General features: G+C 35.4%; 2 protein-coding genes across 2 annotated transcripts; both read left to right on the top strand.

The window, feature by feature from the left end:
- The first annotated feature begins 38,152 nt into the window (after nt 1–38,152).
- Nucleotides 38,153–38,620, top strand: LOC131156115 (cell wall / vacuolar inhibitor of fructosidase 2-like). The gene has a single exon (XM_058109562.1). It carries the CDS (start codon nt 38,153–38,155, stop codon nt 38,618–38,620), a length of 468 nt encoding a protein of 155 aa, XP_057965545.1.
- A 4,743-nt stretch (nt 38,621–43,363) lies between these two features.
- Nucleotides 43,364–44,174, top strand: LOC131155444 (pectinesterase inhibitor 28-like). Its single transcript, XM_058108577.1, has one exon. The coding sequence runs from the start codon at nt 43,578–43,580 to the stop codon at nt 44,109–44,111; it is 534 nt and encodes a 177-aa protein (XP_057964560.1). The 5' UTR covers nt 43,364–43,577; the 3' UTR covers nt 44,112–44,174.
- Nucleotides 44,175–72,089: the final 27,915 nt, after the last annotated feature.

Below are 72,089 nucleotides of genomic sequence, written 5' to 3'. Positions count from 1 at the left end.
CAAGTTTGAATGTCCATTTAAGAGAAAGGGTGTGAGGACTAAACATGTATGGAAAATAAAAGAAACGCCCTTTGACAAATCAAAAGGAACTAAGAAGATATGGGTACCAAAAATAAAATAGAGAGAAAGAAGGATCCATAAAGGTTGGATAAATGAAAAAAAAAAAAGGAAACTCTAAAAGCTTATAAAATAAGTGCTAATAAAAGATAGGTATACATCAATAAAAATAGAAACTTGAACCATTATACAATAAGTAAAATAAGTTAGAAAGGTTCAAAACAAAGAAATAAGGAAAATTCAGAAGTTGAAGCACTTCGATTGACTGAGCAGACAACCTCAGGCTCCTACATGTACCTCAGGCGCCTGAACTCTAGACCTCAGACTACCGAACAACTACTGCCTGTTGAAATTTTGCCTAGAAAATTCTTCAGGCACTTGTACTTATTCTTTAGGCGCCCGAAGTCGCAGAGTCCTTATATTTTAAGCTCGCGAAACCCTATTTCTTCTAAACTCTAGGCTCCTGAACCAAGACCTATCACTCACCCGAAGTTCCAAACACCAAACCCCCTTTAATTTCCAGCGCTAAAACCTTAGATTTCAAGCTCCTAAGTTTGATCATACATACTCTAGGGTTTGAAAGAAACCATCCGCTGCTTAAAGAAACCTCACAATGCCTCGAGCTAAGCAAACAGAAAATCGTGGCTCGTCTTCTAGTAGAGATGATCTTAATATCAATCGATGACTGGTTTCCTCTCATGCAAAGCATGTTTATCGAACCCATCTTCAATCCATAGATCCCATATTCGGTAAGGTCCTTGATGTTCAATTCTTCAACTCAGAATTTCCAGATATTTTGCCATTTTTTCAAAACATAGGATGGAAGAACTTCATAGTTTACCAAGCTAAAGGATTTTTTTTTTCCAAATCTTGTCAAAATATTTTATGCTATTTTAGTTCAAGGAGAGGATAGCTTATCAACTAAAGTCAAGGGTAGGAAAATAATTCTCACTCCTCAATCGTTGGCTCCCATTCTTCTAATTACTCTAGGAGAGTTTGAATGTCCTCCATTTGTTTGGATTCTTCAACAAGAGTTTACACCAGAAGATTTTTTGCCACTAATTATGGAAAATGAACTTATCTACTTTGGACATCCGCCACTTTATAAGCAGCTAAATTTGAAAGCCCAAATCCTTCAAAAGATCATCACAAATAATATTTTGCCACAAGCTGAATCTTATGATCATCTCTTATATATCGATTGTTTTGTGTTATGGTGTCTATTAAAACAGAAGAAGCTTGATTTGGCTAGTCTCATTATGAAGTGGATGTGGGCAAAGATGGATGCAAAATGAGTAACTCCTCCATACGGAGGAGCGTGCAATATGATCTTTGCAAATCAGAATATCACATCTTCATCATACTTTTTCATAAAAAGGACCAGATATGAACTCTTCACCTCAACTACTCTCAAACAAATTGGATATGAGAAACGAAATAATGAGTGGTTCTTAAAAGGAGGTAGACAAAGAAGAGCAGTTGTTGCACCTCCTCTTTCACCTCAGGATCAGCCAGATGGTTCTGCCTCTGAAGCCCCCTCATGGTTCACACCGTTCTATAATGAATTCAACTCTTTTAGCCGAGATATGCACGAGGGTCTTAAAACTTTACAAGATAATTACTCCTCATTAGATCAGCGTCTTATGAGCATTGAGCAGACTCGGGGTAGTTCCTCACACGATGATCCTATGGACACTAGCTCCATACCTCGTAGTGATGATTCATCATCTGAAGAGACTGAAGAAGAGGAAGCTGAGGAAGAGGAAGCTGAGGAAGAGGAAGATGATGAAGAAGAAGAAGAAAAAGAAGGCTCACAGCAATCCAAAGGACGATAGGCTTATTGCGTATGTGTCTAGACATCTTAAAGAGTATGAGAGGAATTATCCTGTCCATGATTTAGAGCTTGCTGCAATGGTGTATGCTCTCAAGATCTGGAGGAATTACCTATATAGTGGAAAGTGCAAGATTTTCACAGATCACAAGAGCCTGAAGTATTTATTTATACAGAAGGAACTAAATATGAGACAAAGAAGGTGGCTAGAGCTTATTAAAGACTATGACTGCACCATTAGTTACCACCCAGGGAAAGCAAATGCGTTAACTAATGCTTTGAGTAGGAAATCAATGGGACCAGTACTAGCAGCTATGGAGATTTTGCATTTAATTTTGATAGATTTGGAGAGGCTCAGCATAGAATTAATAGAGTAAAGTCCTCAGGCAGCCATTGCCATTCTAGTGGTTCTGCCTACGTTATATGAGAGGATTAAAGTAGCCTAGAGTGATGATGTAAAGTTAATAGAGGTAATGCCTAGGGTGCGAGCTCGTTAGGGTGAGGAATTTAGCATATCAGATGACAGAGCCCTGCGGTTCTGTACTAGGCTTTGTGTTCCTGCAAATACCGAGATCAGAAGAACTGTATTGGAGGAGGCTCACAGATTCCTATACACCGTAAATCTAGGTAGCACTATCGGGATCTACGAGAGTGCTTCTGGTGGAGTGAAATGAAGAGAGATAGCTGAATTTGTACAATAGTGCTTGACGTGCCAGCAGTTTAAAGATGAGCACCAAAGACCAACAGGGCAATTGCAGCCATTGTTTATTCCCGAGTGGAAATAGGATCACATTTCGATGGATTTTGTTACGGGGTTATGACTAACGCGACAGGGGTTGAATGCGATTTGGGTGGTTGTTGATCGTTTGACAAAGACCGCTCATTTCATTTCGATTAAAGTCGGTTATTCCATGGATAAACTGGCAGAGATATATGTTTAGGAGATAGTTTGTGTTCATGGAGTGCTATGGGTAGTTCGGTTTACTTTACGATTCTGGAAAAGTTTTCAGGAGGCTATAGGTACACAACTAGCATTTAGCACTGCTTTCCACCCCCAGACAGATGGTCAAACTAAGAGGAGATCCAAACATTGGAAGGTATGCTTTGTGCTTGCGTCCTGGATTTTGGGGGTAGCTAGACCTAGTTTTTACCATTAGTTGACTTTGCCTATAATAACAACTACTAGGCTAGTATCGGCATGGCTCCATACGAGGCATTGTATGGTAAAAGATGTCGTTCTCCTCTCTTCTGGGATGGAGTAGCTGAAAAGCGAGTGTTAGGTCCAGAGATTGTATAGCAGATGTATGATAAGGTCCGACTAATTAAAGAAAGAATCAGCACCGCGCAGAGTCGGCAGAAAAGCAATGCAGACACTCACCGCCGAGAGTTACAGTTTGATGTGGGAGATCGAGTATTTTTAAAGATAGCTCCTCTAAGGAGTTATGAGGTTTGGAAAGAAGGGCAAGTTGAGCCCAAGGTATATTGGCCCTTTTGAGATACTAGAGAGAATAGGGTCAGTTGTGTAACGACTTGCTATTTAATTGGGTTTATTTATTTATTTTTATACTATAACATTTAAAATGCTCTGATACCATACTGGATTAAACCCAATCATCAACCCTAGCAGCAAGAAGTAGAAATCAAATAAACATAACCATACGTAGTTATATACGATACTAGAGTGCTAAAATGTTTCCCAATATATACGTATATGACTGTTCCCCAAAATACCCATGACTGGCTAGGGCTATACAGAAATACTCCAAAACAAATACTCACTCTTTAGTGACACGGCAGTACTGAAGCCCCTCTACCTGCGAGCCTGATCTGCTCGCCTATCTGGATCACCTGAAAAATGTTAAATTAATTGAGATGATCCAACGCTCAGTAAGACGAAATATGCTATTACTAGTGTGTGGCAAATGAGTTACAATACTGTGAAAATTTATTACTATATAGTCCTGTATCACTGAATCTATAAAGTACAATACCAGTAATATAATCTTCATCTTTTACCTGTTGCTTAACATTTATGTACTATAGGTTTCTATTCAAAATATTGCTTATATATATATATATATATATATATTTTCTATTTCTGTAAACTTGTATAAATATAATAATAACTGTAAACTTCCTTGTGGATAACTGTGTGTCATGATTTAACCCCTTATGACAGGGTTGTGCGGCCTTTAGTCGGGATTTACCCTAACTGGCCAACCAAGAATAAATCACTATACTCCATAGTCTGATCAGCCCTCCTCAACCCATATTTGATGGGGAGCCTGTCCACTCGTAGGCTCTATGCGATCGACTTTTATACCACGTATTATCTGAATAGGTGGTTGCACTCTATATACTATATGTAGCTATGATACCGTGCTTTGCAAACTGTATGGCCCAACAGGGTCTGATACTATATAATACATCTCTATATATAACTATATGTTTTACCATGATTTTGTAATAACTGTATAAACCATGACGCTGTAGCAAATTGTAACTATATCAACTGTGTATCTATAATTAACTATAAATTCGTATGTCATGGTACTGTAAAGCTGTATAATCATGGTATTTCTGTAACTGCGATAAAATATATTTACTATCTGTATATTCAGTAAAATGCATCTCTAAAAATACCGTAAAACATGTTTCTGTACTATATCTATATTCTCAAGTCACACAGTAATTTTAAAACATATTAATCATATTTGATAAACTGTATAAATCTTTGCTGTAAATAATACTCTGGTGGAATATTTATAATTTTATACTGAAAACTTATTCAAATAACCTAGCATAGCATATTTCCCTTACCTGTTTCTTGTTAAAAATTCCCTACTATAATAGGTCCAACACCCGCAGGGTTCTCCACTCAACACCTTGAAAACCATAAATTTCAGAATAAAACATTACTATTTCTACGTATATTACATTTCTTACAACTGCTAGAAACCCAAATTCCAAATAAAAGACCTTACCCTGGATTTGGGATGAATTCCAACTTCGTTCCACCAACAATCCGCTCCGGCAGACTTGAAGAGAACTCTGCCAGGAACGTTGTGGTCGCCTCAAATCGTTGATCCGGTGACCAACAGGGCCAAAATCAAAGAGAGAAGAGGGAGAGGTCGTAGGAGAGAGAGAGAGAGAGAGAGAGAGAGAGAGAGAGAGAGAGAGAGAGAGAGAGAAGAGAACGACGTTGAAATTCTACGTAAAACTGAGTTTAAGCACTATTTATACTATGGGATTCATCGACGAGCCACGTCACCTCGTCGACGAGGTCCTGAAGAACCCTCGTCGACGAAACCCCCATGTTCGTCGATGAGGCATTGGGAAAATTTCTTAGAATTATCACATTCAAAATGCAATGTCGTCGACGAATGCTAGTCGGCTGCCTCTTTCTGTTACTGATTCCATTTCCCTCTCTCTTTATTATTTAAATACCATTATTTTTCAGGTCGCTACAAGTTGCCTATAGGCTAGCTTTGCTTCCAGCTTTGGCTCGAATTCATGATGTGTTTCATGTTGCTATGTTAAGGAAATACATCCCAAACCCATCCTACATAATCAGCTAAGCAGAGATAGAACTCAAGGATTCACTAGCTTATGAAGAGACACCAGTACAAATTAGATAGAAAGACACAAGAACTGCGTACTAAAGAAATTCAGCTAGTGAAGATTTTGTGGATGAATTGTGCTATGGAAGAAGCATTATGGGAACTCGAGGATGAAATCAAAAAGAAATACCAACATTTGTTCCAAGAGTAATCATGTAATGTAAATAGTTAGGTAATGTTTCTTTTGCAGGTACATGTACTATTTAGTCAGTAAGTAGTTTTTAATTTTATTTGTGTAATCTACCAAAACATAGAATGTAATCACGGTAAATTGAAAAATTTGTTTGTAAGTTGAAAGCTATCTTGCTGCTCTCTCTTGCTCAACACTTTGCATAACTAAATTGCAGAATTTCTGAAGTACTGATCCATCCTACTTCTGAATTTAATTCTCATCTAGAAGGAACTCAGTGATAAATTCTCTTGAGTTCCATTGTATTTCATAGTGATATTTAATATTGAAGTACATAGTGATTTAATTTGTACTAATATGCTCTTTGTGAGAGTATCATTGTACGCAACTATTTCTTCTTATTTTTTGACGATACGAGGTTATTGGATAGTTGATTGAGTGTGGGGTATCACTTAGAGAGGCATTTCTATGACCTATTGAAGGAGTGACCAAGTGTGGGGTATCACTTGGAGAGGTGCAGTTCTAGCCTATTGAAGGAGTGACCGAGTGTGGGGTATCACTTCGAGAGGCGTTGCTCTAGCCCACTTAAGGAGTGTTTGAGTGTGAGATATCACTTTTGAAAGGTTTGTTCCACCCAGAAAGGAATGGTATAGTTGAATCCTTTGGTGGTAATGGCCAATGGCGAGGATATAGGCCGGAGATAAGCCGAACCTTGTAAAAAACATGGTGTCACTCTCTTTCCTTATTCTCTTTACTTTTTAACATATATTAACTGCGTGGTTGTGTTTTATTTTTAATCAAAAACACTATGTAGATTAGTTATTAAATAAACTAAAGCTTAATTTGTTTTTGGGAATTTGCAAAAATCTAGAGGAAGTACGTTAGTTGATCAGTACAAATTACGGAAACCGTAGGAGAGTACGTTGATTGGTTCAACACCCAAGACTTATTTACTGAAAGTTTATTTAAGGTCTAAGTTTTGGAAAGAGTGTTGGATTACATATAGAGCATCATATTGAGAAATTAAATCCATCAATACAGGGCTTAAATCAATCATATACACAAGGTTACAAACTAAGATGAAAATTGTCAAAGTGATGTATATTGTATTTTGTGATTGATTACTTTGAGTTATTAAAGTGATGAATCTTGAAAGCATTGCTGGAATCAATCTTACTTGTGTATCTTATTTTGATAATTTTGGTTGAGTTGAATTGTTGGAAGAATATCTAAAAATCAAAGTATTCAAGTTGCGATACTTACACTTATTCATAAAAGTTTATGACTTAATTAATTTTTCGCTAAACTTGTGATTATAAACCAATTTTGTTTATGTTGTGTTGAAGTATTGGTTTGTGGATTGATTGTCCAAATAAGGTTTGGTTGTGTGATTGTTAGATTAACAAGAGGTTAAGAATTTGCAAAAGGAATTGAAAGTAATTTTAATAATCCAATTCACCCCCACTCTTGGGACAACTCCTTAACATTCAATTTTGTTTGAGATAAAATATATATCAGCTGTACAAGCAAAACATTGATTTGACCATATAGAAAATGTTGGCCTTACAAGGCTTAACATCATCTTGTTTTGATGCTAACAAACAAGTAGAACTTAACATGCTTTGGCTAAGTGATATCTTTTCAGGACTCAATGATGAATACAAGGTTAAAGAATTCATGAAAGCTTGTACTTCAAAGAAAGATGATTATGTCAAGCTTGAGGCATGGATTAAAACTTGAAGATCATGAGAGCATTAATATTAAAAAGCTTCAAGAATGAAAGCCCAAATGATCAATATGGAAAGCTCTCAAATCAAATGAAGCTTAAAGATCTCAAAAGCCATATCTTGAAAGCTCACAAGGATCAAGGAACATGGAAAGCCTTACATAAAAGCAAGTGATCCATATTGAAAGCTCAAAGAAGTCTGAAAGATCAAAGATCAGCGACAAAAAGAACTCAAAGCAAAGAAGTTTCATTTTAGTTTTTAGAACAACTTTGTAAGTACTTCAAATATGATTCAAGTATGATTTTTCATTTTGAAGCTCATTAGGCAAAGAGATACTTAGAAACCTAAAGTTTTAAAGTCTTGGAACATATTTTTCAAAGTTAAACAAGTTAATATTCCAAGATTAATTAAGCAAAGATAAGAGAGATAAAAAATTTTTTAAGAAGGAAAATCTGGTTGATAGACGAATGGCTATCTATGACAGTCAACTAGCATATTAATGAGCCTTAACTAAGTAGACGGAAGCATGACAGACGACTGTCAAGTACTTGATAGACGACAGTCAGTGACAAATGAAATGACTACGTAGGTTCTGTCAGACGACTGTCACCCTTCTGAATGTTTTAAAAAACTGAGTTGTTCAGTGATAGACGACTGCCACCCGATGAAAGATGACTGCCACCTTACTGTTTGTGAAATTTGTATTTGATATGCATGGATAGCCGACTGCCAGAGACCATACAGCCATATGGCTCGCGACAAATTTCAAAATACTCAACGAATATGTTTTTGAATTTCAATTACTTGAGGCCCAAATTAATATAAAACTTGGACCCTACTCCAAGTAAACTTGGGGAGCAAGCTAGATACTTTTCTACATCTATAAATACCTTCAAGTTACATTGATTTGAATACCAAGAAAGCAATTCAGCAATCAAACTCTTTCTTAAGCATTATAAAAATATCAAAGCTTTCTCACTGATATTGAGCCACAATTGTTAATTATTTCATCTATTAAAGGAATCATACGGTGAAAAACTTCTAGAGCTTCAATCTGAATTTCATATTGTGAATTTTATTGAAGTATATTATAGTGCTAAACTGTTGTACTAATCAGCTCTGTGTGTGAGCATATTCTTTGTACACAAATATTTGATTTGTATCTTGTAGATTGACTATTCTAAGGATTGTTTGGATCGTTGGTTAAGCAAGAGGATATTGCTTAGAGAGGCAGACTATAGCCTAATTGAAGGAATGACAGAATGAGGGTACATCGTTTGGAAAGGCTGGCTCTAGCCTACTGAAGGAGTGTGTGTAAACGGTATTGTTCCACCTGGAAAAGGAACTGAATTTAGTAATCCTTTGGTGGTTTGCCAAAGGCGAGGATGTAGGTTGGGTATAAGCCGAACCTCATAAAAATCCTGATCTCATTCTCTCTTTCCCTTACTCTTTATTTTCAGCACATAAAAATTGTGTGGATGATTTAAATTCTTAATCATTTATACTACGAAGTTTGGAAAATAAGTAAATTGAAGTATAAATTGTTTTTGGGCTTGTGGAAACTGAAAGGGAGTACGTTGGTTGATCAATACTTTGCGGAAACCACAATGGAGTACGTTGTTTGGTCAACACGCCAAAGACTGTTTAAGTAAAAGTTTATTTAAAGTCTAGGCTTTTGGAAAGAGTGTTGGATTTAATATTGCACATCATATTGAAGAAGCAAATTCATTAAATCAAGGCTTTATATCAGCAAGCATAAATTATCATTCACTACAGGGCTTGGTTCAAATTTATATCCATAGGGCTTATAAAAACAAACAACCATCTTAAGTTCTTACATTACCCAAAGTGCTGTATATTTCAATCTTGGTTTGGTTGTTTACTTTCAAAATTGTGGTTGATTGGTTTGGTTGATTGATTACTTGAATGATTGAATGTTTGTGTGGTTGCGGATTAAATAGAGAAATAAGTTTTTGCTGAAAGTTTGAAGAATGAACAATAAGTTAAGATTTCCTAAAAAAGGTATGGGTACCAAAAGTGAAATAATAAATTCATACAAACATAAAGAAAATAGCATTGTTGGTCCAAAATCATAAGATGATTTTTTACAAGGCTTAAACTTAAGAAAATATAAAGAAAATATCAAATTAAACTTATTACATAAGTATCTTGATTAAGAAGAAGATATTTGAGAATGAAAGCCTGTATTCTACATGCTTACATGCCTATATGATATGCTCCCTATTTATGTGATGTGCTGATATGCTATATGCTACATGACTTGACTTATATTTATAATTTATGGCTCACTATGTTGAAAATTTGAGCATGAGATTATTGTGTATAAGCATGGATTTTGATATGAGATTAATTCTTGACCATGCATGCTTTTGATGAATCATATGGATAAACTTACTACTTTTACTATTGATATCTATGAGCTATAAAAAATATAATAGTAATATTGGTATCCATAAGCTATGCATGTTGTGATAATGACTTTGGTATCTATAAAGTATTTTTGGCATCACAATTTAAAATTTTAATTAGTATCAAAATTTAAAAGCTCACTTAGAATCACAATCTAAAAGCTCAATTTGTCTTTGAGCATGACAAGTATGATTATGTCTATGAGCATGGTATGCGATGATATTAGCATGATGTTGATATTTGATACATGACATGATTAAATGTTTTGAAACATGGGATAATAAATGCAAAGTTGGTAACAGAACTGAATGTATTGAATTCAGGGGGAGTTATAACTTACTGTTTATATTATGATAATTTCCCTATTAATCAATTGATATCATGAATTAAATTTAAAATTTAAAATTTGTATCATAAAATCATCAATTGGTATTAAAAACTGGTATCTTGAATAATATCAAAGGGAGAAAAAGATGTTAGTAAAGATATTACACTCTATACATGTTATATTGAAAAATAATAATTTGAGTGTGTACATATGGTTGATATGCATGATATGCTCAAAATGTGTTGTTATTTTGTTTCTCTTTTTGATTGATGTCAAAAGGGGGAGATATTTTAAGCAAAAATTGAGCATGATATTGCAAAAATTGAGCATGAATATCAAAAGGAGGAGAAATATTTGATATTGATGAAGTGATGAGCATGATTGAAAAAGAGTTTTTGAAATTAATATTGATCTTGCGAATAATGTTAAGATGATGCTTATTAAAAGGGGCAGTTTTTTTAAGACTCACTCCTATTTTTGCTCATTGTTTGTTATCATAAAAAAGGGGAAGATTGTTGGTCTTACAATCTTATTTTGATGCTAACAAACAATTGGAACTTAACATATTTGATTGAGGATATTTCAGATCTTACATATGTAAAAGTAAGGTCTACTCACAAGGATCAATTGAAGCTTATATTTCAAAGGAACATGATCATATGAAACTTAAAGAATACTTAAAGCAATGGATGATATATTAAAGCTTGACGATTATGAGAGGAAGAATTCAATGAAAAGCTTGAAGTATCTTAAAGCTTGAAGATGAAAAGACCAAAGCATGGAGACTCAAAGTTTTCAAGAATAACAAAAAGTTTAGAAGTCTTTACGTAAGTGCTTTAATATTTAAGTATCTTTTTAAATATTGTTGGTGCTCTTTAGGGACAAGTATGGACTTAATAGACCTATTTCAAAACCTTGAGAATATTTTATAAAAGATTAAACCATGAGAGCAAAACTAGAATTAAAAAACCAAAAAGAAAAACCAGTCAATGATTTGTCCAGCCGACTAACTTAACAAAGGCAAAATCACCTAGCCGACTGACCCAAAATGAACTATGTTTATGTTGAAGATTAAACTTGAAGACCGGCAGCCCACCGTTGTGGACATTGGAGATTTGCAGGCTGCCTACTCCACCTACCAGCCCACCTCCTCTGAATTAAACACCCACCATTGTTGATTTTATTGCTTCTGTAATAGCTATAAATAGGTGTGTGTATTGTGTTATATTATGTGGTGTGTGAGAGAGATTAGCCAGTGAGCCGTGAGAGAGATTTTAATTCCTCTGTATTATTTTCAGATTGAAATATACTTGTTTGGTATTTATCCTCACTGAGTTTCAATCACAGCCAGTGACTGAGTGCTCCTCTCCACCCATCAGTGGTATCAGAGCGTCCAGGTACGCCGGAATTCACCAAACAGAGGTGAACAGAGAAGAAATTCAAGTTTCTTCTCAGTTTTGAAGTTGCTCCAAATATCAAATTGAGCCTACCATTGTACAATTCAGCTCGAGACGATTCCAACAGTGAAAATCACGTCTCAAACGGACACCGGGAGAGCCCCCACGCGCCCCCACGCGCCTCCCACGTAAGCACCGTTCTTCCCACGCGCCGGCAAGACTCCGGCGACGGCGACACGCGCCTGCACGCGTCTTCCTCGCCCGATTGGCGAGATCCTACCCGCAAAGCGAACCGCGACCCGGATCTACGACCCGCGACCCGGTCAGCGACCCGCGTGCCAAACCCGCAACCCGGATCCGTGAACGAGACCCGACCCGCCTCCGACCCGCTCCCAAGCGCCGACACGCGGCGCACCCAGAAAGCGCCACGTGGCCTAACGGAGGGGTTAACGCCGTTTAAAGGCCGTTAAGTTAAACCGGTTAGTTCAAAAATTCACCCGAATTTTCCTATAGCCGGTTCGGTGATTTTTAGACCGGTTCTTTGCAAACCAAAACCGGTTCCTAAGGTTTTTCAATCTTCTGAATTTATTGGTGACATTAGATTTACCAAAATCAGCCCCCATTTCTCTGTTGTTTATATATTAAATTCGATGGCTAACGGTACTATCCAATCGGTCATTCCAAAATTGACCCGAGAGAATTATGACAATTGGTCGATTCAAATGAGAGTCCTTTTAGGTTCTCAGGATGTCATGGACATCGTTGAAGATGGGTACAGAGAAAGCCCATCAAAAGAAGTCGAAGCAGCTATGCCCGAAGCTCAAAGAACAACCTTGCGAGCCGATCGAAAGAAAGATTGCAAGGCAAAATCTATAATCTACCAAGGCCTTGATGAGACCACGTTCGAGATCATCGCCTCCGCAAAGACATCTAAAGAAGTTTGGGACTCTCTCCATCGAACACACAAAGGTGCAGATAAAGTAAAAAAGATTCGTCTTCAGACATTGCGAGGTGAGTTCGAATCTCTTAAAATGAAGTCTACTGAATCCATTTCAGACTACTATACACGAGTAATGGTAGTATCAAATCAATTAAGAAGAAATGGAGAAATTCTCAATGACGAGAGAATTTGTGAAAAAATTTTGCGATCTTTAGATCCAAAATATGATTATATAGCTGTGACCCTAGAGGAGACAAAAGACTTGGAAACAATGTCTGTAGAAGAACTTGTGGGCTCACTCCAAGCCCATGAGCAAAAAGTCAATAGAAGAAGTGATGATAAAGCACTGGAGCAAGCTCTCCAAACGAAGTTGTCCCTCACTACAGATAGATACGACAAAGGGGGGACGTCACAACAAGGAAGAGGACGAGACCGAGGATCTCGTGGAAGAAATTCTGGAAATTTTAACTCCAGAGAAGGTGGCAGAGGCAGAAGAGGTCCCACTAGAGGAGGACGAAATCAACAGAGCTATGTCCCACAAGGTAGAGGACAAGGAAGAAGAGGAGGATATAATAATCGCTCAAATGTAGACAAAAGAAACATTCAATGCTACAATTGTCACAAGTATGGACACTATAGCAATGAATGTTGGGGGCGACAACAAGAAAAGGTTAGCGAGGAGGTCAACCTTGCCGAAACTGATCATGCAGATGGAGAGTCATTGATGCTGATGGCACACAATGCAACTCCTCAGGACCAAAGCGTTTGGTACCTTGATTCTGGAGCCAGCAACCATATGACTGGCAGAAAGAACCTATTCTTTGAACTTGATGAGAAAGTTCAGGGGGAGATATCTTTCGGAGATGATTCAAAAATCTCAGTCTAAGGGAGAGGAGATGTTTTGATCAAACAAAAGTCCGGAGATCATGCTTACATCTCCAACGTCTACTATGTGCCAGCCATGAAGACTAATATACTTAGTCTCGGACAGCTCGTGGAGAGAGGCTATCGAATTAGCCTCAGTGATAAGCAGATGGTGATAATAGATGCTCGAGGAAAGCTTGTTACTCGAGTTCAAATGGCAAAGAATCGAATGTTTCCGCTCGCCATCCAACATGATACGCCAAGGTGTTTGAGCGCTATCATCAAAGACAAAGACTGGCTATGGCATCTAAGGTATGGGCATCTAAACTTTGAAAGTTTGAAACAATTGGGAAGCAAGAAGATGGTGAAGGGCTTACCCAATATTCATCATCCAAATGTAATATGTGAAAGCTGTATTTTAAGCAAGCAACATAGAAACAGCTTTGGAAAGCAAGCCGACTGGAGATCAACCATGCCGCTCCAGCTAATACACACAGATGTGTGTGGTCCATTAAGACCATTTTCGAATGGACAGAATCGATACTTCCTCACCTTCATCGACGACTACAGTAGGAAGACCTGGGTCTACTTCTTGAAAAGGAAGTCAGAGGTATTCGATAAGTTCAAAGAGTTCAAAACTCTTGTGGAGAAACAAAGTGGCTTCCGCATCAAGTCACTCCGGTCAGACCAAGGAGGAGAGTACAAAGACGAAGCTTTCCTGGAATTCCTTAGACAACAAGGAATTCAGAAACAGTTCACACCATCATACACTCCCCAGTTGAATGGTGTAGCCGAAAGGAAGAACCGCACAATCCTCAACATGGCTAGAAGCATGTTAAAGGATAAAAATGTGCCCAAGAGTTTTTGGGCAGAAGCAGTGTTATGTGCAGTCTATCTGCTCAATAGGTGTCCGACGAAGAGTTTTGATACAAAGACACCATATGAAGCCTGGAGTACTCACAAGCCCAGTGTGAGTCATCTGAGGGTGTTTGGCTCCATAGCCTACGCCAAGATCCCAGAAGCAAGAAGGACAAAGCTGGATGATAAAGGAGAGAAGTGTATCCTTGTAGGATACGGCGATAGCACCATGGGATATCGACTCTACAATCCCATCAACAAGAAAGTCTTTCACAGTCGGGATGTCATCTTTGAAGAAAATGAATCCTGGAAATGGGACCAGGTTGAATGTTCCAAAGATGCGGAATTGACACTTGAAGTAGAAGAACCTACACAGACAAGAGAAGTGGCTATCGAGCCACAAATTCCTGAGCTGCAGACACCTCCACATGGTTCACCACAGAGGAATGAAGCTCCATCACCAATTGAGCGTGAAATCTCAGACATGAGACCTAGAGGAGCTCGAAATCTAGCCGATCTGTATGAAAATACAGAACCAATGGAAGAATATATTGCTCTAAACTGCCTGTTGCTAACTAGTGACCCAAATAGCTTTGAGAAAGCTAACGAAGAAAACAAATGGAGAAAAATGATGGATAAGAAGATTCAATCCATCAAGAAGAACAAGACTTGGGAGTTGACAAATCTTCCGAAGAGCCACGAAACTATTGGTGTAAAATGGGTCTACAAGACCAAGAAGAACACTCAAAGAGAAGTCCAGAGATACAAAGCAAAACATGTCGTCAAGGGTTACAGGAAAAAGAAGTGGAATTGATATCTTGCAAAACGTATGATCAGATTGCTGACATTTTCACAAAGCCACTCAGGCATGATATTTTTGCAAGACTGAAGACAATGCTCGAAATGACAAAATTAGGAGAGTCAAGTTTAAGGGGGGATGTTGAAGATTAAACTTGAAGACCGGCAGCCCACCGTTGTGGACATTGGAGATTTGCAGGCTGCCTACTCCACCTACCAGCCCACCTCCTCTGAATTAAACACCCACCATTGTTGATTTTATTGCTTCTGTAATAGCTATAAATAGGTGTGTGTATTGTGTTATATTATGTGGTGTGTGAGAGAGATTAGCCAGTGAGCCGTGAGAGAGATTTTAATTCCTCTGTATTATTTTCAGATTGAAATATACTTGTTTGGTATTTATCCTCACTGAGTTTCAATCACAGCCAGTGACTGAGTGCTCCTCTCCACCCATCAGTTTCGCCAGCCGACTGACAATTTCTTGAAATAATTTATGGAAGACAGAATTGTGTCAACCGCCTGTCTAGCCGGCTGACCCTGTGTTTTTTGAACTACTCAGTCGCCTGTCCAGCCAACTAACTCCATGGGTTTTATTTTTTCTAAACTCCAATGGGAAGATTTCAAAAATTGGTTTTTCAAAATATGAATGTTGTAAAAACTTGGAAAACACTCAAAGTCACTTGGGGAACAAGGAAACTAAGCCTAGAATTCCTATAAATATTTCCTTAATCTCAAGATTTCAAAGAGACAAGCAATTACATAGCACACTTGTATCAAATCTCTTAACCTCTTTCAAAGCTTTGAATTGCTCTAACTCTTGCTGAAGAGAGATCATCTGAATTTCTATTGAAATACCAACCCAAGGTTATCATATTTAATTTTCTCAAATCACAAAGGAACCCTTGGTGAATTCTACTCTTGAGTTTTAATTCTATTTCTTTGTGGTATTTAAATTATTGAAGTACCTAGAGCTAAAGTTGTACTTATCTACTTTGTTTTGAGAGTTCTTTGTATGCAATATTTTCTTCATATTTTCTGTAGTTCTTGGACGCTTCGAGGTGTTTGGATTGTTGGCTAAGCAAGGGGATATTGCTTAGAGAGACGGGCTCTAGCTTAATTAAGGAGTGACCGAACGAGGGGACATCGTTTGGAGAGGCGGGTTCTAGCCTATTGAAGGAGTGTGTAAAGGTTTTGTTCCGCCCGATAAAGGAATTGTGATAGTGGAACCCTTTGGTGGTTTGCCAAGGGTGAGGACGTAGGCTGTGTTGAAGTTGAACCTCGTAAAATCTTGTGTTCCTATCTTTTTCCCTTACTCTTTACTTTCAGTACACATACAATTGCGTGGATGGTTTAATTGATAAACATACAAATTACGTAATTTGGAAGTTAAATAAACTTAAGGTTCAATTTTGATTTGGGATTGCGGAAACCGAAAGGGAGTACGTTGGTTAAACCTTACTTTGCGGAAACCATACGAGAGTACGTTACTTGGTTAAACACCCAAAGATAAATTTGCCAAGAGTTTATTTGAATTCTAAATATTTGGAAAGAGTGATTGGATTTTATATTTAACATCATATTAAAGAAGCAAATTCATTAATATAGGGTTGGATTCAAACTCATTATAGGGCTGCAAACAAAAAAAAAAAAAACTGAAAATTAAATTGTTTCAAGTTTGATATTGATTGGAGTATGTTTATATTCCAAGAGTGCTGAATCTTGAATGCTTTCATCAATCTAAATAGTGATGCAGTTATCTTAATCTTGACTTGGTTGTTTTTCTTTCCAATTGTGTTTGATTGGTTTGGATAGTGTAGTTGAAGATTGGATGTTTAATTAGTTGTGTTGTTGATTGTGTAAAAGAAACCAAGTTATTATGTGTTTGACAAATTAAACAAACAAGTCAAAGAATTGGTTAAACAATAAAAGAAGTTAAGTATTCTTAAAAGGAATTAAAAGAAAGTTTTTAAAATCCCAATTCACCCCCCTCTTGGGAAGCTGTCCTAATTTCACTTTCCATTTTTAAAACTTAAGCCATATTTAACTCTTGTTATTTTACTAAATGAAGTGCAGGGACCTAGGGATCAGACTATGGTCTAGGCTTTTCAATTAAGCCTAAAAACTTGGCACCAGTTGACCGATCTTTTGATTTATCCTAGGCTCATTTGAGCTTATATTAGCCTATCATGCAGCAATGCAGATTATTACATACCAGATTGAATTGAATGCAGTTACAAGAAATAAAAGTTGTCTTTATTCCTTTTGCTTCTTCAATAGCCATCTTAGACTTGAACTTTATGGACTTGATGGCATCCTTGTGTTCCTACCATCAGTGCATGCTAAGGATGAACCTGTTCAAGAAACTCAAAGCACATGTAAGATACTTTGTGTTTGTCATAATCAAAATGGGATATGACTCAAAAGTCAATAGAAATAGACGATGGAAAAATTAAATACCAAACACAATCCTACGTTTAATCATTCAGGTAAGAAATAAATCCCACATTTGAAACTTCGGACAAAAACCTAAAGATGATAACTTTACTACGTAACTTGAGCAAGCAACTCTAAAAACCTCAATAAAATACAAAAAAAAAAAAAAAAACTAGATTTTAACACAATCAAGAACTTAAGTGACGATTAAACCAGATCCAACAAAAGAAACAAACTTGCTTCTTTAACAATTTAAACAATAAACCAAAACACAATAAAAACTCGGACTTTAATTAAATTGAACTTAAGATGAATAGAACCCAACAAAATTTAAATCCTAAAGAAGATTTTTAAAGAGATCAACTCGAACTTTAACAATGAAAAATAACGAAACAAAATTAACTCTAATAAAGATATTAAATAAGAAGAGAAAAAAAATTGACTTTAATAATAATAACCTAATAGAAATTTAAAAGTTCAAAACTTTAATTAAAATTCAACTGAAAATTAACAATGATTAACCAAGTATTTAAATGCAAAAAAAAAAAAAATAATAATAATAACTAGAGAAGAAGAGAAGAAGGAAAAAGAAAGAAAGAGAGAGATGTGCAAGTCTTGTGAAGAGCAGTAGCAGGCAGCATGCAATAGGGAAGCAGCAGCAGCAGGAGGCAACCCAAGAGGCAGAGAGAGAGAAACCAAGAGATGCTGCGGCGCTGAAAAAAAACAGAACAAGAGAGACCCAAAAAAAAAAAAACATGTTAAAACCCTAATTAAAGCTTCCCTCTTCACTCGTTACCCTCTCTTTGCATGGTCAGGTCAAATCAAACCCGACGTCTCCTTTTTTTTTTTTTTTTCTTCTGTTCCAGCTTACCTTTGAATTTTGAAGCCCATTCAAAATCTCACATCCCTTTTGTTTTTTAATTCCCCCCAAGCACAGCTGCCCACTCACAGCCATATGCATGGGCTTTAAAGCCATCATACGGTGACATCAAGCCTAATTGCTCACCGGCCTATCTTATTTACACCCAGAAACTACAACCTCATTTCACATGTATGCATGGGATGGCCCAAGTAGCTTCTTCATCTCCAACCCATGCACCCATCTTTATGTGTATGGCTTTCATTTATGGCCCAACTCATGTGTACGACTCTTTTACTTCTCCAAAACTCACGTGGTGTTGTCACTGTATGCATGTGCTTCCAATTTGCATTAGCTCCATGAGAAGTGCATGGCTTCTTCAAGGGCTCAAGCTCATGCAAGCATGGCTCGGTTTCTCTCACACATGATCCATACACATTTTAATTTCAGTTTTCATTTCCAAAAATCATCCTGTAATAAGAAGATACCAAAAATCCGTCAATTATTGAATAAAAATCCAAATATTATAAATTGAGCTCATTGTTAAAATATTGAATATAATTTGGCATTTAATTAAAATTATAATCTTTAATGCATGAATTTAAATGCCTAATTACGCAATTTTGATGTGTAATCACACCCCCCCTAACTAACGTTTTGTTAGTCTCTAGCAAATAACATGAATGCAATCCAGGGCGATACCCAGAAACACTAATTCTAATGAATATTAAATGAATGCATATGCGACCCAAATATACCATTTCACATACGTGAATATCACCAGATTACACACAAATTCATTCATACACGATTCATACAACTCCAAAGTAATTCATTCATGCAAGTTTCATCATTATATAACCATTAAAAATAGTATACTCACATAGATTCAACCAGCAATACAATTCAGAGTTAATGTAGTCATATAAATTCGAGTATAAAAAGGCAAAATCTCGAGTCATGTGCAATGTGTACGACTCGTTACACCCAGGATATCAATGGACGCCTACAAAAAGGTCATTTTGACTCAGCCTAACTAGTATACCCTAAAAAACACTCAAAAATGATAGGTTCACTCGTCATATGTGAGAAGGAGTGTCGTGATCAAACATCCCACATATTGTAAGGAAAAAACGCTAAATATATGGAGTGGACTAGTCTGAAAAGGATTCAGCCTATTGTGAGGTGTCCGGTCCTTAACTCTAGTATCTTCTTATCTACTCGTCATATCCAACCAAGACCACCTTAGATCAACTTATTCACAAACTAGGCATGAATACATATGAGGCATTAGGCGGTTGATGTGCTACTGATGTTGTCAATAAACGAATAGAACAAGAGCAGGCGACTAGCCCCTCATGTTCAGTCAACTGACTCAATACTAACTTTCAAAATGCGCTAATTTTAAAAAGCTCAAGTGATTGACTCTCGGGCATTAGTTGACTGAAGTCTATATTTTAACTTTTAACAGCGCTGATATTGTTTCATAATTTGATTTCTTGTTTTCTAAACTTAGAAAAAACTTGAGGAAAACAGTAAGAAACTTTATTGCTCTATATATACATGATATTTTCGCAAATTATACATACATACAAAGCATATACCATTCAATTTTTTGAATTCATACTGCTGAAAGTCTTCTGAAAGTATTGTTGTGCTATTGCTGAAACTACTCACGAAGTTCTGATTTAGTCACTCGATTTTCTCAATTCTTAATCAGAACCCTAGTGATATTATTCTGAACTTCAATTTATTTATTGTTTTTGATTGAATTATATTGAATCTAACTTGTGCAAATCTGCTCTAATTGAGAGTATTTCACTGTACGAACAAAGTTTGTTCCTTGTTTTTGTTTTTGACGGTTCAGGGTTGTTGAATGTTTGCCTAGTGAGAGGGTTGTTCTCATTAGAGAGGGATCTCCACCTTCAATGGAGAGAGGCTTGCTTCACCTGGTAACGAAGTGGAAAGGAAATCCTCATAGCGGGTTGCTTGAGGCAAGGACGTAGGGTGCTAGCCAAACCTTGTAAAAAAATCTAGTGTTCAGCTCTTCTTCCCTTAAAATTTTAAATTCTTGCAAGATTATAAACTGCGTGTATGCTTACTTAATTATTAAGAACTTGCTGGATATTGGGAATTTGCTGAATACTGATTGTGGTTGTATTTGAATCAAGGAATTAAATTGGTTTTGTTTATTGGATTGAAAATTCATATTAGCTTTGATTACTGAAATCTTGAATACAAAAGCTAAGGTAAAACAAGTGTGACTGATTATTCTTTTGATGCAAAAATTACAAGATACTTAAGATTGAATTATTCAAATTATATCCTGAGATTATCATTGATCATTGCTGAAAAACTGATTTTGAAAGTTCTATGTATATTGGAAGTCATTCCCAAAGGCTCAACACAAACATTAAGTTGTTTATCTTAAGCTTGGTGTCGAGTCCAAAGAAGTAAAATATTAGATCCCAATCACACTCCAAATAGTTTGTGATCTGAACAATTGACCAAGAAACAAGACTTATTGTTGTGATTCTTGATGTTGTGCAATTAGGGGCAAGATAATTAATTGTGTTTATCTTCTAGGTATAATATGGACTAAATATTTTTGTTTTTTGACTAGGGATTTGCATTGAATGTGTGATATAATGTGTTTATATGAACATATTCGAAATAAAAATCTAGATATACAAGGATCATAATACTATGCAATCAATAGGTGGCTTTAATTATCATCAACGAGCATTGCTTTAAATTGTGATTTTTCATATGGGACATATGTATATTCTTATAACTAAAGGTTGAAACCTGAAACAATGTTCATGCATGATGTAATGATGATTTTATATAGGCTTTATGGACAAACCACATAAATCATTATCTTGTTTTCTTGTATGTTTCTTTTGATTTATTGCATGGATGTAAATTTGTAACGCTTGGGCGTGCTTCACTAGCCAAAAATATTCCATCCAATTATGCCATTCTTTACAAAATTGCATGAGGTTCATTCATGATGTTGCTAAAAAAATTTATAAACCCCTTTCTTCTAATTCTCTATGTAATCAACACCATTGATACTCTCTTCATAAGCCCCATGTCTATTTCTTTCCAAATCAATGTTGACCCATTTTTGGTTCATAATCATTTCAAGAAAGATATCATTGCTAAAGTTTCTTATTAACAAACCTTGAAAATATAACATTGAAAAAAAAAAATTTGAGGTTCCAACTTTCAAAGAGTACTATTTCTAGTCTACACTAAGAGCATTTATCGTTGGGTGGCTTGAAAAAGAATAACCTTAGTCAACACTTTGTTTGAGTAGTGGAATATAATCAAATAACAAACTAAAAATATAAAAACACATATAAACAAATGAAAGATGGTTAAGATGATTTTAAAAGTAAGAGAGATTGTACTTCTTTATTCTTAATGATGAAAGTTTGATGAAAACAAAATCAACCTAAAATGTTTATAATACTAGCAGTAATATAAGCTAGTTGCTTAAAAACATTGTTTGCGGTGGTCAATGGTGACTTGATTGCAATTGGGGGTTCAGTGAAGGCAGACTCGCAATCGATTGCCTCATCAGCCGCAAATGCCATTTAACTATTTGCTTCGCCTTAACTATTTGAATTCAGATAGCCATAAGCATTTCGAATGAAATCTTTATTCACCGTATAGTCTGTGAAGCATATATGAAGACATTGTATAGCTAATGGATCCTTGGTTGTATTAAGTAGATGACTCACTTCAGCAAGAATCTTTGTATTGTTTGCATTAAGCACATTCAGCATCACATATGCAAGCCCTTTGACGTTAATAGTGCTATTGGAAGTGCTCGGATCTGACCTTAGTGTCGATACACAGAGTGTATAATTGTAAGTATTCTTACAACTGTCTTCTATAAGATCTGCCCTTGCCATCATGAAGAAATGGGATATAGCAAGAACAAATAATAAAAGTGCTAATTTCAAATATTTTGACTCCATTTTTTCCTCTTGTGATTGATTAGATCACATACACTAACAAGCCTCCAATATATATATATATACCAAATAATGAACAATGATTATTTATATGCTACAAAATTTCCTTATTCAATAACCTTCTTTATTTGACTACAAAAAATTTATGTTTAAGATGATGCAAAGATTAGAAATAACAGGTTGTAAAAATTAATTGCCACATCATTTTCTTTATTAAAGCATTAGGTTTTTTCAAATAAAAATAAAAATATGACTTTTCCTAATAATGTCAATATTATTTTTTGAACAAATATTGAAGAAGATATGGTAAGACAGTACATAAGTTTCATATAAAATTAATGTTTCAACGAAAGAGTGAGAAATCTTTGTAAGAATAGTTCCTCCATGTAAGACTTAGAATTCATCAATTGCATGATATTAAGTTAGCACTTTGACTTAAACAAGTGAAAGACTTAATTTGGTGTAACTCCTAACTTCTCAACCTTTTATTCAAACATCAATTTTATGTGAAACTTTTGATATAATATAGGCATTAATTAGAAATTTTTGTACTATTCATATTAATCAAAATTATCTGGTCATGATAATTATTTTTATACCTCTCTTAATATAACAAATCATCATTTGGGAGCGCAACTCCTTTCAAGACCAAACTCTCTTAATTCTTGAACTAAACTTTTCAAATAAAACGAATTTAAACATTTCTTTTCTAAAAAAGAAAAGAAAAAAAGAAAAAAAATACACACATCAAGGAATGCACTCGTACTTTGATTGAATAGAAATTAAATCATATAATTACAACCATTTGAACTGTAACTTTCCACACTAAATCCTCGAGTTCAAATTTCATTTGGGATTGTAATTTCAATTTTGCGCTTTTATTTTTTGGAATTTTATTCTTTAATTTCCTCCCCACTCTGTAGATTTATTTCCTTGTTTATGGGAATTCTTTAGTTGTAAACCTATACTTATTTATTTAGTTATACATTATCATTCAAAAGTGTATACGACTTTTATGGAAATGCATTTTCAGAAACTTAACACATGGAGCAATCTCAGTTAATGCTAAGTCTTTTAATAATAATAATAATAATAATAATAATAATAATAATAATAATAATAAGGTATTCTTTAGTATTTAATCAAAAAGTAATATAGGCATTAATTAGAAATTTCAATTCTTTAATTTTTATTGATAAAATTTAATGATAAAACAAAAGAAATTTGGTGGCAATTAAAATTTTAATTAATATGTTATTACTAATCATTGCTTCATCTTAAAAAAAAAAAAAAACTATGTATTCAAATTAAAAGGGTTTTTTTTCCAGAACTAGAACCTCAAATTGCCTAGCATTAATAAGAGATAAGATTTTAAGAATTTAATTTGCATAGCATTAATAAGAAAGAAGCTTTTTAGAATTTAAATTGCCTAGTGTTAGGGTGTGACAATGTAATGGGGAAAAGGGGGAGTGAGATACTGCTATAATTGTATTCTTCAGGGATTTGGAATGAATATATGATTATCTATGTGATCGTTTGTATGATTATTCTCTTGTTGTTGAATAATACAAGTAGTCCCTTTTATTGGGGTGTTTTGTTGCCTTGAATTGTGATGTCTCTGATTGTCATAGTCTTATTCGGTGTATAAGAATATATTGCTCGTGTGATATCCTATTGTTCTTTGGTTTTCTTGAGTATTGAGACTCACCAGGTGCTCGTGATTGCAGGCTTGAACGTGTGAGACTTGACTGACTTGTCGAGGGAGAGCTCTCAACGAGTGCCACACGGCCCTTACTTGAGTCCCATTTTGGGGGTCCGTGACAGTTGGTATCAGAGCACAGTTTATGCGAGCACCATGAGTGGTAATACGAGAAATAAGTCAGGAAAAGTGGAGCGCATTGAGGCGCTTGAGACACAACTTGTAACCCTGGAGAGAACATGCGGTGAACTCCAAGGGTTGGTGGCAACATCAATAAAAGAGAAAAGTGTGCCAATAGAGCTTGAGGCCACTGAAGAAAACCCTAGAGAAACTGTCTATGGGGTATCAAAAGTTGTAGAGAAACTTGAGGAACTTGAAAAATTCATTCCATGTGTGAAATCCCTGGAGAAACGGCCAAGAGAGCTTGAGGCCTTCCAGAAGAGTATCGAGCAGTTGCAAGCCTTTGAGAGTAGGCTGGAACATATTGAGGGTATATTTCCATCTCTTTCGTCCCAACGGGGAAAGCCAATAGAGCTTGAGGCCTCCTTACGGGAGCTAACGAAAAATTCTGATTTCCTTACAGAAGATGTTAAGGAGTCCATTACTACTTTGAAGGAAGATCTGAAGGAGATGGGCAATGTCCGAAGTGCGGTGGTCCAAGTCCAGAAGGATTTACAAGAGATCACTGTGAAAGTGAATGCAGTGGCATAGTTAGCCCGAAGGCCGATTGTAGATCCCATTCAGAGTTTTCGATCGAAGGTACCGGAACCTAAAAGTTTTGGGGGTACGCGAGATGCCAAGGAGCTAGATAATTTCTTCTTTGATATGGAGCACTACTTCACGTGCTCAGGAGTGGATCTAGAAGTGGACCGGGTAAATCTGGCAACGATATACCTAGTAGGGGATGCAAAAGTGTGGTGGAGAACTAAATGGAATGACATTCAGCACAATAGATGTGTTGTCAACACATGGGAGGGGTTGAAATAGGTGTTAAAGACTCAATTCTATCCCGAAAATGTGGAGTACATAGCAAAGTGCAAAGTAATAGAATTGCAATAGACTGGCTCAATAAGGAGCTATGTACGAGAATACCAAGCCCTGATGTTGGACATTATAGACATGACCGAAGCAGACAAACTAATTCATTTTCTTCGGGGTTTGAAGACATGGCCAAGGAATGAATTGCGTCGGCAAGGTGCTGGTGATCTCTCTTTTGCTCTCGCTGCTGCCGAACGGTTGGATGATTTTTCAGATAATTCTGGGAAGCGAAATTTCCCTATGTCCGCCAATATTGATTCTAGGCCCAGTAAAGTGTATAAGCCCACAAATGGGGGAAGGGATAGGGAGACAAATAGTTCTTGGAAAGATAAAAGAGCGCCCATGGTTAAGGAGTGGAGGGGCGGACGAACGGGGGGTGGAGAGCGTCGACCGATGTCCTGTTTTCTTTGCATGGGACCACATCGAGTGGCGGAGTGCCCTGAACGTAAGGCTTTGAATGCTATAAAGGCCCTTCGAGGGGAAATCGAAACTCCGACAGCAACCCCAAAAGAACAACCGAATATGGTGAGAGCATTGAGATTTCTGGGGGCATTAGAGCGTCAAGTAATTAACAACAAGTCTCAGGAGAAGGGACTAATGTTTGTTGATCTACTTTTGAATGGAAAGAAAATCAGGGCCATGATTGATACAGGGGCCACCCATAATTTCATTGCTGATTCTGAAGCTCAACGGTTAGAATTGCAAGTAGATAAGGATGTGGGCAAGTTAAAAGCAGTGAATTCTCTAGCATTAACCACGGTGGGGGTGGTACCTAAAGTGGCATGCCAAATGGGATCATGGTCTGGAAAAATTGACTTCACTGTGGCACCCCTTGACGACTTTGATGTGGTATTGGGGATGGATTTTCTTAAAGTGACACGCTCAATGCCGATCCCAGCTGCAGATTGTCTTGTGATTATGGGAAGTGCACCTTGTGCGGTCCCCACAGCCTACAACAATTTCGATGAAAGGAAGTTGCTTTCAGCCCTACCATTCAAAAAGGGAGTAAAAAGGGGAGAATCTTCTTTCGTGGTTCTACCGATAGTCTCAGAAGATGTAGAGGTAGAGAAATATCCACTTGAGATTAAGGAAGTTTTAGAAGAGTTCAAGGAGGTGATCCCAGAACAGCTACCAAGGGTTTTACCACCTCGACGGCAGATTGACCATGAAATTGAACTTTTGCTAGGAGTAAAGCCGCTAGCACGTGCCCCTTATCGAATGGCGCCGCCGGAGTTAGCTGAACTTAGAAGGCAACTGAATGATCTTATTGCAGCAGGGTTCATCCGTCCTTCAAAAGCACATTTTGTGGCCCCAGTGTTATTTCAGAAGAAACAAGATGGTAGTTTGCGCTTGTGTGTAGATTATCGCGCTCTCAATAAGGTGACAGTGCGCAACAAGTATCCCATTCCACTGATTGCTGATATTTTTGACCAGTTAAGTACAGTTAGATATTTCACGAAACTGGACTTGAGGTCGGGATATCATCAAGTGCCCATTGTTGAGGGAGATGAACTAAAGACCACTTGTGTCACCCGGTATGGAGCATTTGAATTCCTTGTCATGCCTTTTGGGCTAACAAATGCACCCGCTACCTTTTGTTCTCTAATGAATCAGGTTTTTCGGGACTACCTTAATCAGTTTGTTGTTGTTTACCTTGATGACATACTGGTTTTCAGCGCATCCTTAGAAGAACATAAAGAGCATCTTCGAAAGGTTTTTCAAAAACTCAAAGAAAATCAATTATATGTAAAAGGGGAGAAGTGTGCTTTCGCTCAAAAGCTTATTAAATTCTTGGGGCATATCATTGAGGAGGGCCAGATACGGATGGATTCAGCTAAAGTAAAAACTATCAAGGAGTGGCGAGCACCTTCATCCGTTAGAGAGCTGCGATCTTTCTTGGGTCTAGCCAACTACTATCGAAAGTTTATAGAGGGGTACTCCAGAAGAGTTGTATTGTTAACAAATTTACTGAGGAAGGGGGTACCATGGGGGTGGTCAGAAGAGTGTCAATCAGCATTTGTTGAATTAAAGGAAAAGATTGTAAGAGATTATGTGCTAATCCTTCCTGATGTGACAAAACCGTTTGAAGTGCAAGTAGATGCCTCAGACTTTGCATTAGGGGGAGTTCTCTTGCAGGAAGGGCATCCAGTTACTTTTGAAAGTAGAAAATTATCGGCTGCCGAATGGAACTATACAGAACAGGAAAAGGAGCTTCTCGCAGTGGTACACTGTCTTCGGGTGTGGAGGCACTATCTCTTAGGGTCCAAGTTTGTGGTAAAAACCGATAATGTGGCAGTTACTCACTTTTTGTCACAACCTAGATTAACATCAAAACAAGCCCGTTGGCAGGAGAAGCTAGCTGAATTTAATTTTGATTTTGAATATAAAGTAGGGAAGACGAATGAAGTGGCCGATGCTTTAAGTAGAAAAACCGAATTGGCAGCATTGAAACTCATCAGTCATCTATCAACTAGTAGGGTGACGTTATCTTTGAAGAATTTGATCCGGGAACATTTAAGTACAGACCAGCAAGCGCAGTCCCTGAGCACACTAATAGCAGAAGTAAAAACTCGACAATTCTGGGTAGAAGATGGACTGATTATGACTAAAGGCAGGAGAGTCTATGTGCTCAAAGCGGGAAACTTGAGGAAAACCCTACTAAAAGAGTGCCATGATTCATTGTGGGCTGGTCATCCGGGATGGCGAAGAACTCATGCCTTGATTACACAGGGGTACTATTGGCCGAATATGCAAGATGATGTGATGAGTTATACCAAAATTTGCTTGATCTGTCAACAAGACAAGGTTGAAAGAAAGAAGACCTCAGGCTTATTGGAGCCATTGCTTGTTCCTGCCAGGCCTTGGGAGAGTGTCTCTCTGGACTTTATTTCCTCGTTTCCAAAAGTAGAGGAGTATGACACAATTTTGGTGGTGATTGACCGGTTCTCAAAGTATGCAACTTTCGTACCAGCCTCGAAGCCATGTTCAGCAGAGAAGACAACTCAGCTATTCTTCAAGCATGTAGTGAAATATTGGGGTGTTCCAGAAAGCCTAATCAGTGATAGGGATGTTAGATTCACGGGGGGATTTTGGGGTGAACTCTTTCGCTTGATGGGTTCAAACCTTAATCTGTCCACCAGCTATCACCCATACACAGATGGTCAGACCGAATGTTTTAATGGGATACTGGAAGAATACTTGCGACATTTCGTTAACTCCAATCAGAAGAATTGGGTTACTTTACTGGACACGGCACAATTTTGTTTTAACTCCATGAAATCTTCTGCGACTAATAAAAGCCCTTTTGAGATCGTGACAGGTCAGCAACCGACTCTACCGCACACTCTAGCTGGTCCTTACAAAGGAAATTGCCCAAAAGCATACCAATTCACGAAACATTAGTTGCAAAACAGCGAAGTCACTCGAGCTCAGTTAGAAAAAGCATCGAAGCGCATGAAGAAATGGGCTGACAAAGGAAGACGACCACAACAATTTGAAGCTGGAGATCTGGTTCTTGTAAAAGTGCCACCGGAGACATTTCGCTTTCTTCGCGGCAAGGATAAAAAGCTGTTACGCAGTTACGAGGGTCCAATTAGAGTGATCGAGAAGGTGGGACATGCGTCTTATCGGCTTGAGCAACCAGAGTGGATGAAAAGCGACAGACGACTAGTCCATCCCGTGTTTCATGTAAGCAATTTAAAGCCATTCCGCACAGATGAAGCAGATCCGCACCAACAAAAATTAAGGAGATCAACAATTTCCAGAAGGCAGCCTGTCACCAAGGAAGTCCAGGAGATCATTGCAGACAGAGTCGTCAATCTAGAAGGTCGTTAACAACAACAATTTCTGGTTCAGTGGTTAGGACTGGGGGAAGAAGAGAATAGTTGGGAAACAGCAGACAACCTTCAACATGCCATACAGAAGATTGAAGATTTCAGAAATTCGTAGTCAACGACATCTACATCGACATCAGAAGAGTGAGAAGGCCTTCTACAACACATCGACGAGGATGTCGATAAAATGAGTGGGGGAGGATGTTAGGGTGTGACAATGTAATGGGGAAAAGGGGGAGTGAGATATTGCTATAATTGTATTCTTCAGGGATTTGGAATGAATATATGATTATCTATGTGATCGTTTGTATAATTATTCTCTTGTTGTTGAATAATACAAGTAGTCCCTTTTGTTGGGGTGTTTTGTTGCCTTGGATTGTGATGTCTCTGATTGTCATAGTCTTATTCGGTGTATAAGAATATATTGCTCGTGTGATATCCTATTGTTCCTTGGTTTTCTTGAGTATTGAGACTCACCAGGTGCTCGTGATTGCAGGCTTGATCGTGTGAGACTTGGCTGACTTGTCGAGGGAGAGCTCTCAACGAGTGCCACATGGCCCTTACTTGAGTCCCATTTTGGGGGTCCATGACACCTAGCATTAATGATGGAGTAATTCAAATTACATAGCATTAATGGGAGAGAAGTTTTTTAGAATTTAAATTGCCTAGCATTAAGAATGGAGTAATTCAAATTGCCTAGCATTAATAAGAGAGAAGTTTTTTAGTTTTTAAATTGCCTACAACTAATAATGGAGTAATTCAAATGTGTAAGGGAGATGAAGAGAGGGAATGACTTTTTTTTTTAAATTATTTTCTTGGGTTTTTTTTTTAATTCTTTGACCTGGCAAAGGAAGTGGAGGGTTCCTCCCATGAAATTTTTTTTTTATTATTGAAGCATTTTTTTTTTGTAACATTTATTACTTTTGTCGAAACGTCCCGGAGAAAGGTCTAGGAAGGTGAGGGATATGTTGGCCTAATAAGGCTTAATCTCATTTTGATGATGACAAATTAAGGATACTTAACATGTTTGTTTAAGTATAGTTTCAAGGCTCAAATGTCTTCATGAGATCAAGTTTGTGTGTTTGAAGAGGTTGAATGAAGTTTGTGCTTAAGGCAACGAGCTATGATGAATTTAAAGCATATTGAAGAATTGGACAAAGTATGGAAGTTAAAGCATGAAGACTTAGAATCTTAGATAGTCTTACCTTGTAAAAGTCTCATGTAAGTGTTTCACAATTCAATATTATTGATTAAAGCTTTTAGGAAATTTTCTAGACTTAGAGACCTATTTTTAAATCATGGAAAATATTTTCTTAAAGTCTCAAATAAGTTTTTCCAACTTACAAGTTAAGTGTTGAAACCAAACTTTGAAAAACAAAGAGTGGCCAAGAGGTCAGGCAACTGATGATATATCATCCGGCGGCGATGTGCTACTTGTTGCGATGTTCCTAACGTGAACTGGGACAAAGTGGCATTAAAAAGTATTTTCGTTGTAAACATAGTGTAATGGAGTCGCTACTAACCTTTTGGAGTATGGTTAGAACACTTGATTACTACCTAATTAAGGGTAGAATCAGTCTGTGTTACTAGAGTCGAGTTCGAGAGTTCGGTTATGCAAGAGAAAGGTGTTAGCAACCCCTATGCGCCCGTTCTACGAATGGTACCTAATTAATTGAAAATTATCCCACAAATCAAATTTAATAAGCCTTTGAAATTACTCAATTTCAAAAAATGTGAAGAAATGCACAAAATGAATACCATATAAGTATTCCCTCGGAACTGGGGCATACCGTACTCCAAAGAGCTCATGCCTCCCGTTTAAATCATCGGGATATGAAAATCGAGAAAATAATTTACAAAATACACTCCCAAGATTTGAAATTTTATCGGGTTTTTCAAAGTATGAAAAATAATATTTTGCGAGGTTTTTGGAGTGCATTAATGATGAAAAATTTGTAAAGATGAATTTCCAATCTCAAAAATATTTTTATATTTTTTTGTAATTTTTTTGAATTTTTATAACATTGTTTTATATTTTCCCAAAAAGTTTGATATAACAAAAAATAAATAAAGAAAATCAAGTCAAAACTATTATTTAGATTTTTCTCATGAGTTTTCTGAATTTTTTATGTTTTTCTAAGTGTACAAATATTTTTCTGGCTTTAAAATATATTTTTTAAAATTTTTTGTATTTTTTTTTATTTTTAAAATAAAAATTATTTTAAGATGAAAAAGCAATGAGAACTAGCTTAGAAACATTTTTAGAATTTTCCCCAATTATTTATTGATTTTTTGTAATCATTCTGAATTTTTACTATATTTTTATGAGTTTTTTTATGATTTTTAAAAGATTTTTTCATGAATTATTTAAGCATTTAAATAATAATAATTAAATAAAATAGAGAAAACTAGTAAAAACTGGTTCAGGAGGACGAACCGGTCAAACGGTGACCGGTCTGGGGGAAATAGGTTTAAGCTCTAGTCTAGGCCACAGACACGCGTCAGGGCTTTATTGGGGAATACATGGGGTTCGGGATCGGCTACGTGGCAACATCCTGACTATTCATTGAGGGCAAGGGACTGACAGTGTGAGACGAGGCTCCTTTTTGCATTAATTGCGAGGGAGATGAAGGTGCCACATGTTAGCTGACGCATGAAGGGAACAGACATTGAAGGGATGCTCTGCATGGTGTGATCACAACCGTCGAGGGGATGCAAAGATCTGACGGTGGAGGTTTGCTCAGCTAGGATTGCTGACGCATGAAGATTGTCACCGTGCGAGGCCACTGTGATCAGATGGGGGGTTAATAGGGCACGCATGGATTGATGACCTAGCGAAATCCTAGCCGTGTTCAGAAAACACATTACATACGGCCGGGATTTAATTACGCCGAACAGTAGGGATGCTGCCATGCGTCATGATCTGGTAGCTCCAAGGCTCAAGATACTTAAACTCAATCTTTTTGGTTTCTCTCATTTTTCAATTTCTTTGAGAATACTCTCCCTTCTCTCTTTTTTCTTTCTTTCCTTCTCCTCTCTCTCTTTTCTTCGAAACAGGCTCAGAAACCCTAATGGTTTTTACAACTTCAATCTTGCCTTTCCCCCTCTCCTCTCTTGTTCTTTTGTTCCTTTGCAAATCCGAATTCAAAAACCCTAGCTTGCTATCCCTGTTTCTCCTTCTCTGTTCTGTTATCCTCTAAAGGTTCTCACAAACCCTAGCTCTCCATCTCTGTCTCTCTTTCTCCCTTTCTTCTCAGTTCTCTCTTTCTCGAACCTGAGACTCTGCAATAGTTCTTCACTGAGGGGTTCTCTGAAACCATAGCCTCCCTTTGTAGCTCACACCTCTGATTTCTCACCTCTGATCTCCCATTAAAATCCCTCAAACAGGAGGAAACCCCACTCCTTGTTCTCTCAAGCTCCTATTAAACGAAATCTTTGAAGCCTTAGATCTCTACCGTAAACCCTTTTCTCAAAAAATTCTAGCACTCCAACTCTCCCTGGTACTCACTCTTATAGACCCCACCCCTCACTCACTTTGCTTTGAGGTTTCCTAAGAGGAACCTAGATTTCCAATTCTCTGTTGAAGTAGAGCAAAAAGGTTCTAACCAACTTCTTTCACAAGGTTGTAGTTTGCGGGGGAGGTGTGATTTGAAGATCCGAGGTTCTCACTAGGGGCCTATTCCAAGGGAGAGATAAGTTTTTCTTCTTCTCTTTTTTTGTATGTATTTTATGTTTTACTAGTGAATGATGTGTGTGGTTTGTATACTGACTGTGTTTGATGATGTTGGTTACAATTTTGGCAATTTATATCTTATATCTAGGTCTGTTCAGTTAGGGTTCGGATGCAAGTTCTCAGGTTGAAGACAAGTCTACTCGTCTTTAACTCAGTGAGTGCGTGAGGGTTAACTCGCGTGAGTCAACCTTATGGCTTGTGGACTTGGTTTGACCCGAACGAGTTAGGTGACGTCGGTCACGCGTGGGTCTAAGTCAGTGTGGGCTTTAATTTAATTTGCGAGTGAGCTCGGGTTAAAAACCTTTAATGGGCTTCACGTTAAAGTGTTTTAATGGGCTTGGGTGAAAATTTTTTCAAGGTTTTTGGGTTTTTTTTTTATTTATTTAAAACTAAACAAGTGGGCTTGGTTTAAAATTTAGTGGGGCTGTGGGTTAAATTTTAAAACAAAATAGGGCGGGGCTATTTGAAAAACAAAAGATGGGCTTGGGGTTTTCTCAAAACATACCTCATTAAGTTTTTTTTTTATTGGGCTAGCCCGGGGTTCATTTTTTTTTAAAAAAAAAATGGGCTACAGGTAAGTTTTCACAAATCGGTTGGTTGGGTTTTCAAAATGCTGGCCCAAGGGAACTCTTAAAAGCACAAGCCCAGGGTTAAAATTTTAAAATGGGCTAGGGTAAAAATTTGAAAAGTTGGGCTTTGGTTTGGTTTTAAAATTGGGCTTCAGGGTTGAGTTTGGAAACAATGGGTTTGGGTTTCAAGTCAAAACAGGTGTGGTTCAAATCTGGTTCGAGTCTGGAGTGTCTAGTTAAACCAAAATTAGCTCGAGTTCATATTCAGACATGAGATTTGGCGTGGGTACCTGCATTTATAGTTCACACACAGCTCTGTTCATATCATAAATAAAGTAGTACTCGGAGTATATATAGTTTTGGGATTTTACCTTCTCTTCTCCTCCTCTGGTCTTCTTCTCCAACTCCTGTGTATCCATCTGGTGTTTGGTTGGTCTTCTAAGTTGCTGCTTTACTATTGCTCTTCTGCTCTTCCACTCCTCCGCTCCTTTCTTTCTCTACTTACTTGCTGCTCTCTTTCTCCTCTTCGGCTCCTTCAGTTGAGTAGATCCTTCTAATTATATCTCTCAATTTGTAGAACCTATTCCACCTGAAGCTCTCAAACTGGCAAAACCTCCCCTCTTTCTAATTTACTATCTCTCCTCTCAAATTTTGCAGAAGTTTCCCTTCTTTAATTCTATCTTTTCTCAATTTCTACAGAGTGTTACTATGCTCTCTAATGGTGTCCTAGCTACAGTGCGAGCCTCCCTACTTATAGGGAGGCTTGGGGGTGATTTGGCGCCAAAATTTGTCCCCTATAACAAACCTGGCAGGGAATAATTCCCTTTCTGCTGTTGCGCATGTGCTTTTTTTTTTTTTTTTTTTTTGCATTTTTATTTTATTTCCTTAAATTTTAGTTAACTAATTTCGTTGCTCTTTGTGCGCAGGTGAACTGGAAGGTCCAGGTGGCAGCTCTGGAATGGAGGGCATGGAATTTTCACCTGTGTTTTTATTGCTTATATTGTATTTTTTTTTTTTTTTGTAAGTGGAGTATGTATGAACTCCTGAGTTGTTTCCCCTGCAACTTCTCTTTATACCATTTCCTATAACTTTTTATTTCAGCATTATATTCTTTGTTTCCTACATTTGCACCATCATCATCCTGTACCTCACAAAGCTTGGGCACGTGCCCTTTACTTTAATGAAATATGACCTAATATACTTTTGCACTTTTTCTTTTTGTCATTTTTTTTGTGTGCATGTGTATGCTAGGAGCTGTACTTGGGAATGCAATATGACTCTACACATTTCAATTTTGACCCAAAGAGTTGACCAACCTTGCCAAGGTAATAAAACATGACTTTGAGATTCCACTGAAACCCAATTTCAAATATTAACAGACTTAATTTTACAATTAAAAGACTCACTTTAGGGTCTAAGACTCAAATTAAAAATAAAAGATTCAGTTTTGAAATTTAAAGAATTTAACTAAAAATTAGGAAAACTCAGACTAAGAGTAAAGACTTTTTTTTTTTTTTTTTTTCAAATTATGGGGGCTAATGTGGACATTTATGCTGTGATTTAATTAGTTTTGTGTGGACATTTATGCTGTGGTTTGATTAGTCATGTGTGGACCAGTCCTGTGTGGACATTTATGTTGTGATTTGATAAGTCCTGTGTGGACATTTATGTTGTATTTGATCATGTGTGGACGATTATATGTTTTATGAATGTAGACCCTGTGTGCGTATAGTTAAAGACTGTATGAATATCCTGTGTGGATTGATTATAATATGGGTGTATGTGTGAAATTCTATGAAGTGATTGTGTTGGCCGTGTGTGACTTTAAATTAATTAAGTATTTATGGTAAAGTAGAGTACTCTACTTGAGGGCTTGCTGAGAAAGGCGAGTACTTTGGTAATTATTTGTGGATACTAGAGTAAAAGGAAGTCACTTTTATGGGCGGGTGATCCTCCCCATTCTCGGTGACTTTACCTAGATAGATAACCCGAGAGCTTACTGAGAAAGGTGAGTTCCCTGGTGTTAGCACTAGAGTAGAGGGAACCTACTTGTATGAGCGGGTAGACTTCCCTATTCTCGAGAATTAACAGTAAAATATTGATGATTATGGGTATGTGAATGGATGATAAAGACATTGACCTTGTGTGATCATGGGCACGATATTTAGGCTATTTGTGGATTTTGGGTACACTTTGGATGGATATTTTAATTGTATAATAAGCACTTCAGCCACACACTGTTATAAATTATTTATTTCTTACTGAGAGGTGTCTCAGCCCGTCATATGTTAAATCTTTTCAAGTTATCCAGGTGATCGAGCTTAAGTAGCTCTAGGGCGAGGTAGTTTTGTGAGTGAAATAGGAACGGTTATGTTTTAGTTTTTATGTTTTATTATATCTCATCCAGGTTTGTAGTGTAGAAAACATGATTATATGATATGAGTTTGTTGATGTACAAATATAAAACTTTGGTATATTATATTCGACGTTATTTTATTATTATTTTCGCTGCGTGAATGGTATTATAGACGCGTGTCAATCTCATAACACTCCGGGTCCCACATGGCGGGTCCGGGGCATTACAGTTTTACCCTTTGTTTGGAGGTCTTATTAGACATTCCTAAATTGTACTTTGATTTTCAATTTCCTTTTAATTAATTAATTAATTTATTTATTTATTTACTTTTATTTATTTATTTATTTATTTTATTTGTTATTTATGTATTTTTTTATTTTAAAGGATTTCATTAGAGACCATCAATTTCAATTTAGGGATAAATTCATAAATAATTAGGTATCGTTCGTAGAACGGGTGTGTGAGGGGTGTTAGTACCTTCCCCTCACACAACTAAACTCTCAATCTCGATTATGATAAAGCAGATTGAAACTACTGATTTCTTGACCTAGGAATAGTTTAGAGACCAATCAATGAGTAGTAAATAGGTATTCTAACCGCACCAAGGTAGATAATAGGTTAGTGGCAACTTCATTCAAATTTCAATATCTATTATCCCTCGCCTTTCCAGACCCTTCTCCGGAAAGTTGCCACAAAAGTAATAAATGTTACATAAAAGATGCATCAATAATAAAAGATTTGCCATGGGAGGAAGCTTCTACTCCCTTAGCCCGGTCAAAGAATTAACAAAAATGCTCAAGATAATAATTTTAGAAAAAGTCCTTCCCTTTCTTCATCTCCCCTACACATTTGAATTACTCCATTATTAATGGTTGTCAATTTGAATTACTCCATTATTAATGGTCGGCAATTAAAATTCTGAAAAACTTCTCTCTTATTAATGCTAGGCAATTTGAATTACTCCATTATTAATGGTCGGCAATTTAAATTCTAAAAAACTTCTCTCTTATTAATGCTAGGCAATTTGAATTACTCCATCGTTACTACTAGGTAATTTAAATTCTAAAAAACTTGAATTACTCCATTATTAACGTTAGGAAATTTGAAGTTTTAGTTTTGGGGAAAATCTTTTAATTTGAATACAAAATATTTTTGTTTAAGATGATGCAATAGTTAGAAATAACATATTAATTAAAAATTTAATTGCCACCTCATTTCTTTAATTTTATCATTAAATTTTATCGGTAAAAAATAAAGAATTGAAATTTCTAATTAATGCCTATATTATATTTTTTTGATAAAATACTAAAGATGTGGAAGGACATATCAAAAGTTTCACATAAAATTGATGTTTGAATAAAGAGTGAGTAGTTCCTCCACATACAATTTAGATCCCATTCATTGTGTTAGGACCAGAGGAGCCTATGGGCGGGCTTGATATACATGGATGAGCTTGATATACATGGGTAAACACCAATTTGACCCAAAAACTCAAGCTAATTTGGTCTTAGGTCCATCCATGTATATAACCATCATTCACTTAATTTTCTAATGTGGGATAAACTCATAAGTGGAATTCTCAACAATCTTCCCCTCACTTGTGAGTTCCTGCTTCCCCTTGAACGGAAACCGTCTTCCTTGTAGGACATTTCTCCAACAGTTACTCAAGTGGGTCTTACCACTGACGTCTTACGTGCCTTAGATTGCATTCCACGTGCCTCTAAACCAATCCTATCTTCCATGTCTTGACCCTATTCGGATCCATCAGTAGCCTAGATGATCCTTATTGGCCTCAATCACACACTTAGTCCTCCAACTATTAGCACGTCCGGAGAATTAGCTTCTCGTCTTGACTTTTACAATGTCTCTCACCCATAGTTACGAACCTTCGACTCTGATACCACTTGTTAGGATCGAAGGAGCCCAAGGGTGGACTTGATACACATGGGTGAACACCAATTTGACCCAAAAGCTCAAGCTAATTGGATCTTGGGTCCATCCATGCATATAAGCACCCATCATTCATTTTAATTTTCTAATGTGGGATAAGCTCACAAGTGGAATTCTCAACACATTGCATATAACAGTTCTAGTTAGGACTTACACCAAATTCAGTTTTTCACTTGTACAAGTCAAAGTGCTAACTTGATATCATGCAATTGATGAATTCTAAGTCTTACATGAAGGAACTGTTCTTACAAAGATTTATCACTCTTTCGTTAAAACATTAATTTTATATGAGACTTATGTACTGTCCTACTATATCTTCTTCAATATTTGTTCAAAAAATAACATTGGCATTATTAGAAAAAGTCGTATTCTTTATTTTTAATTGATAAAACCTACTACTTAAAAAAGGCAAATGATGTGGCAATTAAATTTTACAACCTTTTATTTCTAATCTTTGCATCATCTTAAACAAAAATATTTTGTAGCCAAATAAAGAAGGTTATTGAATAGAGAATTTTTTTAGCATTTAAATAATTATTGTTCATTATTTGGCATATATATATATATATATATATATATATATATATATATATATATATATATTGGAGGCTTGTTAGTGTATGTGATATAATCAATCATTAGAGGAAAAAATGGAGTCAAAATATTTGAAATTAGCACTTTTATTATTTGTTCTTGCTATATCCCATTTCTTAGTGATGGCGAGGGCAGATCTTATAGAAGACAGTTGTAAGAATACTTACAATTATACACTCTGCGTATCAACACTGAGGTCAGATCCGAGCACTTCCAATAGTACTATTAATGTCAAAGGGCTTGCATATGTGATGCTTAAGGTGCTTAATGCAAATAATACAAAGATTCTTGCTGAAGTAAGTCATCTACTTAATACAACGAAGGATCCATTAGCTATACAATGTCTTCATATATGCTTCACAGACTATATGGTGAATAAAGATTTCATTCAACATGCTTATGACTTTCTGAATTCAAGTGAATATGCCCTAACTCGTTCTGAAACGGCATTTTTGGCTGATGGGGCAATCGATTGCGAGTCTGCCTTCACTGAACCCCCAATTGCAATCAAGTCACCATTGACGACCGCAAACGATGTTTTTAAGCAATTAGCTTATATTGCTAGTGGTATTATAAATATTCTAGGTTGATTTGTTTTCATCAAACTTTCATCATTAAGAATAAAGAAAAACAAAGTTTCTTGCTTTTAAAATCATCTTAAGAATCTTTTATTTGTTTATATGTGCTTTTAAATTTTTCCTTTGTTATTTGATTATATTCTACCACTCAAACGACATTGACTAAGGTTATTCTTTGTTAAGAGAACCAATGATAAATGCTGTTAGTATAAACTAGAAATAATACTCTTTGAAGGTTGGAACTTCAAACTTTTTTGAATATTATCTATTCAAGGTTTGTTAATATGAAGCTTTAGTAATGACATCTTTCTTGAAATGTCATTGATCAAAAAATGGGACAATGTTGATTTGGAAATAAATAAACATAGGGTTCTCGAAGAGAGTGTCAATGGTGTTGATTACATAGAGGATTTGAAGGAAGGGGTTTATAAAAATTGTTAGCAACATTGTGAATGATCCTCATGTAATTTTTGTAAAGAATGGCATAATTAGATGAGATATTTTTGGCAAATGAAGCACGCCCCAAGTGTTATAAATTTACATCCATGCAACAAATCAAAAGAAAAATACAAGAAAACAAGATAATGATTTGTGTCTTTTGTCCATAAAGCCTATATAAAATCGTCATTATATCATCCATGAACATTGGTTTCGGTTTCAGCCTTCAATTAAAAGAATATACATGTCCCCTACGAAAAATCACAATTTAAAGTAATGCTCATTGATGATAATTAAAGCCACCTATTGATTACATAGGATTATGATCCTTGTATATCTAGATTTTGATTTCGAATATGCTCATATAAACACATTATATCACACATTCAATGCCATATGAAAAAACACATCAATATGTCTTGTTTCTTGGCCAATTGTTCACATCACAAACTATTTGGAGTGTGATTGGGATCGAATATTTTTCTTCTTTGGACTCGGCACCAAGCTTAAGATAAACAACTTAATGTTTGTGTTGAGCCTTTTGGAATGACTTCCAATATACATAGAACTTTCAAAATAAGTTAGTTTTGGTACCTCTTTTGCTTCTTTTTTTTTTTAAATTAAAAAAATATTATTATGTTATTCCACGCATGTGTTTCCTACACATAAACAAAACAAGATTGTAAGAACGTTTTTTTTTTTAAAAAAAAACATAACTATTATTTATTTTAGCTTTAAAATAATAGCAAAAATAGTTAATTGTACCATAGTGGTCAAATACTAAAGCCTACACATGCATATTACGTACAAATGCCCACTTTTAAAGTAGCTCCAAAGAGAATTGAAAAAATGGTGATAAGGCCTATAGAAGTTACCCAATATTAATTTCAAAACATTAGGATTACTTATAATCGAGGGAAGAGAAGAATTTTGAGAATAGAACTTACAAACAAAACCAAAAAATACAGGAATTATGCTCCAATATATGCATATCTATATTACGCACACATGTACTGTTGGCCTATCTAGGTTTCATCTCATTTTGATAATAACAAACCAAAACATCTAATTGTGCGATTAAGTATGTACACACAAATTAATGTGTTTTTTATGATGTGGTTCTTATACTTCATGGGCTTATAAGCAAAGGGATAAAAACATATGGATGTATTCTTGGTGTAACACAGCAGCACAAGACTCGTCAACGAGTGACCTATGCTCGTCGACGAGCAGATACCAAAAGCCAAAAAATCTCAAAGTTAAAGACTCGTCGATCAAATGATAGATTTGTTGATGAGTGGGCTATTATGGCTTATCGACGAATCCCCTGTTCTCATCAATGACCACGTCTAGGTTGCGAGAAGAAATTTGAATTTTGAATGTAAACGTTGTGACGATTGGGGATTCAAAGGGAAACCTCTGAGGGGTTGTTATATATCTTCTTCTGGGCATATTTTAACATATAAGAGAGTATAAGAAGGTGAGAGAAGGAAAGAAGATCATTGTACTGTGAAACTTTAATTTTCATAGTGAATCTCTTGCCAATTGCTCCCGTGGATGTAGGCTTTGCCAAACCACGTAATTCTTGTTGTCATTGCACTTATCTTTACTCTCTTTATATTGCTATGATTGTGGATATATTTTGTATTCACCATTTGATATTGTTGCAAGTGTATGAGTGATCCATTTATATAATGTTCATTCCGCTGCACATTGTGGAGAGGTCGCCCTTATTTTCACAACAATTGGTATCAGAGCGTGTTGCATGGTTTCTGAATTTAAGGATCTCATGGTGTAACAAGGCATGGTGAAGGTTTATACAAAATTTCAACCAAATAGTATGGATGCAACGACTTGGAATGAATTAGGAGCAATCATTTGTCTTTGTTTGGCTAAGGACGTGTGGTATCACATCATGGATGAGAATTCTTTGGGATTAGTTTGGTGAAAACGGAATGCCAATATATGCCTAAGGGTTCGTCAAAATCTGAAAGTGTAGTGGAAAAAGACTCAGAATGTAGTGTTGGAGATAAGCTACATGTTTCATCGGGTTCGGAGTGCCTCACGGGTGATTCTTGAATCTTAGTCTCCGGATTCGTTAATCTTAGAAAGTGGTTTGACAACAATAAGTCAGTTTATATTGGTTATATTTTGATGGAAAATGATATTTCATGTAAAATATTTATTATTAGAAATGTCAAAATCAAAATGTATGGTGGCGTTGTAAAAGTCATATGTGATGTAAAGCACGAATGGGGTCTAATTAGGTACCGTTCGTAGAACAGGTATATGGGGCAGGGGGGCGGGTTAGTACCTTCCCCTCGCATAACTAAACTCTCAATCTCATTCTGATAAAGCAGACTGAGACTACTGATTCCTTGGCCTAGGAATAATCTAGAGACCCATCAATGAGTAGTAAATAGGTATTCTAACTGCACTAAGGTAGATAATAGGTTAGTAGCGACTCCATTCAAATTTCAATATCTATTATCCCTCGCATTTTCATGCACTTTTTCGGAAAGTTGCGAAAAAAGAAATAAATATTACATAAAAAATGCATCGATAATAAAAGGTTTGCCATAGGAGGAAGCTTCCACTCCCTTTGCCTGGTCAAAGGATTAACAAAAATGCCCAAGAAAACAATTAAAAAAAAAAAGTCCTTCCCTTTCTAAAAAACTTCTCTCTTATTAATGCTATGCAATTTGAATTATTCCATTATTAATGGTTGCCAATTTAAATTCTAAAAAACTTCTCTCTTATTAATGCTAGGCAATTTGAATTACTCCATCATTACTGTTAGGTAATTTAAATTCTCAAAAACTTCTCTCTTATTAATGCTAGGTAATTTGAATTACTCCATTATTAATGCTAGGCAATTTAAATTCTAAGAAACTTCTCTCTTATTAATGTTAGGCAATTTGAATTACTCCAATATTAATGGATTGAACTCATAGAGTCAACAGTTTACCATTCGTTTGGAGGTCTTATTAGACATTTCTAAATTGCGCTTTGATTTTTATTTTCTTTTAAATTTAATTAATTTATTTATTATTTACTTTTATTTATTTATTTTTTTTATTTGTTTATTTATGTTTTTTTTTTTATTTTAAAAGAGTTCATTAGAGACCATCAAATTCAGTTTAGGAATCATAATTAAGTAGGTGTCATCCGTAGAACGGGTGTGAAGGGGGTGCTAGTACCTTCCTCTCGCATAACTGAACTCTTAATCTCGATTATGATAAAACAGACTGAAACTACTGGTTCCTTAATTGGCCTGAGAATAGTTTAGAGACCAATCAATGAGTAGTAAATAGGTGTTCTAACCACACTAAGGTAGATAATAGGTTAGTGGCGACTCCATTCAAGTTTCAATATCTATTATTCCTCGCCTTTCCGGACCCTTCTCGGGACGTTGAGACAAAAGTAATAAATGGTACACACAAAAAATGCATCGATAATAAAAAAATTGCCATGGGAGGAAGCTTCCACTTCCTTTGCCTGGTCAAAGAATTAGAAAAAATGCCCCAGAAAATAATCTTAAAAAAAAAAAAAAAAGTCCTTCCCTTTCTTCATCTCCCCTACACATTTGAATTACTCCATTATTAATGATAGGCAATTTAAATTCTACAAAACTTCTCTCTTATTGATGCTAGACAATTTGAATTACTCCAGTATTAATGGTTGACAATTTAAATTCTAAAAACCTTTTCTCTTATTAATGCTAGGCAATTTGAATTACTCCATTATTAATATTAGGCAATTTGAAGTTTTAGTTTCGGGGAAAACCTTTCAATTTGAATGCAAAATATTTTTGTTTAAGATAATGCTATAATTAGAAATAACATATTAATTAAAAATTTAATTGCCGCCTCATTTCTTTTATTTTATCATTAAATTTTATCAATAAAAAATAAAGAATTGAAATTTCTAATTAATGCCTATATTATATTTATTTGATAAAATACTAAAGAAGATGTGGAAGGACATTTTAAAAGTTTCATATAAAATTGATGTTTGAATAAAAGAATGAGTAGTTCCTCCACATAGAATTTAGATCCCATTCATTGCATATAACAGTAACTAGTTAGGACTTACACCAAACTAAGTGCTAACTTGATATCATGCAATTGATGAATTCTATGTCTTACATGAAGGAACTGTTCTTACAAAGATTTATCACTCTTTCATTGAAACATTAATTTTATATGCGACTTATGTATTGTCCTACCATATCTTCTTCAATATTTGTTCAAAAAATAACATTGGCAAGATTAGAAAAAGTCGTATTCTTTATTTTTTAATTGATGAAACCTAATGCTTAAAAAAAGCAAATGATGTGGCAATTAAATTTTACAACCTGTTATTTCTAATCTTTGCATCATCTTAAACAAAAATATTTTGTGGTCAAATAAAGAAGGTTATTGAATAGAGAAATTTTTTAGCATTTAAATAATTATTGATCATTATTTGGCATATATATATATTGGAGGCTTGTTAGTGTATGTGATCTAATCAATCACAAGAGGAAAAAATGGAGTCAAAATATTTGAAATTAGCACTTTTATTATTTGTTCTTGCTATATCCCATTTCTTCGTGATGGCGAGGGCAGATCTTATAAAAGATAGTTGTAAGAATACTTACAATTATACACTCTGCGTATCAACACTGAGGTCAGATCCGAGCACTTCCAATAGCACTATTAACGTCAAAGGGCTTGCATATGTGATGCTGAATGTGCTTAATGCAAACAATACAAAGATTCTTGCTGAAGTGAGTCATCTACTTAATACAACCAAGGATCCATTAGCTATACAATGTCTTCACCAATGCTTCTCAGACTATATGGTGAGTAAAGATTTCATTGGAAATGCTCGTAGCTATCTGGATACAAATAATTATGGCGAAGCAAATGGTGAAATGGCATTTGCGGCTGATCAGGCAATCGATTGCGAGTCTGCCTTCACTGGACCCCCAAATGCAATCAAGTCACCATTGACCACCGCAAACGATGTTTTTGAGCAGCTAGCTTATATTACTCTTGATATTATAAACATTTTAGGATGATTTTGCTTTCATCAAACTTTCAACATTAAAAATAAAGAAGTACAATCTCTCTTACTTTTAAAATCATCTTAACCATCTTTCATTTGTTTATATGTGCTTTTATATTTTTACATTGTTATTTGATTATATTCCACTACTCAAACAAAGTATTGACTAAGGATATCCTTTTTCAAGCCACTCAACGATAAATGCTATTAGTATAGACTAGAAATGGTACTCTTTGAAAGTTGGAACTTCAAATTTTTTTTTAATGTTATATTTTCGAGGTTTGTTAATAAGAAGCTTTAGTAATGACATCTTTCTTGAAATGCTTTTGATCCAAAAATGGGTCAACATTGATTTGGAAAGAAATAGACATGGGGCTTATGAAGAGAGTATCAATGGTGTTGATTATACAGAGAATTAGAAGAAAGGGGTTTATAAAAATTGTTGGCAACATGGTGAATGAACCTCATATAATTTTTTGTAAAGAATGGAATAACTAGGTGGGATATTTTTGGCCAGCAAAGCACGCCCAAGTGTTATAAATTTACATCAATGCAACAAATCAAAAGAAAAATACAAGAAAACAAGATAATGATTTGTTTCTTTTGTCCATAAAGCCTATATAAAATCGTCATTATATCATCCATGAACATTGGTTTCGGTTTAAACCTTCAATTAAAAGAATATACATATGTCCCATATGAAAAATCACAATTTAAAGCAATGTTCATTGATGATAATTAAAGCCACCTATTGATTACATAGTGTTATGATCCTTGTATATCTAGATTTTGATTTCGAATATGTTCATATAGACACATTATATCACACATTCAATGCAAATCCCTAATCAAAAAACTAAAATATTTAATCCATATTATACCTAGAAGATAAACACAATTAATTATCTTGCCCCTGATTGCACAACATGGAAGAATCACATCAATAAGTCTTGAATATAATTGTTTACATCACAAACTATTTGAAGTGTGCTTGGGATCTAATGTTTTACTTCTTTGGACTCGACACCAAGCTTAAGATAAACAGCTTAATGTTCGTGTTGAGCCTTTGGGAATGACTTTCAGTATACATAGAACTTTCAAAATAAGTTTGTTCTAGTACCTCTTTTGCTTAAAAAAAGAAAAAAAATTATTATGCTATTCCATGCATGTGTTTCCTACACAGACAAAACAAGATTCTAAGAACTTTTGCTCTTTTTAAACATAACTATAATTTATTTTAGCTTTAAAATAATAGCAAAAATAGTTAAAAGATGATAAATTGCATCACAGTGGTCAAATGCTAAAGCCTACACATCCATATTAGATACAAATGCCCGCTTTAAAATAGCTCCAAAGAGAATTGGGAAAAATGGCGATAAGGCTATATAAGTTGCCCAATATTAATTTCAAAACATTAAGATTATTTATAACCAGGGTAAGAGAAGAATTTTGAGAATAGAACTTTCAAACAAAACAAAAAACATAGGAATTATGCTCCAATATATACACATCAACAGTCCAGATCCTTATATTACAAAAAATATATAGAATTTTATTTTCTTCATGAAAAATTAGAAAAAAAAATACAATAAAAAGAAAAAGAACAGAAGGTGGGCTAGCAATCTTTAAATCTATATCAACTTTGAACCTGCGAGAAAAGAAAAGAAAATTGATTGGTTAATCAAAATTCAATTTACATTACTCCTCCAAGCCTATAAATAGAGGTTTCTTAAGTAAGGAGAGGACATGGTGATAGATTCCCACAGTGACATTCACACAAAGGAGGTTATTTTGGTAATTTTGGTAAAGAGATAAAAAAAAAAATTTAATTAAAGAGTGAGTCCAAAACTTTGAAGAAATTGTAGAGAATTTTAGCTACAAAGGTCAGAGGCTTTTGGGAGGTTTTAAAATTCAAAATTCAAGGTGGAGGATTGTAGACAAATGCAGAGAAGGACTGAAGATTAGAGGAGCTGAAGACCAAAGGTTGGTTTTATTTTTATGTTCTGTTTTTATACTCAATCCAACAAAGACAAAAAATAAATGTTCTAAAAATGATCTAATGATCCAAATCCGATTTGTGGATCCGACCTATTAAACAGGATTCATTGACCCAATCCACCAAACTAGGTTGACGCAACCCATTTGAACTGTGGAGCCAAAGACCCCAAACCCAGGTCCAATTTGGACCTAGGCCCATTAACCCTATAGTTTATTCTCGCCTAAAACCCACATGGGCTAGATAGTTTAGGCCCAAATCTCCTTAGACTAACTATGGATCGGGCTTAAGCCCACTAATTAGTCTGAGCCTAGATAATCAAACCCAAAAATGCCTTTGAGCCCAAATACCTTTGCCCAAATATGGGTCGAGCTCAGAATTTCAATCCAAACCCTGACCCAAACAAAACTCAATTTGAACCCTGCCCAAATAGAACTCAACACAATCCCTAGTCCAAATAGAACTCAACTAAATCCTTAGCTTAACTCACGTTAAAGGATTTTGTTTGGTTCGTGAGAAAATAAGGGAAAATAAAGGCAAATGTGAACCTTGCAAGGAAACTTATCTTAGAATCCTTGGTCTCAATTTTAATCTAGGGGCACGGAGCCTTTCGTTTCCTTTGTGTAGATCCAACCTGCAAAACGAAAATAAAAATAAAAATGAAAATTCGAGAAAAAAGAAGGAGAGTGAGAGAGAGGAATAGAGAACAGAAGAGAGTAAGAGGATCTGAGAGAGGAAAAGAAATGGTCACAACGTCGCGGGAGGCAAGGGAAAAAAATATGTGTGATATTTGGAAATTTTGAATTTGGAGTCACCGCTAACATATTTTTCCTCGGTGTAGTTAGAACACCTATTTATTACTCAATTAAGAGTAGTCTTGGTCTATGGATACCAGGATTGGAATCGGGAGTTCGATTATGCAAGGGGAAGGTATTCGCACCCCCTACGCACCCATTCAACAAATGGTACCTAATAAATTAATAATTATCCCCAAATTAAATTTGATAACCTTTTAATTAACTCCTTTTAATATAGACAAACAAATAAATGAATAAATGTACAAAGTTAATAGAATATAATAAAAATTGGGTGTGATTTAGGAATGTCTAATACGACCCCCAAAAGAGAGGATCTTGTTAGAAAAGTCCCCCTCAGAGCTGGAACATGTGAGGTCTAAAAATACACATTGCCCTTTTATAATCCTAGGGACACCCCGTTCTAAAATCAAGAAACTATTTTGTAGAAAAATACTCTCAGAATTTTGTAGGAATTTTCTGAGCACCTTGGACAATTTTTAAAAATTCTAGGGTTTTTAAAGAACTTATCTTATTTTTTTGAGTCAAAATGATTCCAAATATTTTCCCTGATTTCAAAATTATTTTTTCAAATTTTCCTAATTTTTTTCTAATTTTCTTGTGATGTTTCTACTATTTTTATTAATTTAAAAATTAAATAAATAATATAATAAATAAAATAAATAATATAATAAACAAAATAAATGAGAAAATAAATAAATTGATTTGACTAGTTTGGACAGGGTCAACAATTCCAAGAGGAGGGGGTCAAGCCACATTTCTGCTCTATGTGGAGATACGTGGCCCTATATATAGGGAAAGTGGGGTAACGTCATGCTGACGTCGCCCTGCCATGTGTCACCCACCAAGTTGTCATCCTTTTATATTTTTTTTGTTTTTCTTCAAAAAAGGTGATGACGTTAGTTTGATGTCACCTAGACACGTGTTAGTGGCTAGATGGGCTGGCCTAATAACCATGGATTGAGGATGTGGCAAAATCTGGGTCTCCCGTAGGAAATACAAATTGGACGGCTCTGGAGGGACCACGTTGCGCATCAGACGCGCAGATGAGATCGTGCCATGTGTCACCAATCGGTGGTGACACATGGCCTCGCAACCCTTCTTATAAAAACAAAAAATTTCCTTTTTGGGTCATTTTTCACTTCTCTTCTCTCTCTCCTCTCTCGAGTTCTCTCTTTTCTCTCCCTCTCCTTATTTCTCTACCCTCTTGTGAAATCACCCCCAAAATCGTAGCTATGGATCTCCTAACACTCCTCTTTTTCTCACTCTCTTCTCATATCTTCTTTGCTCAGGTTATAATCCCATTCTCTTGTTCTGGTCCTAACTGCTCTCTCTATTCTGGTTATAACCCCTTTCTCTGTTCTGGTTCTAATCTCCGTGAGGGATTTGCATTTAATTTAATGCTCTCACTCTCTTCTCACCTTTTCTTTGCTCAGGCTCTAATCCCATTCTCCTGTTCTGGTCCTGACTGCTCTCTCTGATTTGGATATAACCCCTTTCTCTATTCTGGTTCTAGTCTCCGCAAGGGATTGAAACCCTAAACCAAGCGTTTTGCGTTTAGTTTAATATTCTCTCCTCTACGAGAACTTGAAAACCCTAGTTCGAGGTTTTCATGCTTCACTGGTCTTGGGTGTTTGTTCATTACCCCAAGGGTTCCCAAGCCCTTAACAAATGAGTTTTTCCCTTTTTTTCTTGGATTTAGGGTTTATATTATGCATTTATGCACTGATGATTGTCAGATATGTGTTGGTGTATGGTTTTGATTCATATTTATGAATTTTGGTTTCTATGTTCAAAACTAAGTGGGTTGCACTCAGATCATGATGTGTGTTTGGTGTGTGTGTGTGCTTGATGTCATGACTTGGGTGAGTTGACCGGATTTTAGGGCTAGTTGACTCACCCAAAACCTAGTGGGTTTGGTTCAGGGTTGACTCATATGAGTCAACCCGGTGGACTAGTATGGTATGTGGGCTTTGATGGCATTTTAAAAAAAATTGGGTCGGCCTTGTTGAGTTCTAAAAAGTGGCATTTGATTTTAAAAACGGTCGGCCCATATGTGTTAAAAAAAAAAAAAAAGCTTGGTTTTCGGCCACGAGGTTGTTTTAAGAACAAAGGGGTTTAGGCCTGGTTATGGTTTTATAAAAAGAAAAAAGGGGGCTTTGGGTTTGGCTTTGGTTTTAGAAATTGGGCCAGGTGCTTGTTTTAAAAAAAAAGCCTTGGTCCTGAGTTTTTGTTTTAAAAATTAGGCCATGTGCTTGTTTTAAACACAAAGGAGTTTGGGCCTAGTTAGGGTATTGGAAATTGGGTCGCATGGTTGTTTTAAAAACAAAGGGGTTTGGGCCTAGTTATTGTTTTAAAAACATATGGGGCTTTGGTCCTGACTTTTGTTTTGCTTTAGAAATTGAGCTTAGGTATGGGTTTATAGTTTGGGAAATGGGGCTCAAGTCTGGTTATGTTCAATGGGTTCAAGGCTAATGAGAGTTTTGTGGGCTCAGTCCTAGTCCTGTTTTGTGGCTTTAGGTTTCAGGCTAGGTTTGGTTGGTTTCAATGTAGGCTAGGGGTTTGTGGACTCAGTATGGGCTGCGTGTTCCACATTTGGTCTGGCTCTATAGGTTTGAGTATGGTCCTTTGGGTTCAGGCGAATGCCAAGTCGTGGTCATGCCAGGCGACTACCAGTGTTCTATGTTGTGAGTTTGTTCAATGACAGACGACTGCCAAGTCGTGGCAAGCGACTGCCACTCGAACATTAGCTTAAAAACTCTTAACGAAAAAATTTTTTGAATGAAGTTTTTGGATACTATTATTTTGAAAAACTTGGAAACTACTTCAAGGAAACTTTGGGGGTAAGAAATTACTTTTAAACATCTATAAATAGCCCCAAACTTCAAACATTTTAACACCAAGAAATTTCCAGCAATCAAAGTTCTCTAAAAAGCTCTCAAATTCTCTTGTGTTCATCCATATTCAACTACTAAGTTATTGCTGATACAAACTTCGAAGTAAAGCTTTCAAAGTCTGAATATTTCAAATTTTGGAAGATACTTGATGATCTAAATTGAGTATTGAGCTTCAAATTCTTTTATATTTGAATTACTTTGAAGTATTATTGTGTTGAATGTTGTACTAACCTACTCTGCTGTGAGAGTGTTTTCTTGTACACAAACTCTTCTCTATCTTGGTTCTTGTTTATAACCGATTCAGGGCTGTAGAATCGTTGGACCAAACGAGGGATTTCGTTTGGAGAGGCAAGCTCTAGCCTAACGGAAGGAGTGATTGTAATCGGTATTGTTCCACCCGTCAACGAAACTGAATTAGTGAATCCTTTGGCCGTTTTCCAAAGCGAGGACATAGGCTTGGTATAAGCTGAACCTCATAAAAATCTTGTGTCTCTCTTCTTCCTTACACTTTATTTTTCAGCAGTACTTACACCCTGTGTGTATGCTTTAAATTGTTAATTCTAAGTGTATTGTTGTTAAATAGACTAGAAGATAATTTGTTTTGGCTTGATCAGCATTGATTGCGGAAACCGAAAGGGACTACGTTGGTTGATCATCCTAAACTTATTAATCTGAAAGTTTGTTTAAAAGCCAAACACAAAGAAGAATTGTGAGTTTGGGATAAACACAGGGTTTACATAAATTCAGCGTGCTTTACAATTTATTACAGGGTTATTGATATTAAGATCAAGATTTTGATTATCTTGTTGATTGGTTATGGTTGAATTGTATTGTAAATTTATTTGTTGTGATTGTTGATATATAAACAAAGAATTGAACTTGAAATATTTCTAAAATTCCAATTCACCCCCCCCCCTCTTGGGAAAGCTATCTTAATTTCAATTGGTATCAGAGCCTAATTATAGAAAATTCCTAACAAGAAGCTATAAAAAGATCGACATGGCTAACATAGGAATAGCTCCTTTTGGAGAGGGCCAATCCTCAACTCGCCCACAAATCTTTTGTGGACATAACTACACCTTTTGAAAAAAGAGAATGCAAATCTACCTCCAACACATGGATTGGAAAGCATGGGAAGTAGTTATGGATGGAGACCTTATTCCCACCAAGATAATAGATGGAAAACATATTTCAAAAGAGAACAAGGATATGAATGATTCAGATTATAAGATGCTTCAAATAAACTCAAGTGCTATAAATGTTTAGTATTGTGCTTCAGATGCTAATGAATTTAATAGGGTTATGGCTTGTAAAACAGCTAAAGAAATATGGGACAAATTAGAAGTTACATATGAAGGAACTATTGATGTTAGGGACAATAGGATAGACATGTTAACAAGCGAATATGAAGCTTTCAAGATGAATTCAGATGAATCCATATCAAGTATGTACACAAGATTCACCCACATAATTAATTCCTTTAGTGCCTTAGGAAAAACTTATACCACCTACGAAACGATTAGGAAAATTTTGAGAGGTCTTTCCTCCATATGGGAACCTAAGGCTATAGAAATTACCGAAGCAAGAAACCTTAAGACCACCTCCTTAGAAGAACTCATAGGTTCACTCCTTACCTATGAAATGGCTCTAAAAAAAAAAGAAATCCTGAACCAAAGTACAAGAAATCGATTGCTCTAAAAGCATTACGCCACAGCTCAAGTGAAGAAGCAAGTGAAACAAGTGACTTAGATCAAGATGAATTAGCATTCATCACTAAGAGACTAGGAAAGTTTTATAGAAGGAATAAAAGATTTTCTAAGAAGTTCAACAAAAGAAAAACTGAAAAAGGAGAATCAAGTAGAAAAGAAAGTAAAAGTAAAAGTGAACCTCCTATATGCTATCATTGTAAGAAACCAGGACATATCAAACTGGACTGCCTATTGCTCAAAAAAGATAAGAAGAAAAAGAAGGAAGCTATGAAGGCTACTTGGGATGACTTAAGCTCCAGCGAAACGGAAAACGAATCAAGTGGACAAGAGATGGAAAACGTATGCTTCATGGCGAATGATGAAGAGGTAAATTCCTTCTACTCTTCAACAGAATCTTGCAATGAAACTTGTGACGATTCATGTGATAGTATGCCCTCATACAAAGAATTACAAAGTGAATTGTTTTCCTTGCATTAAAGATTCATAAAAATTTCCAAAAGAAATATAACCTTGAAAGATCAAAATAAAGAACTATTGAAGTAACTTGAATCATTCAAAACCATTGAAAAAGAAAAAGATTCTTGTATTAAGAAGTTAGAGGAGGAAGTAAGTAAAGTAACTCAAGAATTTGGCAAAACTCATAAAAAAAAAAACTTGAATAGAAAAGATCTAGAAATAAATGAACTAAAGAAATTAGTAGAAGATAAACAACAAATTATATATAATTTTACCAAAAGTAATTTGAAAAAATGATTGGACAACAAAGGCTACATGGGAATAAAGAAGGAATAGGCTACAATGGTAAAAAAAACAAAAAGAATAAGAAATTATACATGAGATATTTTGTAAAGGAAGCCAAGCACTATGCTAGCACTTCCTGACACAACAAACACGAACACACTACTTGCTATATGTGCAAGACCAAAGGTCATGTAATGTTTGATTGCCCACTAAAAAGGAAGTATGTTAAAATACAAGGAGAATGGAAAGTTAATAATGGAACTAACAACAAAACAAAGAAAGTTAAAAGGATATGGGTTCCAAAGACTAACACAATGAATCCTCCATTGTAGGTATGTTTTATGACAACATCATCAACGGACAAGTGGTACTTGGACAGCAGGTGTTCAAGACACATGACCGGCGATAAGACCAAGTTTTCCTCTCTAAAACAAAAGGACGGAGGATATGTCACCTTCGGCAATAATGCCAAAGATAAGATCATTGGCATTGGGAAAATAGGTAAAAAACCATCTATTACTATTGATAATGTATTATGAGTAGAAGGATTAAAACACAATCTCTTAAGCATTATCCAATTGAGTGACAAGGGTTTGAAATAACCTTTAAAAAGGAAAAATGGGTTATTCAGAATCCCAAAGAAAATAAAATCTTGTTTGTAGCTCTTAGGATAAATAATGTTTATTGTATAAATCATGAGAATCTAATAAATCCAAACATAACTTGTTTAGCAGTCATTAATGAAATAAGTTGGCTATGGCATATGAAGTTAGGACATGCTAGCATGGACTTATTATCCAAATTATCAAAGAAAAATCTTGTAAAAGGATTACCAAATACCAAATTCATAAAAGATGACTCTTGGATTATAGCTGTGCAAGAGGAACTAAATCAATTTGAAAGAAGTCAAGTGCCGGAACTTATACTAAACCCAAAGACAAATCAATTATAGGAACTAAATGGGTGTTTAGAAATAAAAAGGATGAAAATGGAGTGGTTGTAAGAAATAAAACTAGGCTAGTAGCACAAGGTTATAATCAAGAAGAAGGTATCGATTACGGTGAAACCTTTGCCCCCGTAGCAAGAATGGAAGCAATTAGGATGCTCTTAGCTTATGCAGCCTACAAGGACTTCAAATTATACCAAATGGATGTAAAAAGTGCTTTCTTAAATGGATATATAAATGAAGAAGTATATGTGAAACAACCTGTAGGTTTTGAAAATTCAAAAAATCCAGATAATGTATTTAAGTTAATTAAAGCTCTATATGGATTGAAACAAGCTCCTATAGCTTGGTACGAAAGGCAAAACAAGTTTCTAATTCAAAACAATTTTTCAAGAGGCAAGATAGATAATACTTTATTTATAAAAATAAAAAACAAAGACATGCTTATTGTAAAAATTTATGTTGATGATATTATTTTTGGAGCAACTCATAAAGATTTGTATAATGAATTTGCTAAGTCTATGCAAAAAGAGCTTGAGATGAGCATGATGGGAGAGTTAAATTACTTTTTAGGATTACAAATCAAACAAGCAAAAAATGGAACTTTCATAAATAAAACTAAATATATTAAAGACATGTTAAAGAAGTTTGATATGGAATAAAGTAAACCTATAGGAACTCCCATGAGTACTTCAACTAGTCTTGACAACGATGAAAAAGGGAAACAAGTAGATACTAAGCATAACCGAGGTATGATTGGAAGCTTACTTTACTTAACACCAAGTAGATCAGATATTATGTTTAGCGTATGTATGTGTGCTAGGTTCCAAACAACTCCTAAGGAATCACATCAAACAACGGTTAAAAGAATCCTTAGATATCTACTAGGTACACTTGAACTAGGTTTGTGGTATCCAAAGGAAACTGAATTTGAAATGATAAGCTATTCTGATGCAAACTTTGCTGGATGCAAGATAGATAGAAAAAGCACAAGTAGAACGTGTCATTTTTTAGGACACTCTTTAGTCTCATGGTCTTCAAAGAAACGAAACTATGTAGCTCTATCCATAGCAGAAGCAAAATACATAGTCGCAGGGAGTTGCTGTGCCCAAACATTGTATATGAAATAACAACTAAAAGGTTTTAAAATTCAATATCAAAATATTCCAATAAAGTGTGACAACACAAGTACCATAAATATTTCAAAAAATCCAGTATCTCATTCAAAAACAAAACATATTAAAAAAAGACATCACTTCTTGAGAGATCACATGCAAAACGAAGACATAATGCTAGAATTTGTAAATACAAATGACCAATTAGCAGATATATTTACAAAACCTCTATCTGAAGAGCGATTCATATTTATTAAAAGACAATTGGGTATGATGCATATTCGAGAAGTAAACAAAAATTTTTTTTACTTGGCAGGCGACTGCCAGGCTACTGACTTTTCAAATTCTTCATTGACAGGCGCTTGCCTTATTCTAGCAGGTGACTGCCTCACGGTGGGTAAGGTTTAAAACCCTATTTTATGTCATTTTGACTTCCTTCGGGCGGCTGCTTCTTCTTCTCTCTCTATGAAATTCTTCTTTCCTATTCTTTTCAACACAAAATATTCTTCCAAATCAGTCTAAAACGAAGCATCAAATCTACCATCCACACCAAATCGCGAGTATAACCTAGGGTTTATCAGCTCTTCTCTTCTATATAAACATGCCATGGATAAAATCAACTGGTAACAAGGGTTCTTCATCTTCGACAATGATCAACAATGATGAAGTGGAGAAATAGTTAGTAACTCCACATGCTAAGCAACTCTATAGAAACCAAATCGCCTCAGCCGAACCCATTCTAGGTAAAGTTCTTGATGTTACATTCTTCAATTCAGATTTTCTTGAAATTATGGAACTTTTCAAGGAAATTGGGTGGGATCGGTTTATTACGTATCAAGCAAAAGGATACTATCCAAACGTGGTTCGGGTTTTCTATGCAAATATGGAAAGAGATGAAAATGGGATCAAGACAAATCTTCTAGGGAAAAATATTCATTTTGCTTCCATATCTTTGGGAAAAATTCTTCGTGTCAAGCCAGAAGATTTTGAGGTCACATTGTTGAGAAACAATGGATTATGTCCAAGGATTCACTCCAGGGGAATTTTTACCTTTAGTCATAACTGATACACCTGTCAACTTTGGACATCCACCTCTTTACAAACAGCTCAATCTACAAGCTCTAATCCTGCACAAACTTATTACATACAATATCCTACCAGGTTCTGGTTCTCATGATCATATTTCATTCTTAGATTATTTTGCAATGTGGTGTATTCTTAAAGGAAAAAAGTTGGATCTTCCAAGTTTACTTATAAAGTGGATTATTATGAAAGTTGATGCCCCTCGTGTCATTCTACCATATGCCAGGATGTTAAATATAGTATTTTCTCATTTCAATGTTCTTACACCATCATTTAACTACACTAGCAAAACCCATTACAATATCTTTTCTTATACTATTCTTAAGCGTATGGGATATAAGAATTCTCCTCAAGGGTGGTTTCATAAGGGACATCGTCACGTATCATCTGCACCACCACCTCAGTCTTCCATACCAGCATATTCAGTTCAACTTGACCCAAAAACTCCTTCTTGGTTCGTTCCATTTTTTAATCACTATATGACCTTCAGTGATGGAATGCAATATGGACTTGATACTCTAAGGGAGAAGGTTTCTACTGTATAAACTCATTGTTCAAGCCTTGTTGATCGAGTTGACAAGATTGAACAACATTTGGCCAGCTCCTCTAAAGGCAAATCACCAATGGATATCAGCTCTGCTCCATCAAGTGATGATGAATCCAGTGAATCGGAAGAAGAAGACAAAGAAGAAGAAAGTGGATCTATGGAAGCCTTCGATTGATGTGTTTCATATATGAGCTATTTAAAAAACTTTTGTCTATGTATTAGTAGTATGTTCTTTATGTTTACAAGTACTATGTATTACAGCACTTCTTTATTTTTTATTACTCTTTTCTCCCTTCTCCTTTTTGAGAGAAGGGAGTGCAAAAATGAAAAATACTAATATGCTATGATTTGTAAGACTATGACTATGTATGGATTGTATTATCTTGTGGATCTTGTATGAAACATTGTGTGGATTATTTTGCAAGTACCAAAAATTCATTACTTATGTGACTATGGATATATCATGCTTGTTGAAAGGGGGAGTCATGAGTATTATCTCTTATTATTTGTGCTCTCGATTTGTCATCATCAAAAAGGGGGAGATTGTTGGCCTAACAAGGCTTACAATTCTTATTTTGATGATAACAAATCATGATATGTTTAATGTGGTTCAAGTGAAAGTTTTTCAACAAATAAATTTTCATTCTTTGTTTCCAAAAGGTATAGTTTTCACCGCAAGAACATAGGTGGTCTATTTGAGGATTGACCTTCAACAAAGGGAGATACACCTAGGTGTGCCATAGAGAGCTTTATTTAAATTCTAGGTTAAGATTTACTACAACCTCGTACTGATACCAATTGAAAAGTAAAGTGTACTACGAGAGGGGGGGTGAATTGGGATTAAAAATTTATTTTGAAACTTTTTTAGTTAATTCTTTCTTAACCCTTTTTAGTTTCAGCAAACACACAAGTAAGATTTGAATTTAAATCACAAGTCCAGTTGAGAATTAATTTAGTTATAATTCTTTATGAATGACAATACCAAATTAAATACTTTGTAGGTCTCTCAAGACTTCTTCCAGTAGCTTAGACCAACACCCAATGAATTTATTTAATCAATCAAGATAAGCTTCAATATTGTTGAGAATTCCACTTGTGATCTTGTCCCACATTGAAAAATTAGGGTGGATGATGGATGCTTATATACATGGTTGGGCTCAAGACTCAATAGAAGCTTTTGGGTCAAGTAGGTGTTCTCCTATGTGTATCGAGCCCACCCACAGGCTCCTCCGGTCCTAACAAGTGGTATTAAAGCCGATGGTTCATAACTTTAGGTGAGCAACATCGTAAAAAGTCAAGACGTGAAATTTATTCTCCTGACGTGCTAATAGTTGGAGGACCAAGTGTGTGACTAAGGCCAATAAGGATCATCTAGCCTAGGGATGGATCTGAATAGGGTCAAGACATGGGAGGTAGAATTAGTTTGGAGGCACGTGGAATACAATCTGAGGGATGTAAGGCGCCAGTGGTAAGGCCCACTTGAGCAACTATTGGGGAATTGGGCTTACTCCCATAAGGGAGATGTTTCTCGTTCAAGGGGGAGCAGTTCAAACTCACAAGTGATGGGGAGATTGTTGAGAATTCCACTTGTGAGCTTGTCCTATGTTGGAAAATTAGAGTGGATGATGCTGCTTATATACATGGCTGGGCTAAAGATCCAATAGACTTAACCTTTTGGGTTCGCCCATGTGTATCAAGCCCACCCATACGATCCTACCGTCCAAACAAATATAAAACAATATATTAATTCCAGCAATGCTTCCAAGATTCGGCTTTTAAATATGTCAATCCACTCAACAAGATGATCTTGATTTCTCAATTTGAAACACAATAGAATATTCAACCAAGCTTCCAAAACTCAAATATTGATGTCAAATATGCAACTTGAATTATGCAACCAATCAATATATTAGTGAGCTTTAGTATTGATAAATCAACATACTCCCTTGTGATTTCCACAATAATATTGATCAATCAACGTACTCCCTTATGGTTTCCATAATTCCCAAAAGTAAATTAATTTTTAGCGATTAAATAATCAATCCATGTAATTTATATATGTGTAGAAAATTAAATTCACAACCACGCAGTTTGTATATATATACAAAAAATTAAAGAGAGTAGGGAAGGGAAAGACACCAGGATTTTACGAGGTTTGGCTATACCCTCCTACATCCTCACCTTAGGCAAACCACCCAAGGATTACACTATACCGCTCCCCTAACCTGGCGAAGCAAACCTTTTACACACTCCTTCAAGTAGGATAGAGCATTTAATTAGACATTCTCAAAATCCGATAAATAGTTAGCATTTAAGAGAATGAGACGACATTTACACAGCAGAGGAGATAGGCGCAGTGTGAGAATTATAGTGAGAAATTCACAAGCGTCAGAATTATAGGGAGAATTACAGAGAAATTCACATACAAGCAGTGTGGGAATTTTGGAAAGAAAAGAAAAGAGAGAAGTGCAGACAAACGAACAAGATAAAACAATTCTTAGGGCATTCAAAGAGCACCAAAGTAGCATACAATCAAAAAAGAGGCATCATATTTTAGTTCAAAGTTGGAGGATTTTGAACACCAGAGGTAGGTCTTAGTTTTAATTCCTTTTTTTTTACTTAATTTAGTTTGAAAATCTGCTGCAAGCCATTTACTCGACCTACTTTGAGGGCCTAATAAGCCGACACATTTGTTTGGGTTGACCCATTTGACTCAAGAACTTACAAACCCAAGACCCAAACCCAATTTGGATCTAGGTCCATTATTACATGAATCTAGAAGTGGGCTTAGCCCACCTATTTAAATTTGAGCCCAATTATGTTATAAAATCCACAGTGGACCTAAGCCCAATTCTGTCTTAAAACCCATAGTGGGCTTGAGTCCAATTCTATTTTAAAACCTAAATGGGCCTAAGCTCAAATTTTGTTTTAAAATTCATATTGGGCCTTAGCCCAAATTTGTTTAAAAACAAATGATGGGCTTGAACCTAGCATGATTTCAGCCCCACTTTGTTTGCAAGAAAATAAAGAGAAAGAAGGGGGAAAGGGATACTTATTTTAGTCCTGGCGAGAATATTTGAAGGTATCAGAAAACTCTAGACCTTCATGTAGATTGAATCTGTAAAAGAAACAACATTCAATGAGAAAATGAAAAAAAAAAAAAGTAGAGATAAAAAGAAGAAGAATGGATCAGGAAGAACCGGTGAGGAACAAACAAAAAAGAAAATAAAATTAAAAAAAAATGAGAGAGAAACCAGGGATAAGAAGAGATAAAATGAGAGAGAAATCAAATCGAAGGAGAAGAAAAAGAAAATAGAAACTGAGAGGAAGATAGATTAGGAGGGGAGAGAAAATAAGGGAAGAAATCGAAAAAAAAAAAAAAGAACAAAAAAACTGAGCGGAAGAAGGATAGGAAGAAGGGAATAGAAGAAGAAGAAGAAGAAGAGAAGGAGAATAAGAACTAGAGAGAGAGAGAGAGAGAGAGAGAGAGAGAGAGATAGAGAGAGAGAGAGAGAGAGAGAGAGAGAGAGGAAGTGAAATATAAGAAGAAAAAAAAATCGGTATTTTATATTTAGGGGTGGTGGGCCACATGTCACCACTCCGTGGTGACACTTTGCACATTCTAGGCCTAGTGTTTCATGGGTGAAGTGGCTCAATCTCCACCATCTAATCTGTATTTTTTCTGGATGGTTAGATCTTCACCACGTCAGCAATTCCTCTTTTAAATGTTTGAGTCAGCCGAGTGTTGACACGTGTTAGGGTGACATATTGCTAACATTGTCCTATTTAAAAAGATAAAAAAAAAAAAAGGAAAAAAGGAGGATAATCGGGTGTTGACACGTTTTAGAGTGAGGTCACCCTATTTTCAATTTTTTTTTTTAAAAGGGATGTCACGTGTACACCCACTGGGTTTGACCTGGTTCAATTTAATTGAATCAGTTGACTTGGTTAAGACTCGAACTGCTATTTTATTTTATTTTATTTTATTTATTTATTATATTTTTTATTTTATCATATTGTTTAATATTTTGATTAGTTTTTTATTAAAAAAATTTTAATTCGAAAAAGAAAGCAAAAAATCAGGAAAAATAGTTAAAGTTTTGGAAAAATATTTTTGAAGTCAAGAAAAATATTTTGAGTTATTATGACTTAGAAATTTTAAAAAATGAAAATAAAATACCAAAAAAATTAGGAAAAATATTTTTAAATCCCATAAAATTTTAGAAAAAATATTGAAAAATTTTACAAAGATTTTGGAAAATCTGGGAATATTTTTTAAAGATAATTTTTGATGATTTAACTTGTTTTTGTGTGATTGCGTCTTGATAATTTCACAAAGGGTAAAGAAGTATTTCAGACCTCACATATAATATAGCTCTTAAGGGGGTTTTCTAATGACCCGGGAAAAAAAATTAACTATTTGAAATAATAAAGGAAGATTCTGTTTGCAAAGGGGGCGCGCGGGGGGGGGGGGGGGGGGGGGGTTGGGTGCGGGAGCAAGCATTCGTTGACGAACAAACTAGTCTCACCGATGAGTGTTCTGTCTCGGCTCGTCGACGAAGGTATGTGTCTCGTCGACGAGGAATTACCGAGTAGAGGTTTTTCACATGACTAAAATTCGTCGACGAGTTGGCTGTTTCGTCTCTGAACTTTGTACTAGGACTCGTCAACGAGTCCACATGCCTCGTCGATGAATCCCTGCATATAAATAGTGGTTTCTTTCATTTCTGCGCGAAACTTCCTGCATGTTCTCGTTCTCTTTCTATAAACTCGGCCCATCTACCTTCTCTCGTTGATTCTAGGCCGGATTTTACTCGGTTCGATGATCGGAAGCTACCACGAGGCTCCTAGGAAGATTCTTTGCAATATAGGTTGAGTGGATCTTTGATTTGAGAAGTTTGGGAAACATCCCAAAAATAAGGTAAGTGAGTTATTTTGGAATTTTTTTAGCAAATATTGTCATTTGGAGCCTAGGAAGTATTATAAGCCTGTTTTACTAAGATTTGAGGAATTTGGAATTTTTGGATAACAGGGTCTCGTTTTATTGATTTTGGGTCAAATTTCGAGGAGTACGTAAAGGGAAATATTTTACAATAGCTTTTTAATAATTTTAAATGACTAGTTTCGAGTATGAATTTCTATATATATACGGGTATAACTTTCTAAACCTTATTGGTATTGAAAATGTTGTTTTTAGATTGATAAATTATATTGGGAAAAATCGTGTGGTTGAAACCATTTTTGATAATTAAATGAGGGTGGATAATGTGGAATGAGGAATTATTGAGAATGTGAATACTATTTGATTATGAATTCTGGCTTATTGAATATGCTGAAGTTGTGTAAATTGTGGTAGAATCGTGAATATGTTGAATGGTTGGTTGTTGTTGATTTGGGTCGTGGTTCATGTAAATTACGATATAGCTTTGGTAGTGGTATGAGGAGGTCGTTATATTGTACCTGGTACAATTGTCATATAACGTTGGTAGTGGTGTGAGGAGGTCGTTATATGAACGTTTATATTGGGAGGTAAACAGTGGCAGTGGTATAAGGAGGTTGTTTACCTATTTACTATGAACAGAGTGTTGTTTTGAGTCATGTGTGGACATTTATGTTGTAGTTTGATTAGTCTTGTGTGGACCAGTCCTGTGTGGACATTTATCCGGTGATTTGATTACTACTTTGTGGACCAATCTTGTATGGACATTTATGCTGTGGTTTGATTAGTCCTCTACAGACCAGTCCTGTGTGGACATTTATGTTGTGATTTGATTAGTCCTGTGTGGACCAGTCTTGTGTGGACATTTATGCTATGTTTGATCTTGTGGACGATTATATGTTATATGAATGTAGACCGTATGTGGGTATAGTTGAAGATTGTATGAATATTCTATGTGGATTGATTATGATATGGGTGTATGAAATTAAGATGTAGTCCCAAGGAGGGGTAAATTGGATTTTAAAATTTTCTTTTAATTCTCTTTAAAAAATCTTAACTTCTTTTAAGTCTTTTTAATGAATTCTTAACTTCTTGTTGATTTTTCAAACTTTCAGAAAAAGCTTATTTCTTAATTCAATCTTCAATCATATAATCATTCAACCATCCAAGTAATCAATCATCAAAGTAATCATTCAACCAAACCAATCAATCACAATTTGAAAGTACACAACCAAGTCAAAATTAACACATACAACACTTTGGTAATATAAGAACTTAACATGATTTGTTTGTTTATATAAGCCCTGTATATATGAAATTTGTATTTACTGATATAAGGCCCTGTACTGATGGATTTGCATCTTCAATAAGATGTGTAATATAACATACAATCAACACAATATCCACACTCTTCCCAATATTCAGGATTCAAATAAACTCTCAGGTTATTTATCTTTGGGATGTTAACCAAGTAACATACTCCCGTATGGTTTCCAGAAGATATGGTCTAACCAACGTACTCCCTTTCAGTTTCCGCAACCTAAATCAAAATTGGACTTTAAGTTTACTTGATTTCCAAATATACATAGTATGTATGATTTAGATATTTAAAACATCCACGCATTTGTATATGAACTGAAAATAAAGAGTAAAGGGAAAGAGAGAGTGAGACTAGGATTTTTACGAGGTTCGGCTTATACCCAGCCTACGTCCTCGCCTTTGGAAAACCACCAAAGGATTCACTAAACCTGTTCCTTTAATTGGTGGAACAAACCTTTACAACACTCCTTGGTTAAGGCTAGAACCTGCTTCCTCAAAACGATGTCCCCTCATTTGATCACTCCTTTAGGCTAGAGCCCGCCTCTCTAAGCAATATCCTCTTTCTTAGCCAACGATCCAAACAATCCTTGGAACGTCAAATAACTACAAGAAACAAGATATAATATGCGTACAAATATACTCTCACAAAGAGCAAGTTAGTACAATTTCAGCACTATATACTTCAATGTAGAAGTATCAATATGAAATAGAATGAAGTTCAAGTGTAGAATTCACCAATATCCTTCTTTGATGAGGATTAGTAGTAGGAATTCAAAGAAGGAAGGATCAGCACTTCAGAATATCTTAGCAAAAGAGATTTTCAATGAGTGAACAAGAGAATTTTGGAAGAATAAGTATGCTTTCAACTTCTAAAATGGATTTTTTCAATTCATGGTGTTTTTTATTTGCAAAACCATGTATTTATAGGCTTTCAGACAAGTTTCCTTGTTGCTAAAGTTTACTTAGATAATTTCTCAAGTTTTTAGAAAGTTTGGAGCACAATAACTAATACTTAAAATTTTAAACTTTGAAAATTTCCTGCCCGTTAACAGGGTTCAGATGACCAAAGTCTCAGGTTCAGACATCTGAGGTGGTTTTGCCTCTTTAAAAAAATCAGAAAAAAATCTTCAGATGAATGAACTTAATCTTCAGTCATCTGAAGTTATTCTTTAGTCATCTGAAGTTATTCTTCAGACATCTGAAGTTACACTTCAGTCATCTGAAGTGGCTCTGTCTGCTGTTCGTTCAGCTGAAGTTCCTCCCGCTAACAGTGTTCAGTTGGCTAACAGCTGTGATCCTGCTTCAGTATTTTGCTTACAACATTTTATGTACAACTCCAAATTAGGTGTTCTTGGTGTAAAAATAAATCTAAAATAAAATCCTACAACTTTCATGTTGAACATATTTTAAAATAAGGAGTTTTTGATAGAGAAAATTACACCTCAATGCGGATGTATGAAAAATGACAGCAATTGGGAAATTCTCTTTTTGGTGCTTTTCATTCAAAAAATGATTCTAACCTTTTGAAACAATTTTTGACCATATAAAAATATTGTGCAAGTATGTTAAAATGTATCTAGGTCCAAGAAGTTAACTTAAGAGTTTCATAATATTTCAAATGATATTTAAACATTAAAGTACTTATATAAAAACTTTTAAGACTTTTTACATTCTAGGTTCTTGAGTCTTCATGCTTTGTCTTTCTTTGAGCTCTTTCTTTTTACTTTTCTTTTGCTCTTTTGACTTCTAACTTTTCTTTGGCTCATCATCCATGTCCTCATTTTCTTCAAACTTTAAAATATCATCTTTAAATTCATGTTTTGACTCTTTTAAGTTTCATTTGATCATTGTGAGCACTTTGACCTTGTTTTCTAATATATGAGTCCTGAGATAACATTACTCACACAAATACGTTAAATTCTTAAATTCCACTTGTTTGTTAGCATCAAAAAAAGATAACAAGATTTTAAGCCTTGTAAGGCTAACATTGTATGCGTGAAATTCTGTGAAGTAATTGCGCTAGCCATGTGTGACTTTAAATTAATTAAGTATTTATGGTAAAGTAGAGTACTCCACTCGAGGGCCGTCTGAGAAAGGCGAGTACTCTGGTAATTATTTGTGGATACCAGAGTAGAGGGAATCCACTTGTATGAGCGAGTATTCTTCCCCATTCTCGGTGACTTTACCTGGATATATAACTTGAAGGCTTACTGAGAAATGTGGGTGCCCTAGTGTTAGCACTAGAGTAGAGGGAACCTACTTGTATGGGCAGGTAGACTTCCCTATTCTCAGGAATTAACAGTAAAATGTTGATGATTATGGGTATGTGAATGGATGATAAAGACATTGACCTTGTGTGATCATGGGCACGATATTTGGGCTATTTGTGGATTGTGGGTGCACTTTGGATGGATATTTTAATTGTTTAATAAACACTTCAACCATACACTCTTATAAATTATTTCTTCCGTACTGAGAGGTGTCTCACCCCGTCATATGTTAAATCTTTTCAGATTATCCAGGTGATCGAGCTTAGGTAGCTCCAGGGTGGGGTAGTTTTAATCTCCCCTACACATTTGAATTACTCCATTATTAATGCTAGGCAATTAAAATTCTAAAAAACTTCTCTCTTATTAATGCTAGGCAATTTGAATTACTCCATTATTAATGGTCATCAATTTAAATTCTAAAAAACTTCTCTCTTATTAATGCTAGGCAATTTGAATTACTCCATCATTACTCCTAGGTAATTTAAATTCTAAGAAACTTAAATTACTCCATTATTAATGTTAGGCAATTTGAAGTTTTAGTTTTGGGAAAAACCTTTTAATTTGAATACAAAATATTTTTGTTTAAGATGATGCAATAATTAGAAATAACATATTAATTAAAAATTTAATTGCCACCTCATTTGTTTTATTTTATCATTAAATTTTATCAAGAAAAAATAAACAATTGAAATTTCTAATTAATGCCTATATTATATTTATTTGATAAAATACTAAAGAAGATGTGGAAGGACATTTTAAAAGTTTCATATAAAATTGATGTTTGAATAAAAGAATGAGTAGTTCCTCCACATAGAATTTAGATCCCATTGATTGCATATAACAGTAACTAGTTAGGACTTACACCAAATTAAGTTTTTCACTTGTACAAGTCTAAGTGCTAACTTGATATCATGCAATTGATGAATTTTATGTCTTACATGAAGGAACTGTTCTTGACTGCCGGGACCAAAATCGAAGAGAGAAGGGAGAGAGTGACGTAGGGAGAGAGAGAGAGAGAGAGAGAGAGAGAGAGAGAGAGAGAGAGAGAGAGAGAGAGAGGAGTGTTAAAATGTGATAAAAAATCCGGTTTTTAAATATTTATAGGGCCAGATTCGTTGACGAGTCCTTCATTAAATTCATCGACGAAACCCTGTTTTCATCGATGAAATTCATAGTAGCCAAAAACCTTGCTCGGTATTTTCTCGTCGACGAAACCCTATATTCGTTGACAAAATCCTTCAGACTTTCGTCGACAAAACTTTGTGTTCGTCGACGAAGCTTGGCAGTTTCCTTGAAATTATGATTATCCCCCAAGTGCAATGTCGTCGACGAAGTCTATGACCTCCTTCTACTTCTGTTCCTATTTCTCTCCCTCATTATTATTTATATGCTATTATTCTTTGGGTCACTATAGTTTTAGCTTGATTAGCATTGATTGTAGAAACCAAAAGGGACTACATTGGTTGATCATCCTAAACTTATTAATCTGAAAGTTTGTTTAAAAGTCAAACACAAAGAAGAATTGTGAGTTTGGAATAAACACAGGGCTTACATAAATTCAGCGTGCTTTACAATTTATTACAGGGTTATTGATATTAAGATCAAGATTTTGATTATCTTGTTGATTGGTTGTGGTTGAATTGTGTTGTAAATTTATTTGTTGTGATTGTTGATATATAAACAAAGAATTGAACTTGAAATAATTCTAAAATTCCAATTCACCCCCCCCCCCCCTTCTTGGGAAAGCTATCCTAATTTCAAGTTTCTTAAACTAAGCTTTTTTATAAATGCTCCTAAGTTGAGGTAAGGGTCTGGATTCTTAGTTTTGAGTTTTTATAAGTTTATTTAAGGTTTATAGGTTGAGAAAAAGCAAAAATAATAGCTTATTTGGGGTTTATTTAATTAACTAGGGTTTGGGTGAGCATCATAGGCGTTAGTTTGGGATACCTATTGGGGAATTTCAAGGATTCAGGTAAGGGGGAAAATTATATATTAAACCAGGTTTTTCTCATATTAAATAAAAATGGATTATATATATATATATATATATATATATGTTTTCATGTGGGTATAAAATGCCAACCATTTAAATGATGTTTTTTTTTTTAGTTTAGGGCTGCTTATTTAGCTATGTATATGTGAAATAAAGCGACAAAAGTGGAAAATATTTTCAGGGTAATTATGTAAGAAATGAAGGCTTATTTTTAGTATTAAACGTTCAATGTTGGTTGGCTTATTTTACAGGCAATGTATGAACTTTTCTGCTAAAATGTGTGGCATGAGTGGATAATAATGTTGTTTGAACATATGCTATATGTATGAGATGCAGACTATGTAATAAATGCAATGATAATGAAATTTATAAGCACTATGTTGTTTGTGTTTGATAATGCAATCATGTATACAATGACAGCTAAAAGGAGTTGTAGACTAATTGATGACATCTAAAAAGAGCTGTGTTAGCAGATTCTAGCGTATATCTATATGGACTAACTAAGGTACAGCTAAAAGGAGCTGTAGTGCGAATGAATGAAATGAAAATAAAAGGTGAATCAAATGGATACGAAATATGAAATGTGAACGATGTAAAGTGTTAAAGGTTATGTAAAATGAAATGCAGTGAAATGCTAAAATTATGAACATGAACAGATATGGATAATTGAATAACGACAAACAGATTAATGTATTATGGTATTATTAGTAATTATTCTAGTAGAACATGTCACGTTAGGGCGGGGCAAACTCTTCTAGGAGCAAATAAGGTGTAGTAGATTTATTTTTATTTTTAATGTAAAGTGTTTACCTAAATTGTGACCGTTGATTTTTAAAGTGTATTGGTGTCAACAAGTCAGCCATGTAAAGAGGATACATGGCTTCCAGCAAAGGAGAGGAGTCATGGCATGCCTCTCTCTCTCTCTCTCTCTCTCTCTCTCTCTCTCTCTCTCTCTCCATACACACACAGCAAAAGCAAGGCCTTTTTTGGCTTTCAAAACTCCTAACTAACTTTCTGATAATCTTGAATTGCATGCAAAATTAGCAAATAAATGTCGAGCAATTAAATATCTCATTGAATTTTTTTATCCTTTAAACGTGAAGAATTTACAAGTTTCCATTTTTGATTTCGAGAAGAAGAAAATGTTTTATATATGCACTATAGTAGATTTTTGTGTAGGTTAATCAGTTGTATTTAATAGTTTTCTACTTTGATGGTTTTGGGAGAGTTTTGTTTGGTTATTGTAATCTCTCAAGACTGTAAATGTAATCATGATACTCCTCCGCCATAAGTGAGGACAATTAATAAAATTACAGTTGGTCTTTCCTCAGATTTTGATACATGAGATAAAAAGCAAGTTTTGAGGAAGAAATTTTATAAGGTGGGGAGAATGTAGAGACCCAGAAAATTTAAATTATGAAAATAATAAAGGAAAGGGAAAGAAGAGGAAAAGAAATTTTAGAAGGGGCATCAGCAAAGACTCGTCGACGCATACACATTTATCGTCAACGAGAAGACACCAAGAGCAAGGAATTTCGGGCCATTAATGGTTTGTCGGTGAACTCACTATCTTTGCCAATGAACACCCTTATGTGACTCATGAGTACACGTGTATGCGTCGACAAGACCAAGGAGGACATTCGTCTACGAAGATAATGGGTTCATCGATGAGTCCCTACTGATGCCCATTTTAAAATTTATTTTCCCCTTTTTTTCCCCTTCTCTTCTCTTTCCTTTATTATTTTCATAAATTAAATTTTCTGGGTCTCTACACATAGCACTTGAATTTACTTGCAACATCTTAAGATCATTGCCAGACATCTCTTTTTCTTCCTTAGGTATTTCATTACATCCTATGGTTTTAGTGGGGATAAGGTAACCATGTGTGACAACTTTTCATGCTTTCCAATCCATAGTATGTAAATAAATTTTCATTCTTTGTTTCCAAAAGGTATAGTTTTCACCGCAGAACATAGGTGGTCTATTTGAGGATTGACCTTCAACAAAGGGAGATACACCTAGGTGTGACATAGAGATCTTTATGTAATTTCTAGGTTAAGATTTACTACAACCTCGTACTAATACCAATTGAAAAGTAAAGTGTACTTCGAGAGGGAGGTGAATTGGGATTAAAATTTTCTTTTGAAACTTTTTTAGTTAATTCTTTCTTAACCCTTTTTAGTTTTAGCAAACACACATGTAAGATTTGAATTTAAATCACAAGTCTAGTTGAGAATTAATTTAGTTATAATTCTTTATGAATGACAATACCAAATTAAATACTTTTTAGGTCTCTCAAGACTTCTTCCAGCAACTTAGACCAACACCCAATGAATTTATTTAATCAATCAAGATAAGCTTCAATATTGTTGAGAATTCCACTTGTGATCTTGTCCCACATTGAAAAATTAGAGTGGATGATAGGTACTCATATACATGATTGGGTTCAAGACCCAATAGAAGCTTTTGGGTCAAGTTGGTGTTCTCCCATGTGTATCAAGCCCACCCATAGGCTTCTCCGATCCTAACAAGTGATATTAAAGCCGATGGTTCATAACTCTAGGTGAGTGACATCCTAAAAAGTCAAGGCGTGAAATTTATTCTCGTGACGTGCTAATAGTTGGAGGACCAAGTGTGTGACCGAGACCAATAAGGATCATCTAGCCTGGGGATGGATCCGAATAGGGTCAAGACGTGGGAGGCAGGATTGGTTTGCAGGCACGTGGAATACAATCCGAGTCATGTAAGGCGCCAGTGGTAAGGCCCACTTGAGCAACTATTGGGGAATTGGGCTTAGTCCCATAAGGGAAACGTTTCTCGTTCAAGGGGGAGTAGTTGGAACTCACAAGTGAGGGGGAGATTGTTGAGAATTCCACTTGTGAGCTTGTCCCACGTTGGAAAATTAGAGTGGATGATGCTGCTTATATACATGGCTGGGCTAAAGATCCAATAGACTTAACCTTTTGGGTCATGTTGGTGTTCACCCATGTGTATCAAGCCTACCCATAGGCTCCTACAGTCCAAACAAACATAAAACAATATATTAATTCCAACAATGCTTCCAAGATTCAGCTTTTGAATATGTCAATCCACTTAACAAGATGATCTTGATTTCTCAATTTGAAACACAATAGAAAATTCAACCAAGCTTCCAAAACTAAAATATTGATGTCAAATATGCAACTTGAATTATGCAACCAATCAATATATTAGTGAGCTTTAGTAATGATCAATCAACATACTCCCTTGTGATATCCACAATAATATTGATGAATCAACGTACTCCCTTATGGTTTCCATAATTCCCAAAAGCAAATTAATTTTCAATGATTAAATAATCAATCCATGTAACTTATATATGTGTAGAAAATTAAATTCACAACCACGCAGTTTGTATATATATGCAAAAAATTAAAGAGAGTAGGGAAGAGAAAGACATCGAGATTTTACGAGGTTTGGCTATACCCGCCTACGCCCTCACCTTAGGCAAACCACCCAAGGATTACACTATACCGCTCACCTAACCAGGCGAAGCAAACCTTTTACACACTTCTTCAAGTAGGATGGAGCATTTAATTAGACATTCTCAAAATCCGATAAATAGTTAGCATTTAAGAGAATGAGACGACATTTACATAGCAGAAGAGATAGGCGCAGTGTAAGAATTAAAGTGAGAAATTCACAAGTGTCAGAGTTATAGGTAGAATTACAGAGAAACTCACATACAAGCAGTGTGGGAATTTCGGAAAGAAAAGAAAAGAGAGAAGTTCAGACAAACGGACAAGATAAAACAATTCTTAGGGCATTCAAAGAGCACCAAAGTAGCATACAATCGAAAAAGAGGCATCATATTTTAGTTCAAAGTTGGAGGATTTCGAAAACCAGAGGTAGGTCTTAGTTTTAATTCTTTTTTTTTTCTTTTTTGTACTTAATTTAGTTTGAAAATCTGCGGCAAGCCATTGACTCGAGCCACTTTGAGGGCCTAATAAGCCGACACATTTGTTCAGGCTGACCCATTTGACTTAAGAACTTAAAAACCCGAGACCCAAACCCAATTTGGATCTAGGTCCATTAGTACATGAATCTAGAAGTGGGCTTAGCCACCTATTTAAATTTGAACCCAATTATGTTATAAAATCCACAGTGGACCTAAGCCCAATTCTGTCTTAAAACCCACAGTGGGCCTGAGTCCAATTCTATTTTAAAATCTAAATGGGCCTAAGCTCAAATTTTGTTTTAAAATTCATATTGGGCCATAGCCCAAATTTTTTTAAAAACAAATGATGGGCTTGAGCCCAACATGATTTCAGCCCCACTTTGTTTGCAAGAAAATAAAGAGAAAAGAGGGGGAAAGGGATACTTATTTTAGTCCTGGGGAGATTTGAAGGTATTAGAAACTCTAGATCTTCATGTAGATCGAATCTGCAAAAGAAACACAATATTGAGTGAGAAAATAAAAAAAAATGAAAAAAGAAATAGAGATAAAAAGAAGAAGAACGGATCAGGAAGAACCGGTGAGGAACAAAATAAAAAATAAAATAAAATAAAATAAATGAGAGAGAAACCAGGGATAAGAAGAGAGAAAATGAGAGAGAAATCAAATCAAAGGAGAAGAAAACGAAAATAGAAACTGAGAGGAAGATAAATTAGGAGGGGGGAGAAAATAAGGGAAGAAATCGAGAAAAAAAAAAAAAGAACAAAAAAACTGAGCGGAAGAAGGATAGGAAGAAGAAGGGAATAGAAGAAGAAGAAGAAGAAGAAAAGGAGAAGAAGAACTAGAGAGAGAGAGAGAGAGAGAGAGAGAGAGAGAGAGAGAGAGAGAGAGAGAGAGGAAGTGAAAAATAAGAAAAACAAAAAAAAATTGGGTATTTTATATTTAGGGGTGGTGGGCCACATGTCACCACTCTGTGGTGACACTTTGCGCATTCTAGGCCTAGTGTTTCATAGGTGAAGTGGCTCAATCTCCACCATCTAATCTGTGTTTTTTTCAGATGGTCAGATCTTCACCACGTCAGCAATTCCTTTTTTAAATGTTTGAGTCAACCGAGTGTTGACACGTGTTCGGGTGACGTCATGCTAACGTCGTCCTATTTAAAAAAAAAGAAAAATTAAAGGAAAAAAGGAGGATAATCGGGTGTTGACACATTTTAGAGTGAGGTCACCCGATTTTCAATTTTTTTTTTGAAAAAAAGGGATGTCACGTGTCACCACAGTGGATGGACACGTGACACCTACTAGGTTTGACCTAGTTCAATTTAATTGAACCAGTTGACTCGGTTAAGATTCGAACTGCTATTTTATTTTATTTTATTTTATTTTATTTATTTTTTGTCTTTTTTATTTTATCATGTAGTTTAATATTTTGATTAGATTTTTATTAAAAAAATTTTAAATTTGAGAAAGAAAGCAAAAAATCACAAAAAATTGGGAAAAATAGTTAAAGTTTTGGAAAAATATTTTTGAAGTCAAGAAAAATATTTTGAGTTATTATGATTTAGAATTTTTTAAAAATGAAAATAAAATACCAAAAAATTATGAAAAATATTTTTAAATCCCATAAAATTTTAGAAAATATATTGAAAAATTTTACAAAGATTTTGAAAATCTGGGAATATTTTTT

The sequence above is a fragment of the Malania oleifera genome, chromosome 5 (genome assembly GCF_029873635.1).
Source record: "Malania oleifera isolate guangnan ecotype guangnan chromosome 5, ASM2987363v1, whole genome shotgun sequence".
Taxonomy (NCBI): Eukaryota; Viridiplantae; Streptophyta; class Magnoliopsida; order Santalales; family Ximeniaceae; genus Malania; species Malania oleifera.
Note: the sequence above shows the minus strand (reverse complement) of the source record. Positions and strands in the feature narration are given on the sequence as shown.

Bases quoted from the DNA above. Each gene is read 5' to 3' on its own strand.
- LOC131156115 (XM_058109562.1), top strand. From the start codon at position 38,153: ATGGCGAGGGCAGATCTTATAGAAGACAGTTGTAAGAATACTTACAAT.
- LOC131155444 (XM_058108577.1), top strand. From the start codon at position 43,578: ATGGAGTCAAAATATTTGAAATTAGCACTTTTATTATTTGTTCTTGCT.